Source organism: Mauremys reevesii, unplaced genomic scaffold (genome assembly GCF_016161935.1).
Source record: "Mauremys reevesii isolate NIE-2019 unplaced genomic scaffold, ASM1616193v1 Contig122, whole genome shotgun sequence".
In the NCBI taxonomy this organism is placed as follows: Eukaryota; Metazoa; Chordata; order Testudines; family Geoemydidae; genus Mauremys; species Mauremys reevesii.
Window position 1 is genome coordinate 173547 of NW_024100741.1, and position 50890 is coordinate 224436.

A 50890-nucleotide genomic window follows, 5' to 3' on the forward strand; every position below is an offset into this window, starting at 1 on the left:
CTTGAAATTCAGGAAAAAGGTACCTACCGTTAAATACAAAGCAATTAATCACAACAGCATTATCATTCCATAAACCCAAGGCATCTGTCCCATGTAGTCAGACTGCTCTATTTTCTCTCTCCCCTCTACCCCTTGTGGAACTTTAGGACTTCTTTCCCCTGCAAGAATCTGTAAATCCTGTTACCCTGCAGTTTCCCTACATGGCATCTGTCAAGGAAATACAATTTAAAAAGACAAAACAAAACATGAAGCACAGTCCTGGCTTCAGTTTTCTTCCAGTCTCTCCTCCTTCATCCCTGTTGAGGTACTTCAGTCCCATTTTTTATGTATTGTCTCTCTCTTTTTTTAATTGGAGCAGCATCCCAATCCCCTTGTTTTCTGTCACATTGTTCCTCCTCAGTGCTGTTGCTTCCCCACCCTTTGTTCTGCAAGATTTCTCACTGCAGCAAGCCCGTGATGAGGAGAGATGTTAGTTCCCAGAATGGGGGAAATGGAAACATTTTCTTCCTTCACATTGGGGAAGATACTGTCAATGCAGGCAGAAAGTCAGACTACTGGCATTATAGCTAAAGAAACTGCAGTTCTAGAAGGAACCAGGGCAGCCACTTGCTCAGAAGCAATCCTATTAAGCCTGTAGAGAGTTGCTGGACTTGTAGAGTGAGGCTGGGTCTGAGGAAAATACATTCCTGAATTATCTGACAGCAGCAAGAGAACTTTTGGAGCATCTGAGATGAGCACAGGCATATGCTTTATGTATATTTTAGCAGGAAACAGGTGATTTTATTTTCTTTGGTACATTTATTATGCCAAACTACATTTCACCATCTTGGATAATTAAATAGCTGAGTATGTTCAAGAGCTCAATTACAATTCTTACAGCCTAAGGAAAGAGGACAGGACTAGAGAGCAACAGAATTCTATGGGCAATTTGAGATGTTTTAGTCTTATCAACTCTTTGTTTACTCTTACTCAAACTGATTTAAGCAACACCTCCATGCTGACAAACACGTTTTAGAAGGTTGTCATTTTTTTCTTCGTTATTAACTCAGAAGTTCACTTAACTTTAATAAAGCACCCTTTCTTCTTTATTAGGTCCAGTTAATTTTGACAGTTAACTTTTTTAGTGGAAGCAGTGTTTACTCTCTGACAAAGGAGGGTGCTAGTGATAAAGTGAGATGACAACGAATTTATTTATGCAGCAAGGTGGAGAGATCAAAGGAGAGAGGTGAAAAACATCTCTCTGCTTGCAGGGTTGAGAGATCAGCAAACACCCTGGAATAATGTCTGCTACCATGCTCCATTGCTGGTTAAGTGGGCTGCAAAGTCTGACCATATGCACGCACCACAGTAATACAGATGAAGGATTATGCTGTAGTGCTCTGCTCCCCGTCAAACCACTTACACATTATTCTTTGGACTGCACGCCTCCCCAGTAACTGCAATTCTATTGTCAACATGCACCCAAGATGATTTTGGCTGTATGTTTAGAAACTTACTAAGGAGCCTAATCTAATTGACTCCCACTGTCCCTGATTTGAATGGGCTTTGAAACGGATCCCTTTATAAAAATGCAGGCTGGGCGCAACATCCCTGAAGTCATGGGACAAGGTAAACTTCATATGCCAGATAAACACTCACTGGAGTAAATGCATTTACTTATACACATTTTTAACAGTTCAGGGAAAAGGGGTTCTCTGCCCTTGATAATTTGCAGAAATCATTCAAGTCACACTTAAGTATATAGAACTTCATATATATACACACACATTTTACAGTATGTTCAAAAGTCACTGGACCAGTTGAGTACACAAGCATGGGGTACTAGGGAGAAAGAATTGAAGGGAACAGGGAGAGGACTTACCACTCATTACATGACAGATAAATTTACACACTATGGAAGTCTGAAGTTATCAATAAATTAGATTAACAATTCACATATGCTAGTTTTCATACTATGTCTCCTTGATCTTTTCAACAGTTTCCACTCAGTATTTAAGTAGGTCTGAGGCAAAAACAGTATCATAAGCTGTTTATTCTGGAGGGGTATCAATACAGGAAATGCTCAAACTGCCACTCTCGTGGTCATTTGTGTCAATGCCATTGGAAATCAATTTTCCATTCCTACATAGATTGTGCTTATCGCCCCATCCTCTAATTTAGAAACGGGATGAACTGTAGAAAATCCAGACTCCTGCCATCAAAAAGTGAAGGATTTAGGTTCCCCCCCAAGAAAGTAGCTTTGACAAGTATAAAAATGTTACTTTAAGTGTCAGATATTAGGCTAGACATGTAATTGCTCTCATCACTGGGACTGAGTAATCAATTCAAGGTTGAGAATGTTTTAATTTAAGCCTCTTCGGATAGAAGCACAGTGATAGGTGATGTTTCTTGCGTTTATCTTTTTTTTCAAATATGGTGAGAAATAGTGAAAAAAAATGCTATTTGAAGCTAGGAAGGTAACTTGTCTAGAACAAAGCTACAGCTCAGTCTTAACTAGACTGGAACATATGAGAGCAGGCAAACCTCGGCCTTACCTCCATTTACCAAGATCAGAATATCCCAGAAAATAGCTTAAGAGCAATGTAAGTATATCAAAAGGAATTTTATGGAATGTTTGGGTTTTACTGAAGTTATAGGGCCACAGACCTTTACAAAGCAAAAAGCATGAATTTAAAGATGTTTCTACACCACACCACCAACTTCTTTGAAAGGCAAAAGGTTCAACTTAAAGAAAACTGGATTTTTACAGAAAACTAAAAAATGAAGATGAGCAAGTCACAGCAGTAATCCACATTACACTCAAGCATTTGTAAGCTCCACCAAAAGGGACATTTCTCCCATTTATATTATATCCATGCTCTTAAAATAGGACTTGGAACAGGAAAAGCCGCCATGGTCAGGCTAAAGCTGGTTTTCAGTTGACAACTCTAACTCCACCAAACTTCAAAAGGTTTTGCAGTAGTTTCAGTAGTCCAACATCAGTTAACAGGCTGCTCTTCCAAAGTTAGTGTTGCTCTTCTCTTGTGGAACACACACACACCCCCACACACCCTCCCAGACTAAGACAGTACTCTTATCCTGTTCTACAAAGTTAAACTTTGGAGTGAAGAGCTGGTAAAAGTTGGTCCAACCAGTTTTTAATCTTCACCTAGACTGCATTTCTAGGTGTGCCATTGTGAGTCACTGCTTTCACGTTTGGGGTGGTTGCTTGATTGCAGGTTCTATGGGAGACAACACCTACTTCAAAGACTTCATGAATAGCTTTGCGAAAACAATGGAAGTTGTAGTCTATCAAACCTGGGGAGGAGGGGGGAGAGAAGAGGTAAAAAAAGTTCTTCAGTTCAGTATCTCAAATACCCAATGAAACTTAAATTAGCATAAAGTAATTGTTTAATTTATTAAGAGATTTCTGAGCAGTGAAAGACTTTGTATAAATCAAAGGAGTCAGAGGTAAGTTATTGTGCAGAATATTTAATGAAATAGTGCCAATATTTATTTACGCTGTTTCACTTTTTAGTATGTGATGGCATCTGTTAGGAAAGTACAATAAAATATGCCAAAACTGTAGATCATGACTGAGTCGAGAATCTACCTAAGAATCTTTCAAGGACCTGTTTAAAGCCACTGTCACTTGTAAAGCCATCTTCCTCACCTATGTTAGATCTGTTCAGTCACTAATTCAGCATTGCTATTTGAAAAAAAAAAGTGTTAGCAGTGATTTTTAGCGACTACTAATAAAAAGATCTTGTATGCCACAGTTTACAAGCAGCCACAGAGGTGGAATAAAATGAAGATGAACAGTGTAGGAAAAGGAATCATGTAAAATTAAATATGGCCAGAAACAATAGTAAAGTAGAACCTCAGTTACAAACAGACCAGTCAACCACACACTTCGTTTGGAGCCGGAACTATGCAGTCAGGCATCAGCAGAAGAAGAAAGAAGAATAGAAAGAAGAATGTTTAAAAAAAGAAGATTTGACAAGGTAAGGAAACTCTTTCTGTGCTTGTTTCATCTAATTTAGAGGTTAAAAAGCAACTTTTTTTCTTCTGCATAGTAAAGTTTCAAAGCTATATTAAGTCAATGTTCAGTTGTAAATGTCTGAAAGAACCACCATAATATTTTGTTCAGAATACCAAAAATTTCAGAGTTACGAACATACATTCCTGAGGTGTTCGTAACTGAGGTTCTACGGTACACTACAATTCCATCCCTAATACTGCTTTTGAACTCCTATTCAGTAAATGATGTTGTGAAAACTGTTTAAATCTAAGTTCAGATCAAAAGGCTCAAATTGGAGTATGAACAAAGAACCACTAAACTTTGTAATTATTTTCTAGCATAAATACCCTTATACTATCATGAGTGAATATAAATAGTAGCTCCTATTGATGTTTTTCCTCTGTGTGTTGCTTCAACTGATGTAGTTGTTGCAGAGGCAAATTACTCCGCCAAAGTTAGGCTATCCAGCCCTTATATTAGTGGGAGCAGAGATCAGAATTAAAACTGTAATTTATTTCCACATACTGCAGAGAGAATGAGATGTCTTCACACTCATCTCTTTTGGAAGAAAAAAAAAAGTTAACTAAGAATGGAAGGCACAAAGATAGCCAAAGTTTATCTTATCTGAAGGATGCTAATGATAGTCAAGTTGCAAATCATTTTTAATTAGACCTTCAGTTGCTTCATAAATCAACATAAAAGATCTTAAGTGACAAAATGCTTTTTCCTTAAAAAAAAAAAAAAGCAGCTTTCAGTCAAAGTGCTTACCTTTGCGCTCAAAGCTTTCTTCTCTAAGAATGCAGACAAGTGCCAGAAACTTTGTCACTTCCTTTAAATATAGGACAGTTGTATTATTGAGTTTGATAATCGCCATAGACTCTTTATCATAAGCACTTCCACTGCCATCTTCCTTTAAACTACAATAATGAAACAAACAATGGGCTATTCAATATACACTGACAATTTAGATAGCTTTTCAGAAAAAACACTTTGTGAATGCCCTACCCCACATGGCTTTATATGAGAATGAAACATGAAAAGGGTAGAAACTCAGCAGCAAATACATTTAGCAAACCCTGATACTCTTATCTCAAACCAGATGCGAGCACAAAATTTCCTTAATGTCAAATCAGCAACATTAAAATCATACCTCCAATCAACATCCAGTTAAGAGAGTAGGTTTGAAGCTAAACATTTCATTTTACCTTTGTATTAGGGAGATAAGGTGGTCATGTCTTCATAGTTAAGGCTGCCATTCAGATCTATCAGCTACCTGTAACTTTGGCTAAAACTAGTTTGGTATCAAAATTGCTAGTTTCACTTAGTCAAAGAAAATTGGTCAAAATGCAAGTTCAAACATTAAAATATTGAATTTTGTCTCACTGGCTCCTCAATCAAAGGCTGCTTGTTACTACCCTTTAAACATACCATTAGTTAAATCTTATACACAGGCTACATTTGAAGAAGTTGTGTTGTAATTAAATAATAATAGACATATATAAGTGTGTGGTGACTACAGAGAGAAGTACAGCAAGGAGAGGTTAAGTTTTAAGACCCTGTGAGGACATGCAGAAGTCTTTCACTGTCTCACCCTGATAATTAAACCAGATGGGCCTCAGAACCAACACAAGAGAAAAGGCTAAATATGTCCCTGCCTCTAGCTTTCTTGTCTCAGAGCCAAGAAGACTCAGAGAAAAGTCCTATGAAGAAACTGCTTTAGAGGAAGTTTAGGCAAGAATATATGGAGAACTGTTCACAAGTACAGCCCTGCCTCACAACTGCTTCTTACATTTAAGCCACAGAATAAATGCATCTCTCATGAAGGGCTGAAGAAAGGAGTTTGGACAAGACTACTGGAAGTGTGGTATGGGAGACAGCACAGGACCTCACTGGTCTGTTAGAATTCTCCACCCCCCCCCCTCGCCTAGCCCAACAACTTATATAACATAGGGTCCTTCTACAGTCAAAAGAGCTTCCTTTAGCTCAAGTAGTAGAGGCCTGTGCTTTGAACTGAAATACCAGGGTTTTAACCCTGTATTTACAGAGGATTAAGGTTGGTTAATTTGTAGGAATGAATGCACTGCAGAATAGCACTCAAATGTGTTTTCTTGTATGAAAAAAAGACTGTGTAGGGTTACAAGTAATTAAAAGGTTACACTCATGGAACTACTCATTAGCAGCCATCACTACAGAGCTGCAACTACAATTCCATGATAAAGTTCTAGTTTAACATCCTCTAATTTATCCCTGGAAAAAAGTATTTTCAGCCATAAAACTGCATATTTGTAACACACTGTATACAGTTAGATCTTATAAAGTCTAGAGTATAGGCCAACTTAAACTACTAGTGGCTTTGCCATCACAACCTACTAATTTGGTATAGCAAAGCACACTTTAAAAGTCTTCTGAATATCAGGCCACGTAGCACTGAGCACATCAACTTCACTAGAAACTGCTGGGTGTTGGATGCTCAGAACTCCTGAAAACCAGACCACTTATTTGGGAGTCTAAATATAGACTTACAAAATTAATGTTCGATCCTTGTTTCTGGAACTCTTGTGCCTATATTATGGAAAGAGACAGTTAAAGGAGCGAAAATGAAGATAGTCAAGTATTTAGCTACCTTAAAATGGCAATGTATTAGTTAAAGGAGCTGAAATGAAGAAGGTGTAACATGTTGATACATTAGAATTATAATGAAACCCGGATGTCAATTTAAAGGCAAGTGATTAAGAAAGCCGCAGTTAAGTAAGTTTTAGTTGTGTGTACTTTTACCTTAGTGTTTAGCAACAGCATGTATGTACTCAGAATATACTTCCTTGATTCTTTTCTCTGTTGAAAGTATTTAGAGCAGTGGTGTCCTCCACCTAGCCCACTCGCTGTATCTATATGTGGCCTTGCACAACAAATTCGGGTTCTACAATATCTCACTTTTAATTTAAAAGCAGGGAAGTCTCTTGACCCCCACAGTTGCAAAGAAACACCTGTGTCAAATTGGGGAGGTTAACTCATGCAACACTGTCTTCCTAGTTGTGTAATAACTAAGAAAGTGAACACCCCTGCCCAACAGTTAGTCTTGTGTATTAACTTAAGTCTACTGAAAACATAAAAAGCCAAGAACTAACTATTAACTGCTTCACTGTTCAGCGGATGGAATGGGTAGGGAGTAAGAGTCTGGAGTTGTGGCATGGAAGGAAGTCCAAAGGGGGAAAAAAAATAAAGAGCGAAAGAAACAGGATGGAGGATGTAGAAGAAAGAAAAGAGGGGCAGAAGCAATGGTCCTATTTGTGAGCCCATTTTCCCGTAATGGATGCTGAATGTAATAAGGTACTGAAAGAAATACTGTATTCTATTCGTTCTACATAAAACTTCACATTGATATCGGAGGAAGATCCATCAAGGATTGACAATGTTATTTACACCTCACCCCTTGGGTCATAATTAATAATGGAATTCAGTCTTCTCCATGAGTTTTACACCTTTGAGTGAGAAGGTATTTCCAAGCAGATATCGATATAGACTAAAAAGACATCATATCCATAGTTAGGGAAGCAGGGAGGGATAGCTCAGTGGTTTGAGCACTGGCCTGCTAAACCCAGGGTTGTGAGTTCAATCCTTGAGAGGGCCATTTAGGGAACTGGGGCTAAAAAAACCAACCAAACAAACAAAAAAACACTTTTCTGGTAATTTGTCCTGCTTTGAGCAGGGGGTTGCACTAGTTGATCTCCTGAGGTCCCTTCCAACTCTGATATTCTATGATTAGGGCCATCTGGTTGTGAGACGAGAGAAGCTGAAGCACACGCTGCGGCAGTATATGTTCCACCTCTGGAGGAAAGAATGAATCTTCTTATTGCTCTAGCAACCACTCTGAGGAAGTGAGACATCCATTAGATACCACTTAGATGGGGAGTTTAGACTAGGCTGCAGAGGAAATAGTGTTCAGTGTGCCTCCATCAGAAAGGTGTTAACCAAGGCAGAGCCTGGCTTACTCAAAAAGTAACTTCCCCCAGTCAGAACCTTTTGAATCAGTGTAGTTTCATTGCATTGTTAATTAGTGCTCATTAGGAAAGTGCATAAGAACAAGGGTGTATGATATTGAATTTGTAGGTCTTTGTACAGCACTCATCACCAAGCATTACAGATATTAATGGATTTACACTCAACACCATTGAGGCAAAAATGTATTATTCACATTTTTAAGGTAGAAGCTGGGGCTTAGAGAAGTTAAAGTCAGAGAGGTCTGTGGCAGACTGAAAAATCTCTGATCTGCACAACCCAGTCCTGTTGCTGAACGAGAATACCATCTTTCCTCTCTAAATGGACCAGAGAAGCAGCTCTATAGTCCACCTCACCCTGTAGCTAAGGGGGCTGACATGTTTACATGAAGCTTGCAGTTCTCATTTACCATTTTATAGAGCTTATCTTAAGCCAACTCTCTAAAAGGATTTGTCACTTACCCATATATACAAGACACATCAATCACTACATCGATCATGTCACAGCACAGCTCATATGACTGCATGTCCACAGGGGAACTGTCTGTCGCAATGTAGATTTTGCTGACTACATCAAAGAGAAAGGCTTTTTCAATGCCTGAATTCTTCAAAAAAAAAAAAAAAAAAAAGAATTGGAGATGCATGCTGAGTCATCAGAACATCTAAATGTTAAGAAGTCTTGTGTAGAATTCATAGTTTCACATTTAAGAGCATGAAAACAAACAATTTCAATTACTCAAAAGGATCAAAATGAGATTAAGATTTGAACAGTTTCCATAGTCTCCAGAGATTCTGTACAGGGCACTGCATCAGCCTGGATACCTGTTAGCTAGCTGCATTTTGCTAACTGAATCATCAATGTTGCAGTTTAGCTGATAGAAAATGTAATGATGAATGATTGGCCTTAAAAGGCCATTATATAAGCTACCAAAAAAATTTAGAAGGCAACATTTTAAAACCCCTACTACTTATCAGTTCATGGTTTTTTTATGGTTAATAAATACTAAATTTCACTACAATTTCCCCAAGGACCTAACTGACAATTACTTCTCTACCTTCTATAGAATTTTTCCTCTTCAACGAGATAGCTGCACATGTGCAAATGCCAATAAACTAGCCCTATCCAGGAAATGAATTCAGTAATGAAAGGTGAAGGACAAGTATTACTATGAACAAATTATATGCAGCAGTGTTGTGGCGTGTCAGTCCCAGGGTATCAGAGAGACAAGGTGAGAGAGGTAAGCTCTTTTTGGACCAACTTCCGTTGGTGAAAGACGCTTTTGAGCTACAGAGAGCTCTTCTTCAAGTGAAGAAGTTATTTAGGCAGTGGCAAATACTTTAAGACTGAAGTCCACTCCTATACAGTTGACTTTCTCTGTAGGTAGCAATCACACCATAAGTAGCCCAAATGATGTAGGAAATGGACATTCTGATGGGAAAGAGGGCAATTAAAATCAGCTACCATATTTGTGATTGCATGAAGAGTATCAGATATTACAGAAGTTAGCTTCAGCGCCCTCTGATGTTATCACATGTCCTTAACAGTCACTTCTTTGAGAATATTCTGACTGGATGACCTAGGGTGCATGTATGCATACTGAAAGTCCACCAAATGCCTACCACAGGCAGTAAACAGGTTCAAATGAGTGCAATATAGATTTCAGACTATTTATTTATGAACCAAAAATAAGTGTTTATTGTAGCTTTTCCCCAGGTGGTTTGTATGCCACATCTTCCCAATTTGAGCACGTATCCAGGACATCTCTCTGAAGATTATTCACTGGCCACTTCCTTATTAAGTTTATACTCCATGTTCTATTCTTCAGAAGTGTTACACAGCTCCCTTCCAACCTATATCTCCATTCTTATCCCTTTATAGGTTCCTACAGAGCCATATCAACATGATATCCAAGCACTTCCTTGTCTCCTGCTATACAGCATGAATAAGTGAGCACACACACCCTTCACTCATTTCCTTATCAGAAGGGCTTTTTTCAAGTTGCACCTATGATAACAACGATCTCTTAATATTTGCCATACACAGTCCTCCTCATCCAAACCCTTTTGTCCTCTTTCCACTCTACTATTCTGCTTCCTCTCACCAGAGGTTATTTTCAGGAAATTAGAAAGAAATGTCAGTGTAATCAACAGAAAAACAGCAACACTACCTCTAGCAAGTAATGCTCCCCATGAGCAGTTTTCCCTTCCTGACACTGTGCAATTATCTGTAATTGACTAAAACCAGGTCTATACTATAAACTTTCACCAGCATAGTTGTCAGTGAGGAGTATAATACGATGCGATTTGTGACTAACATAGCTGTGCCTGTAAAAACCCATAGTGTAGATGCAGTTATACCATCAGTGTGCTTTTGCTGGTACAGCTTATTTCACTGGCAAGGGTGCAAGAGGAGCCTGGAATATGCTAAATCTGCAAAAAGCACAATTTTGCCATTATAAACTATTTTAAAATATATGCTGTAGTGTATTTTTAAACTAAGTTTAGTAACTAAAAAGTAATAATATTGCACTTACTGATATAAAGATATTTAGTAGGTTTTCCAAGGTTGGCAGTTGTGGAATGAGTTTTTGTACCACCTTACTGAAGGCTTCAAATATTGAATGATCATAGATACTGGTCAAATAAAAGCTGTGGGTTTAAAAAAAAAAATCCAATCATAAAGAAGTGTAAATCGGTGCTGCAATAAATTGTCAAAGTTAAAAATCCTAACATTTGAACTCTATTGTTTTATCCAACACCACTCTGCTGCTACAGAAATGAGGAGGCATTTACAGAGTTATTGGAGTAAGCATGCGATGATCTCCCATGAAAGCAGAGGAGAGAGAGACACAGACAGAGGTTTGGGCATGGTTTTCACAGTAGCTTTTGCTAGCAGTACCACAATCTCTAGCAGAGAGCTATTAAAAATGTGTTAAAAGGCCCAGGCCATTCCCTTTCAGAGATTTAAATTTTATAAAAACTTCCTGTTTTCTGCCACCTCCACTTAGGTCATGTCTACACTGAGATGTGTTAGAACCAGTAACAATTTTTTTTTTTTTTTTTAGTATTTCCCCAGAGCAGAGATGGGGAAGGAAAGAAAGAAAAATAGACATTGACCCCAATGTACTCTCAGACAGAACAATTTAAACAATTAAATAACAAATGACAGCCCATCAACCATGACTAGTTAGCACTAACCTTGAGTAAAGAAGAAAGAAAGAGTGAGTTTCACAGACACGAAAAAAATGCTTTAATACTTGGAGCCAAAACTTGCAATGTGCAATACAACCGAAATTAAAATTAGCATGGAATTGGCAAACAAAGCCAGGATCATGTTATCAAATTATATTTTCTTTTTTGACAACTCATTTAATTTTAATTAATGCTTAGTTCTATACTAGTGAATGTTCTACGGTGTATTTTGGTAAGACTGAAGTAGTCTTTGTAATCTTAGTATCAAAGTGTGGACGAGACCTCATTAAAGTCCCTCGTATTAATTCTGATGAGAAATGAAAGAAAAAAAAAAGAAAGTCAGTTTCATGTATGCAGTTGTGAGATTGATAGAAATTTTGACATGTAACACTCACCTAAGATGAAGTTTTTCAAGCCCAGCATCTGCAAGATCATCATTGGCTCTCTGATGAATATCCCTTTGAGTTTCTATTTTATGGTCATCTGACAGACCATCAACTTTATGAATAAAAACCTCAAAGTTCATTTCTGGATTGACTTTGTAGGCTTTAGAAACTGTAATGTGGAGTCTTGTTAAAGCTTCCATGTAGTCATCCTGTATATCAGTGTAGACAGGGGTTAATGTCACAGCTGTCAGCCAATTAACTGATCTTCCTTTGCTATCCCCCTTCTATTCCACTCTTTGCACACGTACAAACAACATTTTATTTCTACCTTTGAATAGAAGCGTGGAAGAAACCAGCAGGTTTGGAAAAACAGAAATCCGGGTAGTAAGTTCTAAATCCTTCCCTGTTACCTTTAAAGAGGATTAGATCTCATTCACAACATAAATGCACTCACTTAAAAAAAAAAACACCAGGGATATAAACCCTACTCCTGGGGGAATTCCGCGCCACTGTGCATTAGCACAATTTATGTCCCACGCAGATTTCTTTGCTTCCCCATAGAAAAATGACTTTTGATGGAGAAACAAAGGGAAGCCACAAGAGCGGTTATGTGACACAGTAGTATGTTTCGGGGGTCCAGGGCAGCCACCAGAGAAAGAAATCACTGTGGGGCAGGGGGCAGGACTGGGAAAGACCCAGCTGGTGGTGCCTAGCCTGTGCCGGGCTCAGCTGCTAGTCCCAGCTGGATTGGGGAGGATGGGACTTCCTCTTCCCCTGCATAGCATCTGGGGCCATGTCAGACCTACCCCTAGATTTCTCCCCCAGCTGCAGGAAGCTCTGCAAACCCCCCCCCCCAACTTCCTGCAACCATTGCTCCTCAGATGCAGGGGGAGGGAATCACTGTACAGGGAGCTGCTCCCCCATCCACCCAAACCCTGTGCATCCTCTTCATACCCAAATCCTCCCACCAAGCCTCATGCCCCCACACCCAGAACCCCCACAATGAGCCCCACTCTCCCTGCACCTGGACCAACCCAATGAGCCACCTGCACCTGGATCTCCACCCCATTGAGCCCTATTTCCCCAGCATCTGGACCCCCTCATACTCAGACACACACCCTGCTGAGCCTGAGCCACCTTCACCCAGACCCCCCTGCAATCTCTCATTACTGTTGCACCCAGAACCCTCATGCAGCCAGATCCCGCCCCTGCACTTGGGGATCCCCCACTAAGCCACCCACACCCAGATTGCCCCACACAGAACCCCTCTCAACCCACATCTGTAACCCCCCCCCCCCCCACTAAGCCCCTCCACACTTGGATTCTGCCTTGCTGAGCCTGCCTGCCTACACTTGGCAAGGAAGGGCAGGGTCCTGGGGTGCTTCTGGTGCAGGCTCAGTCCTTGTGCTTTGTCAGGGTTGGGTGCAGCCTCTCTGCTGAGTCCATGTCCCAGGGGGCAGCTGCACTGTGATCTCCCATCTCTGGGAAGCTAGTGGCCTGTGCTCCCCAATCTCATGCCGGAGCCTCCACATTTATTTGACAAATAAAATTTGCAGAACTTTGCAGAATTTTAAAATATTGTGCACAGAATTTTTAGGCACAGAACGCCCTTAGGAGTAACACGCTCAAGGGTGTCAGCCAAACACTAAAATCTAAGAGAGGATATTGGACTATACTGACTCTCTGGTTTGGTCTAGTACAGGGGTCAGCAATCTTTCAGAAGTGCTGTGCCGAGCCTTCATTCCAATATTCCATTATTCACTCCAATTTAAGGTTTCGCGTGCCAGTAAAACATTTTAATGTTTTTAGGTCTCTTTCTATAAGTCTATAATATATAACTAAACTATTGTTGTATGTAAAGTAAATAAGGTTTTTAAAGTGTTTAAGATGCTTCATTTAAAATTAAATTAAAATGCAGAGCCCCCCGGATTGGTGTCCAGGACCCGGGCAGGGTGAGTGCCACTGAAAATCAGCTCGCATGCCGCCTTCGGCACGCGTGCCATAGGTTGCCTACCCCTGATCTAGTACAACAAATTCCTATATCCATTAAAAGCAGCAAAGAGTCCTGTGGCACCTTATAGACTAACAGACGTTTTGGAGCATGAGCTTTCGTGGGTGAATACCCACTTCGTCGGATGCATGACATGGTATTCACCCACGAAAGCTCATGCTCCAAAACGTCTGTTAGTCTATAAGGTGCCACAGGACTCTTTGCTGCTTTTACAGATCCAGACTAACACGGCTACCCCTCTGATACTATATCCATTAAAGTGACTAAGCTATGAAAGTAAGGGGCCAGTATCAAAAGTAAGTTCAGGTTATAAAAAGAGAGATTGGTTCTAGCCAGTGTTAGATTTTAATTTGTAAGAAAGGTATTTAAACAGTCACCAGTCCCCTCCACCTCAAATAGCAAGAAAACGCTCCACCGTTATTAGCTATTTATATCTACCTGTGCATCAATTACATATATCAGTGCCCCTGTGCCTCTGAAAATCATCTCATAATCAAATGTTGGGTCAAAAAAGTCCATTTGTCCAGGAAAGTCCCATATCTGGAAATTCACAAAGGAACTGTTGGATATGTCATCTTTGTAAATCTTGTTGGTACTCTCCAAAAACAGGGTCTCATTGGGAGACATTTTATGAAACACCACCTGTTAAAGGGAAAGTGAAGACTGATTGTCAAATCTTCAAAAGCCAAAAATCATCAAGTTAAGAATGCTACCTCTCTCTCTCTCTCTCTCTCAGAATGAACAGAAAAAGTAATAATGACCAGAGGATAAAGCCACACAGTCAGTATGCAACTTGCTAGTGACATACAAGTCTCAGAATGTAAGAAAAGCTTTAAAAACACATAGCAAACATTGTTTATTTTATCTGATGAAGGAAATTAACCTTAAGTTGCACTAACCAGTTTTTCAATTGTGGCTTTTACAAGTCTGAATTATCCCATCCCCCACTCTTTCCCCACTGTATTAGTGGAATACAGTGCCCGAGGTCACCGTGTACTGCCACTGTAAGTGTAACTGCGGCGCTATAACCAGTCTTGTGGTTGTGGCCATGTAATATTACAAGTCTCTGGTTCGGAAGTGTTCCCACTTTTCATTTCAGTGAGATAATTAAAACTTGGGCACCTTAACTAAGGTGTTACTTCCACTCCAGGATGAACTTTACAAAGTCAGAAACAACCTGTTCTAAAGCTGCGATAAAAGTTACAATTTTCTTAACAGATTTCCCAGTTTTAGAGACCCCCTCCCCAAAAGAGAAATCACAAGAACTGTAGTTAGTCTAACTGAAATAAGGTTAGGACAATGAACACCACAACAAATCATTTGCCTTGCTTACTGACAGATTTGAGAACTGCTGGCCCCATTCCCATCAAGAATAAGTCTAGAACAAACATCGGAAAGAGAAGGGGGCAATTTTCAAGTTGCAGTTAGTGAACAACATAGTGGCAGCACTAGTAGTAATTATTTATACTATAGTAATCCCCAAAGACCCCCCAACTGGGATTGGAGCCCCAAATATGATTAGCGCTGTATGAATTGAAAAGAAACATTCCCTGCCCCAAGATAGCCTGCTGTTAAAGACAGCAGCTCTAGTAGCACAAATTATACAACACTACTGCATGTTCAACCCCACAAGTCATTTATAACCGAACAATTAAGTGGCTTAATAGTTAAGTATAGGAAAAAGAACATGATTTATATAGCACCTTTTACAAGAATCAAGATTTTTTGAACGAGCTTCACCCACCTCCAAAAATGAGTCATCTCTGAGGCAGAATACAGCAACCACTGTAACAGAACCAATACCACAACACAATAGCTTCAGGACAAGTTAAGAACAGCATGTTTAACTGCTACGCAGCAAAATATAGGTGGGTACAAGTAATTACTCAAGTTAAGATTTAAGATCATTAGGATTAAAGCCTGCTCTTTTAAAAACAGCCAAGACAGCCTTAAATACCAAGAGCAGACAGCGCCAAACTTCAACCTTGAAAGGTAGGCCTTTTATCAGCATGATGCCCCACGCAGTGCTATTTAGAGACCTGGTCCTGGAATGGAGCAGACATCTAAGAAAAGCTGCTGCCACAGAAGTACCATCATATAATAGAACAGGGAACTTTCAGTCAGAAGACCTGAATTTTATTCCTACTAGTGACTTGACATGTGACACTAGACAAGCCACCTAAAATCCAGCTCATTTTACCCAATACTGGTAAAACAGTAGTATCAAATATTCAAAGTGTGGCAAGAATTTTGAAAAAATTCACATCGTCACAAAGAGTGGAAAGTTACATAAATCTATCACAAGATCTCTCTCAAAACAGGTATTTTTGTGAGATTTCAGCTTGAGAGATTTTAAGACAGAATATGAAAACAGGCCCCTTTCAGTTTTAGATACAGTCCAGAACTAGAAAATTTAAAGTTACAATTCCAAGATAGGAACTCAGGGACGTGGAAAAATTTGCAGAAAGCAAGGCCTGGTCTACACTACAGAGTTATGTCAATGTAAGGCAGTTGACATCAACCTAAGTAACTTTACTCTACGCTACAACATTACTTCCGAGAGTACAAGTTGCCTATGACACCAACTTAATAATTCCATCTTCATGACAGGAGTAGTGCTTAGGCTGAGGTAGTTAAGGCAAATGAGTGTTTATGTAGACGCTGCATTACTTACATTGCCTGTTGGCTGTCAGCTCATGGCTGGAGGAGCCTCCCCACCCTGAGCTGTCAGTCCTCCACATTACCCCACTTAAATCAGTGCAAACAGTGTTTGTAAGGATGCACAACACTGGTAGAAGGAAGGTAGTATGGACATTGAAACTTTTTTTTTTTTTTTTAAAGCAGGAGTAGCAGCTGCGTTAGTCTGTAACTGCAATAAGAACACGAGTACTTGTGGCACCTTAAAGACTAACAAATTTATTTGAGCATAAGCTTTCGTGGGCTACAGCCCACTTCATCGGATGCACAGAATGGAACACATAGTAAGGAGATTATATACACACACGAGAACATGAAAAGTGGGGATTGCCCTACCAACTCTAAGAGGATAATTAAGAGAAAAAACTTTTGTAGTGATAATCAAGATAGCCCATTTCGGACAGTTTGACAAGGTGTGAGGATACTTAACATGGGGAAATAGATTCAATGTGTGTAATGGCTCAGCCATTCCCAGTCTCTATTCAAGCCGAAATTAATAGTATCTAGTTTGCATATTAATTCAAGTTCAGTAGTTTCTCAGAGTCTGTTTTTGAAGCTTATCTGTTGCAAAATTGCCACCTTTAAGTTGGTTACTGAGTGACCAGAGAGGTTGAAGTGTTCTCCTACTGGTTTTTGAATGTTATAATGCCTGATGTCAGATGTGTGTCCATTTATTCTTTTGCATAGACTGTCCGGTTTGGCCCATGTACATGGCAAAGGGGCATTGCTGGCACATGATGGCATATATCACATTGGTAGATGTGCAGGTGAACAAGCTCCTGATGGCATGGCTGATGTGATTAGGTCCTATGATGTCACTTGAATAGATGTGTACATAGTTGGCATCAGGCTTTGCTGCAAGGATAGGTTCCTGGGTTAGTGTTTTTGTTCTGTGGTGTGTGGTTGCTGGTAAGTATTTGCTTCAGGTTGGGGGGCTGTCTGTACGCAACGACAGGTCTGTCTCCCAAGATTTGAGAGAGTGTGGAATCATCTTTCAGGATAGGTTGTAGATCTCTGATGATGCACTGGAGAGGTTTTAATTGGGGGATGAAGGTGACGGCTAGTGGTGTTCTATTATTTTCTTTGTTGGGCCTGTCCTATGACTTTTGGGTACTCTTCTGGCTCTGTCAATCTGCTTTTTCACTTCAGCAGGTGGGTATTGTAGTTTTAAGAATGCTTGATAGAGATCTTGTTAGGTGCTTGTCTCCGTCTGAGGGATTGGAGCAAATGCAGTTGTACCTTAGAGCTTGGCTGTAGACAATGGATCGTGTGGTGTGTCCTGGATGAATCTGGAGGCCAGTAGATAAGTAGAGCAGTCAGTAGGTTTCTGGTATAGGGTGGTATTTATGTGACCATTGCTTATTAGCACAGTGGTGTCCAGGACTGCTTGTGTGGAGTGGTCTAGGCTGAGGTTGATGTTGGGATGGAAATTGTTGAAGTCACAGTGGAATTCCTCAAGGGCTTCATCATCTGGACCCATGGAAAAGATGTCGTCATCAATGTAGCACAAGTAGAGTGGGGCATTAGAACAACGCTTTCTTAGCTCTTGTCCCCTAAGTCAGTCATAAAAATGTTGGCATACTGTGGGGCCATGTGGATACCCATAGCAGTGCTGCTGACTTGAAGGTATACATTGTCCCCAAATGTGAAATAGTTGTGGGTGAGGACAAAGTCCAGCCACTGGGTTTGCAGGTGACATTATTGGGGATACTGTTCCTGATAGCTTGTAGTCCATCTATGTGTGGAATGTTGGTGTAGAGGGCTTCTACATCCATAGTGGCCAGGATAGTGTTTTCAGGAAGATCACTAATGGATTGTAGTTTCCTCAGGAAGTCAGTGGTGTCTCAAAGATAGCTGGGAGTGCTGGTAGCGTAGGGCCTGAGGAGAGAGTCCACATAGCCAGACAATCCTGCTGTTAGGGTGCCAATGCCTGACATGATGGGGAGTCCAGGATTTCCAGGTTTATGGATCTTGGGTAGCAAATAGAATACCCCTGGTTGGGGTTCTAGGCATGTGTCTGTACAGATCTGTTACTGTGCTTTTTCAGGGAGTTTCTTGAGCAGATGGTGTAGTTTCTTTTGGTACTCCTCAGTGGGATCAGAGGATCTGTAGAATGTGGTGTTAGAGAACTGCCTAGCAGCCTCTTGTTTATATTCCAACTTATTCATGACGACGACAGCACCTCTTGTGTCAGCCTTTTTTATTATGATGTCAGAGGTGTTCCTGAGACTGTTGATGGCATTGTACTCAGCACAGCTGAGGTTATGGGGCAAATGATATTGCTTTTGCTACTGAAATCGTGGAATCTATGTAGAAGTCCAGTCTGTTGTTTCGACTATCAGGAGAAGTCCACGCAGAATCCCTTTTTTTTTGTAATGCTGGTAGGGAGGATTCTGTGGGTTAGTATGTTGTTCAGAGGTGGGTTAGAAATATTCTTTGAGTCAGAGACGTCAAAAACAGGATTCTAGGTCACCGCAGAACTGTATCATGTTCGTGGGTCTGGAGGGACAAAAGGAGAGGCCCCGAGATAGCCTGGCAGAAGAGTCTGTCCTAAGAGTATGGCTGGAAAGATTAACAACACAGTGATTACTGCAGTGGCTATATATCAACCTAAAGTCGACTTAATTCTGTAGTCGAGACAAGCCCCAAGATTACTCAGGTTAATCAAGTCTGGAGAAAACTGACAAGGTTCAGAGGAACCTAGCAACAGGAAAGCAGTTTAAATTCATTGTTAACAAATGCAAAGCAATGGATATTGGAAGGAATAATTTGAATGATTTACACACCTTACTGAACTACAAGTTAACTCAGGAAAAAAAAAAAAGGAGAGACTTGGGTATCACTGTGGGCAGTTCAATGAAGATTTGATAGATATGCATCAGTCAAAATGCAGCAGATGGGTAACAAGAATGACAGACAACTAAAACTTAGGAAAACTTTCATAGGAAGAGATGGGGACTGTTTAGAATTGAGATGAATCAGAGGACACAACAATGGTAAACAATGTCAGAGAAAACAAGCTATCAGGCACTGCTGTTCAGTTTACATACAATAAGAAAAAGGGGGATAATTAAATTGATCTAAATAAATAAATAATTTCACACAGTTCACAATTTACCTACATCACTCACAACCACAAGTTACTAAAATAAAAATAAAATAAATAAATAGGAGATATACCAATCTCCTAGAACTGGAAGGGACCTTGAAAGGTCATTGAGTCCAGCCCCCTGCCTTCACTAGCAGGACCAAGGACTGATTTTTGCCCCAGATCCTTAAGTGGCCCCCTCAAGGACTGAACTCACAACCTTGGGTTTAGCAGGCCAATGTTCAAACCACTGAGCTATCCCTCCCCCTGATAGGTCCAAGTACTTAGTAGGGTTCACAAACAGACTGAATGGTTATACAGATAAGAATATCCAGTTACAATAGCAAAAATTAAAGAGCTCATGAAAGAATATCTAAACCCTTCAGGACATCTAAGTATTGGAGGTTAGGACAAAGCTTTTCCTGTGGATAGATTATTCCATAACTGCCTACTGAAGGGTTTCTTGCATCTTCCCCAAAAGCATCACATATCAGCCACGGCTAGATACAGGGACTGGACTGTGCTGACAACACAGGTATGGCAACTCCTATCAAGAAGACTATCATTGGGCCACAGCCAACAGGAGGAGCAGCACTAGCTATGTATGAGGACGAGATATCCAATTAATCAGGGAATACCACGAGCTATAAGCAATGCTCCAAAGGATATGGCTCTCCACAATTTCATGGAGTCCAGAGCTGGCTTTTGTTTATTGATTCTTATTGTGCTTCTCAGCAGCCATCCACAACCTTTTCTTCTAGTTTCTTGGGCCCCCTTGTACCACACCACAGAGTCTGAAAAATCCACTTGCCCACATCAAGTAGGAATCTTTTCCAAGCAACAGTCATCAGCTTGTCTACAATTTGTGGAAGGCCCCTGCTGGCAATGCTACCCCACACACGTGAGTCCCTGCGAATCCTACCCCAACACTCCATAAGGCGGTGGTTTTAAAAAAATTCTAGGGACCCAGCTGAAGGAAATTGTTGATGCTCGCGACCCAGTGGAGCTGGGGGTGAGGGGTTTTGGTGTCGGAGGGGGCTCTGGGCTAAGGTAAGGAGTTGGGGTGCAGGAAGGGGTCAGGGCTCTGGGGTGGGGGTGCAGGCTCTGGGGTGGGGCCAGGGCTGAGGGGCTTGGGGTGCAGGAAGGGGTTTCAGGTTTGGGGAGCTCAGGGCCGAGGCTGGGGATTGGGGCACAGACTTGCCTCCGGTGGCTCCTGGTCAGAGAAGCAGCCAGGGTGCAGAGGCAGGCTTCCCGCCTGTCCTGGCACTGCAGCCCATGCTGCACCCCGGAGGCGGCCAGCAGCAGGTCCAGTTCCTCGACAGAGGTGCGCAAGCTGCCCCGCACAGCTCTCGCCTACAGGCGTCCCTAGTCGGCGGTGCTGACAAGAGCGACCCAGTGCCTTACGTGCTGCAACCCAGTACTGGATCGCAACCCGAACTTTGAAAAACACCGCCAGAAGACTTATTAGATCCTTCCATATACAGCACTCAGCTGGATGGGATGGTACTGGGGGATTCCCAGTACAAGAGTCCTCTGCTAGGGTGGCAGGTAGAGACCTTCACTGGACTGCAAGCACTTCAGCTCCATGTTTCCTGTTTATTGAGCAGGCTAGGAGCCACAAGCGGAAGACTGTATGGGGGACAAATGACGACCTCCCACTCCAGCAGAAAGCAGCACTGTGTGAGGCCCAGCATGAATACTATTGCCAGACAAGCATTCAGAAGTCAGGAGTCAAGCCCCACCCCCCAAATCATGAGAATAGTTTAATCATGAGATTTAAAATAATACATTTGGAAGGTTTTTTTTAATCTGCCTTCTGGACTTCTTACCTTTAGGGTTCACTTTTTCCATTATTTCTCCACAACCACGAGCCAGAAACTTTTGTTAAAAACTCCAAATGACCTCCAAGTCCAGGGCTTTAAACCTTTACATATCTGGTGACGGCAGCATTATTTTGGAGCTCCAAGATGAGTCTGTGTCTGACTGAGGTTATCACCATCATCGGTGATCCCTCAATTCAGGGATGATTTGTACCAGATTTACATATGGGTCCTGAGATGACTCAAGAGTCCGATCCTGGAACCACAGATCCACCCACAGTAGGTACAGACATTTCCTGGTGGGTCAGCTGCCTGCTGGGACAAAGTTCTTTCTTCTTCCTTCCTGCTCTCCTTCAGCTCTGAGGACAGCACTTCTCCCCAAAGCAGGCCACTGCCTGATGGAGAATGTGGTGCCATTGAGATCAGGTGGTGGCTTGCTCTTCCCAGCTTCTGATGTCCATATCAGTTTTCTTGAGATGCATTGTCAGTGTGTCTTTGTAGCATTTCCTCTGACCACCATGGGATCTCGGACCATGGGCAAGCTGAAAGTACAGGACTTGTTTTGGGAAGTAAGGACCTGGCATCCGCACACAATGTCAAGCCTAGCAGAGTTGGTGCATGAGGTCATACGGTCACCCAAGCACTCAAGATGGAGGAGAAAGGGAATAAACCTAGGAGAGTAGGCAAAAAGAAGGGTGGCCCAGCAGACCATTGAATTTCATGCTGTTGGGAAGGCTTGTCCCTTTGGCTAACAGACACTGAAAACAGTTATCAAGGCTTGACCAGAAAAATCAGGTTATTGCTCAGATTGCTACTGCCATTGCAATGCTCTACATTACAATACTCTGACACCTCTTTACACAGGGGGTCACAGAAAAGGGCTTAGCAAGGAAAGCTATGTGTAGACTCTGAAGACCTGCAAGCAAGAATTGAGGATCACTGTAACACCACTGCATTTTTCTAAAATTAGATTTCTATTTTGAAGCTCATCACAATGACCTTGATGGGCAGAATGCCCTAGCAGCCCTATGAAGCCTAACAGCAAGTCTAACACATTGTTGTCATTTGTTGATGTATTCACCATCCAAAAGTGTCCATCTTTCTCTTTGCCTCAAAGAAGCAAATCATCCAGAAGATCTAATTATGCTTTTGCCCCATAGATAATGAAATCTGAGTAGCTCTCAAAAATGTTAAAAAGAACTAAAGGCTTGTCTGAACTGGCAATTTTAGTCACAACAATGCAGATTCATCACCCTGGTGTGGCTTACCCTATTTTCAAATCAACATGTAGAAAAAAATCTCAGAAACATCTGCCTGTTTCATTTCCTGAGACACACCTTGGTTTTGGGGAGAAGACACCGATGCATCAGGAATAAAAAAGGCTGTAGCTCAAACTCAAAGTGAAGCTTACATCTCTGCAGACAGAAAATGCATTTTTGGGAAATAAGAACCTTCTTGTTTAACTTCTCTATATGCTGCTCCTTGAAAAGAAGAAGTTGCCTACTAACACGTGCAAAGCAGAGAGAGGAGTTCTCGTTAGAAACAAGCCACATAGAGGATTCAAGACAGTGCAGGTGGCACGTACCCCCAGCCAGAGAGACAAGCAACCAGCGCCACCCTCCCGCCCGCTGGGCTGCCGGGCTGCTAAACACTTAGTTAAAAGGGAACGGACCCCTGCGAAAATAGGGAAACCGGAGGACCAAGCAAGCTCAGGGCCCATTTCAACGCACCAGAGCAAGTGCCTATAGAACCCGTGTCAAGGCCTGAACTGCTGCTCAGAGAAGGGCTCTTCTCGAGATTCGGGGGCCTCATTTATGGTGCGGGAGATAAAGGGAGGAGGCGAGAATCGAAGTGAAGGTATAAATACAGCAGGGACATCTTAGCCCCCACACCGCCGGGCGCCCTCTACCCACGAAGAGCCCCTGTACGTTCCCCCCGGCCTCACCTTCTGGATAGACGATTTCCCGCTGCGCCGCAGTCCCATGAGGAGAATACGAGGCTTGGAATCCGCCCCGCCCGGGCCGCCCCCAGCCACACCCGGGACGCCGCTGCTTCCACCAGGGCCGGAGCCCGCCTCCAGTTCCGCCTCCTCCTCTTCTCCGTAGCCGAAGTCCTTGGGGAACGAATCCGACGCGCCAAAACTGCCCCCGATTAAAGCCGGCTCCTCCGTGCCTCCCGCCGGGCTCGGCCCCCCAAACTGCAGCGCCATCCCCACAGGCCGCCCGCTCCAGCGCTACCGACCCTCGGACTCACTCCGCCTATGGCGGGACGGCAGGAACCCCCGCGTCCTGCCGCGTTCATGCAACCTAACTTGCCTCCGCGCCGATTGGCTAACCTCACAATCGTGCGTTTTGATTGGCTGGGGCCAGCAGGGTAGGCTGACTGGGGTCAGGTGATGAGTCACCTGATTATACCGCTTCACGTGACAGACGGAGGTCGGGAGGGGCCATGTAGCTGCGAGTCCGTCCCTCAGGGGGACACGCCCCACGGAGATGGACCGCTCCCTGCATGGGAGGAGGCGCTGCCTGGATCGGGGCCAGATGAGTGCACCAAAGCCCGGTGCCTGGTCGAGCGGACCCGTGGGAACCTCAGCGCGGAGACCGAGCCTCGCTTCCTGCTGCTAGGTACGGGTGGGAGGGTTGTGATCGCTGCCAATTTGGGGGCTAGGCTGGTACAAGGCACAACACTCCTCCCGCCAATCCAGTCTACGGCGACCTGCTACCCGAACACCGCTGCTCCCTCCCCGACCTACCTTATGAACCGTGAACGAAATCACCCTCTGAATGTAGAAGTAGCTTAACTTTATGTCTGCGAGTTAGGGTTGCCAACCCTCTAAGATTGTCCTGGAGTCTCCATGATTTAAAGATTAATGTTTAATTAAAGATTGTCCCAGGAATTTATCAAAAGTTGGCAACCTTACAGTGAATACCAGCAACGTCTCAGCTATGATTTACCGAATGAACTCCCAACCTAAATCATTTGTCAGCCAGATAAAAGTGATAGCATGTGTGGTAAACAGATGACAATCCCAGCCTATACTATGGTGTAGCTAGCCCTGGAGACTGCCAGCATTTATCACCTTAACTTCATCCATTCCTCACATCTTGTCTCTTCACATATAGTTCATTAAACATGTATTTATAGATATTCATTAGTGGGTTTTTTGCTGTGCACTGTAATCAATTCTCACATTTGTAAATAGCAAGGAATAGAACTCATCTTTCAGCTAATATAAAAAGCAATATTTAATCTTACACAATTTAACTAATTTTTAATACTGCTACTGAAATATCCACTGTACTTCAGGCACTTTGTGCTAAATGAGGCCTAATGTTAGCCTGTTCTGAAAGGTGTAACATTCACATCACATGAGTTAACTCCTTCAAAAAGCTTATAAAAAGTTAGGTTTAGAACTCTACAGAAGAATGTTTGCAGATTACCTTAAGAATCATAAGGCCTGTTTTCATAGAATTGTAGAACTGGAAGGGACCTTGAGAAGTCATGGAGTCCAGTCCCCTGCACTCATGGCAAGACTAAATACTATCTAGACCAGTGGTCTTAGATCTCCCAGTCAATCGCTATCTCCAGGGGCTGACTGCCGACCCCTGCACACTGCTTCCACCTGCAAGCACCACCCCTGCAGCTCCCATCAGCCAGGAGAGCTACAAACAAAGTGCTTGCAGAGGGCAGCACACAGAACCACATTCCCCATCCCCAGGGCACGTTGGCTCCTTCTGAGAGCAGCGTGGACCCAAGGAGCCTACCTTAGCCTTGCTGTGCCCGCCACCACTCAGAAACCACCGCAGGTAAGTGCTGCCCAGAGGAAGGCTGCACCTCAACCCCCAGCCCTGAGCCCTACTCCTGGAGCCAGCACCCCATGCCCCCTCCTGCACTACAGCCCTGACCCCCAGCACCCCATATCCCCTGCACCCCAGCCTGACCCCCTCCAGAGCCAGCACCATGCACCTCCTCTGGTATCCCAACACTCTGCCCCAGTCTGGAGCCCCCTCCTGCACCCAAACTCCCTCCCAGAGCCTGCACCCCAACACTCTGCCCCATGCTTAGCACAGAGCACCCTCCCCCACTGCAAACCCCTCAGCCCCAGCCCAGAGCCCATACCCCCTCCTGAACCTCTACCCCAGCCCGGTGAAAGTGGTGAGAATGGGGATGGAATGAATGGGGCAAGGCTTTGGGAAGGGGCAGGGCCTCAGGGAATGGGTGGGGTAGATCCTAGGTTGTCCTTAGACTCAAAAAGTGATCTTGGGCATAAAGTTGGAGACCACTGATCTAGGCCATCCTTGTCAGGTGTTTGTCTAACCTGCTCTTAAAAATCTCCAAGGATGGAGATTCCACAACTTCCCTAGGCAATTCATGTAGTTGTAAGATGATTACCAACATATTCCATGAAATATTTCAAGATATTTATATCCAAAAAAAGTCAAGACAGTAAACTTCTGATTAAGCCCTTTATTCAGTTAAGTAACCAAAAGGTGAAAGCATTCCTATTCACCACGCTTCTCTTCTGGAGGTGGTTCATACTGAGACAGCTGTAGAATTAAAAAAGGAGTGATTTTGTTAGCTATAGAATGTTAAAAAAAACCCTGAAGGCATATTTTACCCCAACAGGAGAGAGGAGTAATTGTTTTATAGCAACCTTTATTCTACAGATAGGTTCACTTATTTTCAAAGACTACAAACATACGCGGTAAACCTTTTTTTTGTGAGAGGGAAGAGAAAACACAATGTATTGTGCAAAAATACAGCTATGGGGGGGGAGCTTTTAAAGGTGCAGGGCAGGATTTTCAAAAATTCTTAAGTGACTTATAAAGTCAGGAGATTTCAGCACACAAGATCCATTAAATGCTTGAGAGTTTTTCCCACTGACAAATATTTAATTTCTTACTTTAAAGAAGAGAGGGTTTTACATTGTGATTGCCCAATACTGGCTACTCATGAGTTAGTATTGGGAAGAATGAGTGTCCTACATTCTTGTATGCTGTACTGAAATATGCTGGAGTAAAATGGTCTGACTGCCACCACTAGAATGGGTATTAGCTATTCATGGGACTATTCCAAGGAGTAAAGTTTAAAACAGAGGACAAACCTACCATCAGAACCTTAAATCGACAATTCACACTGATTTAGTGATAATTTGGCCACTTAAAATACACCCTGAATTCTCCAATTATAGATACGTATGTATAAAAATTAAGTAGCTGAAGACCAAGTAGATTTCAGAGCCTTTGAAAAGAATCTCTGACATAGGGAAGGTTATGAAAGTAAATATTAGAATATCTAGAATCTGCCACTCAGTTTTAATTTTGCATTTAAAATGTTTCTCATTTATGGGTTAGAAATTCCTAGCCTGATCGAAATATTCATCTGGCATTTACAATAATGTTCGATTAAATTTATCGCAGTGTGCTGCCAGCAACAGCTGCTGAAAAGTGCTCCATGTCTTTTGCACACCAAACTAGCTACAAAATAAAACATCTGGACTGGATCTTAGTCAAGTTTTGCTTTTCAGTTAATTACATGTACTGTTCTTCTGCCCATAACAAGAGAATCATATTAGCAAGTTTTCCCCTGTGCAGAGAGGTCTTTACACAGGCACCTAGCTGAAAAGGGCAACTTGCTAGTTACTTAACCTTGCTACAGTACTTAATGGAAAGGGAAAATAAATGTTTCCTCTTTAATGCTCTGCATGTTAAAAGAGTAATGAAGGAAGTAGATTAGAACACAATTTTGCTCACAATCCTCTCATGTAAAAGTTGTTCTGCTGCCTTTCAGAAACCCAACAAAACTCAAAGACCCAGGGAAATGGGTGACTTCAGGACAAAAGAGACAGATGGAACAAAAGAGGTAAAGTGCAAAAACAGTAGATAGGAGGGGAGAAGAGAAAGTACTAATCAATAGGGAGAAACATTTCAGAGATACAGAGGGAGGATACAAGGAAATGAGAGCAGAAAAATTGGTGGTCCTAATGACACTGAATCATTCTTGATTTCCCCAACAAACTTGGTTACTGCCTGAGGGCAGACTTGCGCCTTTTCACAGAGTTGTGGCATATGACCCAAAACTGTAACTCTGGGCCACACACTAAGGTATAATTCAGCCCTCATTACTGAATGAGTTTATCAGCTCTCTTAGACCACTTTCATAGGGAAGTCTCCCTTCTTCTAAAGTCAGATTACTCTCATTTTAAGCCATCCATGACAAAAAAAATGCCTGCAAGATGCAATAACTGCATCCTTGCTCCCCTAACCCATCTAATTTTTTCCCCTCAAGGAAGTATTCCCATTTTAACCCAAGCCAGGACCATTTAGATAAGCATGACAGCTTGACTCAGCAGAATGTTCAAGTCAAATACTTATAGCCTTTTTACTGTAAAACAAATGTGGACAGGAGTGATCAAGTGGATATAGTGTACCTGAACTTTCAGAAAGCCTCTGACCTGGTCCCTTACCAAAGGCTCTTAAGCAAACTAAGCAATCGTGGGATAAGAGGAAAGGTCCTCTCATGGATCAGCAACTGGTTAAAAGGCAGATAAAGGATAGGAATAAATGGCCAGTTTTCAGAATGGAGAGAGGTAAATAGTGGCATCCCCCTTCCACTCCCCCTCCTCCAGTGACATTACTGGGACCAGTGCTGTTCAACATATTCATCAGTGATTTGGGAAAACGAGTAAACAGTGAAGCAGCAACATTTGCATGATACAAAATTACTCACGATAGTTAAGTCCAAAGCCGACTGTGAAGAGTTACAAAGGCCTCTCACAAAACTGGGTGAGTGGGCAACAAAATGGCACATGACAATCAGAGCAGATAAATACAAAGTAATGCATATTGGAAAACAATCTCAACTATACATACAAAACCATGGGGTCCAAATTAGCTGCTGCCACTCAAGAAAGTCATTGTGGATAGGTCTCTGAAAATATCACTCAATGTGCAGCAGCAGCAGGGGGGAAAAAAAAAGCTAACAGAATACTAGGAACCATTAGGAAAGGGAAAAATAAGACAGAAAATGTAACACCACTATACAAATCCATGGTACACCCAGACCTTGAATACTGTTGCAGTTCTGGTTGCCCCATCTCAAAGATATAGAAGAAATAGAAAAAGCAACAAAAATGATTAAGGGTATGGGACAGCTTTCATATGAAGAGATATTAAGAAGACTGGGATTGTTCAGCTTGGAAAAGACAACTAAGGGGAGATATGATAGAGGTCTATAAAGTCATGAATGGTGTGTAGAAAGTGAATTGGGAAGTGTTATTTACCCCTTCACATAACACAAGAACCAGGGATCACCTGATGAAATTAATAAGCAGCAGGTTTAAAATACACCACAGATAGTACTACTTCATACAACACATAGTCAAGCTCTGGAACTTGTTGCCACGGGATGTTGTGAAGGCCAAAATATAACTAGGTTCAAAAAAGAATTCAATAAGAGGATGGAGAATAGGTCCATCAATGGCTATTAGCCAATGGTCAGGGATGCAACTCCATGCTTTGGATGTCCCTAAGCCCCTGACTGCCAGATGTTGGGACTGGACAACAGGGTATGGGTCATTTGATAATTGCTGTTCATTTCCTTTGAGGCATCTGGCACTGGCCACTGTCAGAAGACAAGATACTGGGCTAGATGGACCACTGGTCTGACCCAGTGTGGCCATTCTTATGCATATATGTCTTGACAGCAAATTTAATGGCGGGATCATTAATGTGACCAATGAGTTTATTGTTAAGTAGGTGTTTGTTTTCTGGACCAACTGGACAAATAGTGCCTTTGTTCTATTGTGGAACTACCACTGATAATATATGGTGTATACTAAGATAGCAGTTTGCAGGATTCAGGCCTCTTTGTAGGCAGTCCATAATCCATGTAGAAAAGCTTGCATGATCAAAAGTTGTAGAAGGTAAAACATAGTATGTAGTAACTAGTCATTTGGTAAGTAAAGTTACTGTAGCAAACAGCATCACTGCATAGGAAAAAGTATGTCACACACTTTCAGAACCAGCACTGTTTCTACCCCTCGTTTATGTGGCTATTTGCATGTGCGGTTATGGATCAGTATAAATATGGTAACTGTACAATGAGTTATTTGAAAACCTGTCTCAAATATAATTTGGTTTAAGAATAGATGCCCTACTGAGATAGCTGAGAGGTGCAGGCAGTCTGTATACCCAAAACCATGACTCTGCCTTAGTTTACACTCAGGTTCCATTCGGAAGGTTTTCACAGTCAGAAAACTAGAGGTATTTTAAACGAGAGGTAAACATTGTATTTTGCATACACAAAAGGCCTCCAGTGGGTCGGATCCTGTGAGGTGTAGAACCCATTAACCTAATAGGTCTCTTACACCTTGAATTTATATTCTATAAGAAGCCTTTGCAGTTAGCATCTTTAAAATGTTAAAGCAGCAAAGAGTCCTGTGGCACCTTAAAGACTAACAGGCGTATTGGAGCACGAGCTTTCGTGGGTGAATCCCCACGTCGTTGGATGCATTAAAATGTTGTAATCTGTTGGAGAATTATCATCTAGGTTGATTTTTACACCATTTTTTTAAGAAGTTAATTCTATCGTTTTCACTCAATTTTACTTAAGTTTGGTACTTGTACTGGTTTCCCATGGCTTTTAAAGAAAGTTAAGAAAAAGAAACTGAGTTGTTAGTCATTTTAGAACATGAAGTGTTCTTTTCAATTGAGTGACCCCTCACCAAGAGCCTATCAGGCTTCCCCTTGACCTGAAACTTGCAGAAAGTGACACTGCATTATCACTGATGAATACTGACTATTGATACGGTAACTAATACCAGTGTATTTGTCTTTCATTTACATTTTAAGAATATACAGCAATGGAGACTCTTAAATATTTACCTTTGCTTTTAGTTTTTTGTTTTCTTCCAACACAGCTTCGTATTTTTCTTTCATCTCTGCCACTTCCAGGCGAAGGGCCTCTACTTCTGGATTTTCTGGAGCTCGGCTCCTATATGATCTTCAGAAAGCTAATAAAAGTTAAGTGTTTCCTCACTTAAAAATAATAGCCTGAATCTGAATAAATTACAGCACTGGTAGAGCAAGACATAATGGCAGACTGACAAGATACACCAGATGTCAGTTTAAAAAAAATTGTTTGGCTTTTTTCTTAAACAGAAAGTGGCAACATGGCTGTCTGCAGGCCCTTTAAAAACACAAGGAAGGAGAACAGCAAGGTTTACTTAGCTTGTAAAGAAGACTGAGAAGGGCACTGTTATAAAATAGTATAAAATAAAAGGTGAAAGATGCTCCTTTTACCCTCTCCCACAACATAACAAGAGAATACTAAACAGTAAGGCAGAACATTTTAGACAGTAAATACTTTTGTGTAGTAAGCCCTCATAATTCACTGAGGCAGGAGGTCAAAGAGGAAGCCTGGCAAGATTAAGAAGAACTAGAGAGTTGTCAGCACTAAACATTCTATTCTAGCAGTTATGCAAAATACACTGTTCCAAACTAAGCAATACACCTGCAAATAAAAAAAGAGAGGCATTCCTAGGCAAATAGCCTTATGGAAAACGTTTAATACTGAAAGGAAGGCAAAAGTCTATTAAACATAAGCCTCTGCACAAAACAAAAACAAAAAACAAAAATTGAACAACAAAAAACAACCTGGGTTAGATAAGCCAAAAGCCTTAGGCTGTTGGTAGAAAGGACTTTATCATGCACTAGTTAAATTTCCAGTTCTCTATTGTACTTGGTTGACTAAGTGCCATTTCCCTAAAATTGCTGCTGTTATTATTTAATATGGAAATAAAATTTTGTTTACTCTATATAATATGGAGACAAACGAGTATCTGCCTTGGACTATGCTTCCATTTTTTGCCTCACACCTGTCTGAAATCAATCCACAGAAGGAAGAAAAAAAGGATACTCCAGTGCATTGTTTGGTTTTTCTGGCTCTTCATATAGGGCTACCAACACTGTAAATAAAAAGCATCCAACAGTTGAAAGCAGAAGACACCCCAAATTGTTCAATTTCTTAAATGTGTACCAGTAGTCAAAGGTAATACATATGAGACACACAAAAAAAAAAGATTACTTCCAGATTAGTATTATACAGGTGATGTTTCACTAATTTAAACATTCACACACAAAGATAATTTTGACTATAATAAAAACTAGGACAATGAACAGGTATTAGTGATTATAGAGTATTACTGAGAGACTCATGTACATCAACATAAGCTTTGACAGTTATGTAGCTGGAATTATTTTGAATAAGCTTTTTCCAACAATTCTTTAATCAACTGTAAAGCTAAATATTTGCACTAAATTCTGTATTTACATAAATACAAACATTGCAAGTGACTTTCAAGCAGTTATATTTTTCCATAAACTGATCAAATTAATAGCTATTTAATAATAGTTCCAGGATATATACATTCTCTACCAGTAAAGTGGTTGCCTACTATTGTATTTGTTACTTATCTGAAGTAATCTACACTACAGTTTACAATCAACATAAATTATGTTGCTCAGGGGAGTGAATTAGCCACCCCCCTGAGCAACATAATTTATGCCCAGTTCTGTCCACACCAGCGCTTAAATGTGTCAGCCGGAGAGCTTCTCTTACTGATATAGGTACCACCACTTGGCGAGGGATGGAGTAATTAAGCCAATGGGAGACCTCTCTCCCATCATCTTAGAGCAGCTACACTAGAGACCTTACAGTGGCGCAGCTGCACCACTGTAAGCTCTCTAGCTTAGCCAAAGACAGAATCTCCTTTACTAAGTTTGGAAAAGTCAATATTCTCCTCCATCACCAGGCCTCCTTTACTGGGGGGGCCAGGGGGAAACAAATCGCACCCACCTGCTGCTTTGCTTCTAGTGTGGAAGCAAGAATCCTAAATGATGTCTCAAGAATGCAGTTGCACTCTTACAGTCCCACCACTTGGCTCCTCCATCACCCATCTATATGTTGTGCTCATCTGCAGGGGAACTCAGTGTTACATTGAGTATGGTACTCAACTAATATTTTGAGTTAACGCAGATGTGCGCCAAAGACAACCACCTGGCACGAACTTCTGAAGTATTCATTGTTCAACACTTTGTTGACTGAATCCTCAGAAGAGCCTGAGCCACCAGTTCTCCTGTTTGATTAATACTTAGATTTCTGGACTTGGAATGAAGCCAAAAGAATACAATTTATCACTGTCAGCATGTCCGCAGTTGAGGATTTTTTGTTTTTAAACTGATCAGTGACTGGGAATAGAACACCATTGTTGTAGGTACCAAGTTAATGTATCGTCAACTTAGCCAACACATATTAACTTCCTAGCCTGGACATTCTCAACACTCGTTCATGTAATTTTGGACTCCAAAACTTCCCTTCCAGGACAAGCGTGTAAGCTACTAGAGTTCACTGTCAGTTAACGGAAGAGTAGCTATATCATCCTTTTAGACTAGTTAGTGAGCAACAACAGCTTTAGAGCCACCAAATGGAGCACACTGATATATCTGAAAGTGGCAAAAACACTAACTTCAGCTAAACTTACTCACATTAAAAAGACTGCATGTGGAGCGAAGTGTCCTCCACACTCTAAATATGTATTCACCATGGAGTGGTGAAAGTGAGTAATAGTAAGCTGATCTGCACTCACACCATGTTCCTTAAATGAAAGGACAGAATGTATGTGCAATTTAGCTCCATTCTAAAACATTCACTATCATCTGAAACTGTGTACAGTGGTAGAATATCCCTACCAACTGTGGGACAAACCGAAGTGTATTGAGTCTCCAGATGCTCCATTTTACGGAACAGTTTTGACCTAAATGCTATGGCAGCAGTTAATAAAGCAATTAAACAGAGATTACTTGCTTTCATTTTCATTCAAGGAGAAAATATAAGCTAACTAGAAACATATAAAACAAATGTTTAATATATTAGAAACAAAAAATAAAGAATGGAAAGCTATGAGAACACTTTCTATAATACCCTTTGAATTAGTGTATATATCCCATCCAAAAACGAACAAGAATGTTAAGATTGCACAGTTTAACTTGACTGTCTGCTTGTGAAAATGTATTATGACGCAGCCTTTAATTACATAAAGGCTATTCCTGAAACTCAAGATACCATAGGTTTTCTACAAGCTTAAGTATGCACATGCAGGATTTTGTGATATGTTTTCATTAGCATAATCCCTATTTTCTCTCTGACAGACTTTTGTTATGCACCACTGTATTTGCATAGTCTTTTCACTAGGCACTTATGACAAAAATAAGAGGAGAGGGAAGAAGCATCAGGATTAATTTTGCCATTACAGACAAAAAAAAAAACCCAACAAAAGAAAAACCATGCATGATTTATAGGCTAAGGAACAGCTGAGGAAGTGGATATTTATGCAATTACAAAACTAAAAAGTATATAAAAATATTTAATTCTCTCTCGAGTTATTTGTATATTGTTTGACTTTTAGATTGTGAGCTATACAGGTGATGAGGGCAGGATAAAAACCAACACAGAATTTCTACTGAAGTTGTCAGATTTTCTGTTTGTTCATTCAGTATTTAACCCAGAGGCACCCCAATCCAGATATGGTGATTTGGGTACTTCCACAACACAGATTATAGCCAGCACTGGTAATTAGTCATATTAAAATTTTCCATTGAGAGACTCTGGTCAAAAACTATTAAGTTAAAAGTAACTACATTTGGACATTTTATGAGTTGTACTTTTTATTAGTGTCATTTGTGGTTTATAGATCCAAAATCCTTCAGAGATTGTCATAAATCAGTGTAAAAACATTCTCAATTGTGGGGTGTGCGTTGGTTGACCCTGGGGCGGGGGGGAGCAGGAGGGGTGCAAGCTCTGGGAGGGCGTTTGGTGCAGGAGAGGGCTCAGGCAGGAGGTTGGGGTGCAGGAGGGGGTGCTTGGTGCAGGTTCTGGATGGGAAACACTTACCACAGGCAGCTCCCAGGCAGCAGCACAGCAGTGCTCAGGCAGGCAGCCTGCCTGCCATGGCCCATGCTGCTCCCAGAAGTGCCTGGCTGCTGGCACATCTGTACAGCCCCAGGCAGGGGGGGAAGAGAGGTGGCTCTGGGGGCAGGCATGGAGACATGCATCCCAGGGGCCGCAGAGACGTGCCAGCAGCCAGCCACTTCTGGGAGTGGCATGGAGCCATGGCAGGCAGGCAGCCTGCCTGAGTCCCACTGTGCCGGATCGAACTCGACTCCTCGACTGATTCGCCTGGAGCAGTGCTAAGGCAAGCTCGGAGGGACTTGAGGCCATTCGGTCAGGATCGGAGGCAACTTTTAGTGGCCAAGAGAACGCGATCGACTGGCAGAGGCTCCAAGATCGACTAGTTGATTGCGATCAAGGAGCTGGTGACCACTGATTTAGATAATGGCATAGAGAGTACACTTAGAAAGTCTGCAGACAATACCATGCTGGAGAGGTTTTAAGTGCTTTGGAGGATAGGATTAAAATTCAAAATGATCTGGACAAACTGCAGAAATGGTCTGAAGTAAATAGGATGAAATTCAATAAGGACAAATGCAAAGTACTCCACTTAGGAAGAAACATAATCAGTTGCACACATACAAAATGGGAAATGACTGCCTAGGAAGGAGTACTGCGGAAAAGGATCTCGGGGTCATAGTGGACCACAGGCTAAATATGAGTCAACAGTGTAACACTGCTGCATAAAAACCATACATCATTCTGGAATGTATTAGCAGGAGTGTTGTAAGCAAGACATGAGAAGTAATTCTTCCGCTCAACTCTGCACTGATTAGGCCTCAGCTGGAGTATTGTGTCCAGTTCTGGGCGCCACATTTCAGGAAGGATATGGACAAATTGGAAAGAATCCAGAGAAGAGTGACAAAAATGATTAAAGGTCTAGAAAACGTGACCTCTGAGGGAAGATTGAAAAAAAAAAATGGGTTTGTTTAGTCTGGAAAAAAGAAGACAGAGGGGATATGATATCAGTTTTCAAGTACATAAAAGGCTGTTACAAGGAGGAGAGAGAAAAATTGTTTTTCTTAATCTCTGAGGATAGGACAAGAAGCAATGGGCTTAAATTGCAGTAAGGATGGTTTAGGTTGGACATTAGGAAAAACTTCCCAACTGTCACGGTGGTTAAGCACTGGAATAAATTGCCTAGGGAGGTTGTGGAATCTTCATCATTGTCTAACCTGCTCTTAAATATCTCCAAGCACCTCTCAGGGATTGTCTAAATAATACTTAGTCCTGCCACAAGTGCAGGGGACTGGACTAGATGACCTCTCAAGGTCCCTTCCAGTCCTATGATTCTATGAAGCAGATATGATTGAACTCTAAATAAGTCAGAGGGATAGACACCAGGGAGGGAGAGGAGTTGTTCTTGTGCCAATGGTGGCACAAGAACAAGTGGATATAAACTGGCCATTAACAAATTTAAACTTGAAATTAGATTAAGGTTTCTAACCAGAGGAATGAAGTTCTGGTACAGCCTTACAAGAGGAGTAGTAGTAGCAAAAAAAACCTTAACTTGTTTCAAGACTGAGCTTGATAAGTTTATTGAGGATAGTATGATGAGGTAACCTAAAATGGCACATGGCCCATCTGTCTCTGCTATTAACAAATATCTCCAACAGGCAGAGATGGGGTACTAAATGGGAGAATTCTTTCCTAGTAGTCTGACTAGTGGGTCTTCCCCACATGCTCAGAGTCTAACTGACCACCTTATTTGGGGTCAGGAGGAATTTTCCCATATGAAACTGGCAGAGAGCCTGAGAGAGGAGAGGTTTCACCTTCCAATGGGGCATGGGGCACAGGTCACGAGTTTGAACTAGAGTAAATAGTGGCATCTGTAACTTTTTTTAAATCAAGATTTGAGGACTGCTGAAACTCAGACAGAGGTTATAGGCCTATTGCAGGAGTGAGTGGCTGAGGTTCTGTGGTCTGCGATGTGCAGGTTGTCATACTAGATTATCATGATTGTCGCCTTGAAAGCTATGCAAATGCTACCTGCCTTTAATGCACAGAGGCAAGGACAGAATAGCAATGGGATGGGTGGGGAGGCTTGATAGCAGCAGAGTGGAAGAGGGGCAGGAACCAGAGAGCACAAAGACAGGGTACAAGCAAAGGAGAAGTGTTTACAACTAGAAACATATTCCCCACCAAAACATAGAATTGAACCCAGAATTATCAAATAACTTCAGAAACACTAGCAATATGTGTCTCATCCCTCTTTAGTGGTTAGTCCACACAGATTGCTGCTGCTATCAGTTGCTCCATTAGCTTGGGAGAGGTTTCTGCAGTGGACCTAGAGCAGGGGCAGGCAAACTCTTTGGCCTGAGGGCCACATCGGGTTTCAGAAATTGTATGGAGGGCCGGTTAGGGGAAGCTGTGCCTCCCCATACAGGCAGGCATCACTTAGCCCCCGATCCGACCCCCCCCTTTGCTTCTTGCCCCGACAGCCCCCACCGGACTCCTGCCCCATCGAACCCCCTGCTCCTGTCCCTAACCGCCCCTGCCGCCCCATCCAACCCCTCTCCTTCTGACTGCCCCACAGGACCTCTGCCCCATCCAACCACCCTATTCCCTGCCTTCTGACCACCCCAACCCCTATCCACACCCCAGCTCCTGACCACCCCCAAACTCCCTTCCTCTATCAACCCGCCTCCCCACTCCTTGCCCCCTTATGGCGCTGCCTGGGCACGGTGGTTGGCACGGCTGCACCATGACAGAGAGCTGCACCGCTGGCACAGAGCACCAGGTCGGGTCAGGCCAAGCTCTGCAGCTGCGCTGCCCCAGGAGCTCGCCACCCAGAGTATTGTGCCAGTGGCGCAGTGAGCTGAGGCTGCAGGGGAGGGGCCAGGGGCCAGCCTCCCATGCCAGGAACTCAGGGGCCAACCTAGAGGTCACAAACCTGCCAACAATCCATATGAGGATCAATATGATTCCACAAGATGGAATTTGGTTAGTTTTTGTTTCTAAATGTGTAATTAAATAAAAAATATGTTAAAGGAATATTCTGATTGCAGAGAAGTGTCAGGATTAAGGCTGCTTGTGCCCCTTTTTTGCATACAGGAAGATCTGGATGACCTTGTAAACTGGAGTAATAGTAAGAAGTGCAGGGTCATGCATTTAGGGATTAACAACAAGAATTTTGGTTATAAATTGGGGACACACCAGTTGGAAGTAACAGGGGAGGAGAAAGATCTTGGAGTGTTGATTGTGAGCCACCAATGTGATATGGCCGTTAAAAAAGCTAATGCGGTTTTGGAATGCATCAAGCGAGGTATTTCCAGTAAAGATAAGGAGGCGTTAGTACAGTTATACAAGGCACTGGTGAGACCTCATCTGGAATACTGTGTGCAGTTCAGGTCTCCCATGTTTAAGAAGGATGAATTCAAACTGAAACAGGTACAGAGAAGGGCTACTAGGATGATCCGAGGAATAGAAAACCTGTCTTATGAAAGGAGACTCAGAGTTTGGCTTGTTTAGCCTAACCAAAAGAAGGCTGAAGGGAGATATGATTGCCCTCTATAAATATATCAGAGGAATAAATACCAGAGAGGGAGAGGAATTATTTAAGCTCAGTACCAATGTGGACACAAGAAGAAATGGATATAAACTGGACACTAGGAAGTTTAGACTTGAAATTAGACAAAGGTTTCTAACCATCAGAGGAGTGAAGTTCTGGAACAGCCTTCCAAGGGGAGTAATGGGGGCAAAAGACATATCTGGCTTCAAGACTAAGCTTGATAACTTTGTGGAGGGGATGGTATGATGGGATAGCCTAATTCTGGCAATTAATTGATCTTTGATTATTAGCAGGTAAATATGCCCAATGGTCTGTGATGGGATGTTAGATGGGGGTGGGATCTGAGTTGCTACAGAGAATTCTTTCCTGGGTGCCAGCTGGTGTGTCTTGCCCACATGCTCAAGGTTTAACTAATCGCCATATTTGTGGTCAGGAACAATTTTCTCCAGGGAACATTAGCAGAGGCCCTGTAGGTTTTTTGCCTTCCTCTGCAGTGTGGGGCACGGGTCACTTGTTGGAGGATTCTCTGCATCTCGCGGTCTTTAAGCCATGATTTGAGGACTTCAATAACTCAGACATAGGTTAGGGGTTTGTTACAGGAGTGGGTGGGTGAGATTCTGTGGCCTGCATTGTGCAGGAGGTCAGACTAGATGATCATAATGGTCCCTTCTGACCTTAAATCTATGTGCATGACAATCTTTAGTTACATGATTACATACTTTTTTTCACCCTACAAGACTTCTGACTCATTCAGTATACCAGGAATCAAAAAGAACTGTGTAGCGAATGTCTACAAGAACCCTGCCTCCTTTGTTGTAGAGGCTGAATGTTGTGGAGCAAATAAAGCGGAGAATTATAGGGAGAAAAAGGATAGTCTCATGGTTACAGACCTTGAATGCCACCCTGAAGAACTGAATGTTATCCTTACTTCTGCAATGCTGAACAAGTCACTTAAACCAAAACTCACAGGTACCCACTGTGTGGAGTAAGTACCAGGGATCGAGGCCAATGGGTCAGAGTTGCAGAAGTGGGGTGTGCTCAATGCTACAACTGAAATCAAATAGAACTTTGCTTTGAATATATAAAGTGCTACAGAAATAGTAAGTACTCCGAAAAGATAAGGCCTGACCCACAGGATTCTCAACGAGGGCTACTGGTCACCTACCACCTGACAATACTGGGCGGCGAGGGTGCCCGGAGAGCAGCTGCTAGAGAATGGCCCTGCAACCGCTTGCAACCAAGGGCAAGAGAACACGGACCTTTGCTCCCTGCGCGGCGCAGGGGGAGCATTTCCCTTCCCCCACGCTGGGGGCAGCGACACGGAGCATTTACCTTTGGTGAGCGTGTCCAGCACCCCGGATTTCTCCAGGTAGCGGCGGAACTGCTCTCGCTTAGAGTCCGTGGCCTGAGGGAAGGATGGGAACAAGGGTTAGCGCGGGGCGGGGCGGCCCGGGGTCGGCGAGCCGGCTTCGCCCGGGCCTGTCTGAGAAGGGCGCAGAGGCAGCCAGCGGGACCCCGAGACTCCGCGGTGGAGGAGGGGGACCAAGAGAGGGCGGTGGGTTCCGGGGAGAAGTTGCAGCCCCGCACCTTGTAATGCGCCATCCCCGCCCGCTCCGCACCGAGTCGCTCTGACGACTGGGCCGCGCTTGCGCCCTGGGTCTTTTACGGGAGGGAGGGGAAGACACGCAGCGTTCCATCAGTCACCATGGAGACAGGAATGCTAATACACAGCCCTGCCCCTCCCAACTTCTTTTGGCGTCCTTCCTTGGGCCTTTCCGTGACCTGTCTCTGTTCCACTCTTCTGCCCCACTTCGCACCTTCTCGCCTTCCTACCGCAGGCCCTGCCTGCCCAGCCCCACCCGCCCCGCCCCTTCCCCGCCTGGCCACTCAGCTCCCTTCTCGCCTTCCCTCAGGCCCTGCCCAGCCCCTTCTCCCTCCTCAGCCCCCTTCTCCCCTCAGGCCCTGCCCAGCCCCGCCCCCTTCCCCGCCTGGCCACTCAGCCCCCTTCTCCCTTCAGGCCCTGCCCAGCCCGCCCCCTTCCCCCGCCTGGCCACTCAGCTCCTTCTCCCCTCAGGCCGTGCCCAGCCGCCCCTTCCCCGCCTGGCCACTCAGCTCCTTCTCCCGCCTTCCCTCAGGCCCTGCCCAGCCCCCTTCTCCCTCCCACTCAGCCCCTTCTCCCCTCAGGCCCTGCCAGCCGCCCCCTTCCCCGCCTGGCCACTCAGCTCCTTCTCCCCTCAGGCCGTGCCCAGCCCCGCCCCTTCCCCGCCTGGCCACTCAGCTCCCTTCTCCGCCTTCCCTCAGGCCCTGCCCAGCCCCCTTCTCCCTCCCACTCAGCCCCCTTCTCCTCAGGCCCTGCCCAGCCCCGCCCCTTCCCCGCCTGCCCACTCAGCCCCCTTCTCCCCTCAGGCCCTGCCCAGCCCCGCCTCCTTCCCCCGCCTGGCCACTCAGCTCCCTTCTCCCCTCAGGCCGTGCCCAGCGCCGCCCCCTTCCCCCGCCTGGCCACTCAGCTCCCTTCTCCCCCCTTCCCTCAGGCCCTGCCAGCCCCCTTCTCCCTCCTCAGCCCCCTTCTCCCCTCAGGCCCGGCCCCGCCCCACCCCCTTCCCCGCCTGGCCACTCAGCCCTCTTCTCCCCTCAGGCCCTACCCAGCCCCGCCCCCTTCCCCGCCTGGCCACTCAGCTCCTTCTCCCGCCTTCCCTCAGGCCCTGCCCAGCCCCTTCTCCCTCTCCACTCAGCTCCCTTCTCCCCTCAGGCCTCTCCCAGCGCCGCGCCCTTCCCCCGCCTGGCGACTGTGCTCCCTTCTCCCTTCTTCCCTCAGGCCGTGCCCAACTCAGCCCCCTTCCCCGCCGCCTGCTTGTGGTCAGTCCCCGGTCAGCTGCTTCCGGTCGAAGCCGTTCCCACCCAGTTACCCGCGTGTTAGCCGCTCCACGCTGAGAGCACCCTGTGGGCGCTGTGCTCACGGTGTCCCGTGGTTGCGCTCGGAGCGGGAAGGCCAGGTGCTGGGATACAGCATCATACAAGCTAATGCACAGCCTCGCTGGCTCTGCTGCTACATGGTATGTAAGTCAGTGCAGTGGCCAGAGTCTGATAAATGTTCGGTGCTACGCACTATCCCTGCCAGTGTCAGGGGGCCGCATGTTAGATATGCCCGGCGGCCGCCACTTTGTATTGTTGGTGTCACTAGGCATAAATCTAGGTAACTCGGGAGGATGGCTCTGGGCCTATGTGAACCAAAGTACCTCTATGTGAAGCGCTTTAGTTAGCCTTACTAAACTTTTGTAATCTCTTGTGCTATGTGCTGACTACTGGCAGCTGCAAGGCCGGTTGGTACTAGATACAGCCAATATTAGATAAAATAGGCGGAAAGCAGATGCTGTAATCAAGGCTATATGCATGAGAAAATACTCCCCACAGTGGAAAAGTACAGATAAAAAAAAAGGGGGGGGGTAATAAATGCTGGGACCCCGCCTGCGCGCAGGTGTGCAGGATTTGAGATTGCTATTTCTCCCTTGCACCTTATTTGGGCTCAAATAAACTTGGTTTGCTTCTCCACCATGGTGTGTTAATTAGTGTGATGCACACCGGGCAACGAACCCCACTGTTGCCCCCTCGGGCCCTTTGGGCCGGCAACAGTAACACTGCCAGGGCAGGGGAGCAGAAGTTCCTGTCTTGCCTTCTTTAATGCTTCTTCATGATGGGGAGGAAAGCTACAGTACAGTGATCTGAAAAGAAAAGAAGGTGAGGTCCTGGGTGTTTGCTATGGAGTATCTAACAGATATGCTGCTCAGAATATAAACTGCCCAGAGTGGAAAGGGCTTGTCTACACAGGGAAAATATTGCAAAATAAGCTAGAGCAGTGGTTTTCAACCAAGGGTATGCATACCCATTGTGGGTACACAGAAGTCTTCCAGGCGGCGTGTCTACTTGTCTCCGCAGGGGCGGCTCTAGGGATTTTGCTGCCCCAAGCACGGCAGGCAGGCTGCCTCCGGCAGTTTGCCTGCAGAGGGTCCGCTGGTCCTCCGAAGCCACAGGACTAGCGGACCCTCCGCAGGCAAGCCGCTGGAGGCAGCCTGCTTGCCTGCTGCCCTCGCAGCACCGGCAGAAAGCAGATGCTGTAATCAAGGCTATATGCAGGAGAAAATACTCCCACAGTGGAAAAGTGCTTGCAGGCACGCGCTTGGCGTGCTGGGGCCTGGAGCCACCCGTGTCTCGTCAGTGTTTCTCAGCCTGGGGTGGGGTGCATCGATAGATTTAGGGGCTGCAAGCAAGGCTGTTGCCTGGCACTCTACACCACAGAGAGCCCAGTAATGCTAAGTTGTATGCTTTAGCCCCAGGCAGTGGATCTCAGGCTTCAGACTCCTGAAAGGGATACAGTGGTCAGGAAAGGTTGAGATTAGAATCAATGAGCTACAGTGTGAATTTACAATGCAGTAGCTAGTCCATACTAACTCCTTGTGTGGACATTTATTCTTAGGAGCTCTACCAAAATCACATACATGAAAAATATGTCACAGAAGAATTACTTGTGTTTTGCTTACAATACTCCTGCTAATACAGACCAGAATGATGTTTGCTTTTTGCAACAGTGTTACACTGTAAACTCATATTAAGCTTGAGATCCACTATTCCCAGATCCCTTACTGCAGTACTCCTTCCTAGGCAGTCATTTCCCATTTTGTATGTGTGCAACTGAGTGTTCCTTTCTAAATGGAGTACTTCGCATTTGTCCTTATTGAATTTCATCGTATTTACTTCAGGTCATTTCTCCAGTTTGTCCAGATCATTTTGAATGTTAATCCTATCTTTCAAAGCACTTGCAACCCCTCCCAGGTTGGTATCATTCACAAACTTTATAAGTGTACTCTCTATGCCCTTATCAAAATCAATGATGAAGATATTAGACAGAACCGGACCCAGAACCAGTCCCTGCGGGACCCCACTCATTATGTTGGGGGGAGGGATAGCTCAGTGGTTTGAGCATTGGCCTGCTAAACCCAGGGTTGTGAGTTCAGTCCTAGAGGGGGCCATTTGTGGACCTGGGGGTAAAAATCTGGGATTGGTCCTGCTTTGAGCAGGGGTTGGACTAGATGACCTCCTGAGGTCCCTTCCAACCCTAATATTCTATGATTCTGTGCCCTTCCAGCATAACTGTGAACCACTGATCACTACTCTCTAGGAATGATTTTCCAACCAGTTATGCACCCACCTTATAGTAGCTCCCTCTAGGTTGTATTTCCCTAGTTTGTTTATGAGAAGGTCTTGTGAGACAGTATCAAAAGCCTGGCTAAAGTCAAGCTATACCACATCTATCGCTTTCCCCCATCCACAAGGCTTGTTACCCTCTTAAAGAAAGCTATCAGGTTGGTTTGACACAATTTGTTCTTGACAAATCCATGCTGACTGTTATTTATCACCTTATCGTCTAGGTGTTTGCAAATTTATTGCTTAATTATTTGCTCCATTATCTTTCCAGGTACAGAAGTTAAGGTGACTGGTCTGTAATTCCCTGGGTTGTCCTTATTTCTCTTTTTATAGATGGGCACTATATTTGCCCTTTTTCTGGGCCAGAACTCTCTGAGTATAAGGGGCTTCAGCAGTGATTGGCGTGGGGCAGAGTAAAGCAACTAGGATGGTCATGATGGAGGCTGGAATTCCGTCCTTGCCTTGCACCTGTGGGAAGACAGGCCTTCAGACACCCTCCCGCCTGCATTGCACTTTCCAGCCTGGGAGCAAGCAGGGCGGCTCTGGCTTTTGCCACCCCAAGCAACAACAAAAAGGGGGCAGCGGCAAGCGGGGTGGAAATACGGCGCGGCCGGGCGGCAAGCGGGAAGCGGGTGGCAAAGCGGGGATGACAAAACAAAAAAGCAGTGCGGCTGGGTGGCAAAGTGGAGGGTGGGGCGGTGTGGCCAGCAAAGCAGGGGAAAAAACAAAACAAAAAAACCCTACAGGGCGGCCAGAGCCAGGGTGCAGGGGACTCCCTGTGCTGCAGACATGCAGCACAGTGCGTGCCCAATCTAATGGGGGGAGGGGGAGAGAGAGAAGGGGGCAGCCAAAGCTGCAGCGGGGTGCCACCCTGCAGCCCCAACCACCATGCCACCTGCCAGGACTCTGCGCCACTCCCATCAGCTGGGAGGAAAGGGCGCGGGCTGCCCAGCCAAGTTTGCTGCAGGCGCTCCTCCTCTGCCCCTACAGGAGGCCGGATCAGGGAACAAAAAAACAAAACACTTGCCATGCCGCCTAAGATTGGGCAGAATGCCACCCTGTAGAATCTGCGCCCCAAGCACGAGCTTACTCGGCTGGTGCCTGGAGCCAGCCCTGGGAGCAAGGAACCATTTCACACCTTGGGAGCTGAAGCCCAGAATGGGAAGTAACTTGCCTGAAGTCATCCAGTGAGTTGATGCCAGAGTGGAGAATAGAAGCCAGATTCCCAACTCCCAGCTCTGTGCTCTGATCCCCAAAACAGCCCTTTACAGATCCATGGGGGGGCAGGAGGACTCTAGCCACGTGAAGGAGACCCAAGGCCATTTATTTTCATTAAATATATCGACTAAATAATAAATTAATAAATTTTCAAGATGAACATGTATTAATTCTAATGAACAATGCCACATTATGCAATATTCATTTTATAAATTTATAATAAGTGATGCTTGGGAAGAGAGGGGACACAAGGTGGAAGTTTCGCCTAAGGCGCAAAATATCCTTGCACTGGCCCTGCTTTCAGACATATGTTTCTATAATCTTAAAGGCCTGATCGAAAGCCCATTGAGGTCAATTGAAAAGTTCTAATTGATTTCAGTATTCTTTGGATCAGATCTCAAACGTGGTTTCACAAGACTTAAATGGAATGCTTTCCTCCACTATAAAAAAAAATCATTCTCATATGAACAAACAAATACATGAACTTTGACACTTGGGATGGAAATAGTGTTCACTTCAATATGATCATGACCAGGTTTGAATAATAATTTGAATTAATATTAAGTTATACATGACTGAAATATCTCACCACTGTGGGAGTAGGTTTCAACTGGAAGCTCCATGCAGAGGGAACCAAAGAATTATGCATACTCAAATACCTTGAAAAAAAACAGTGCTTTGCCCTCAGTTTCTCCATCTGTAAAATGGGGATAATATTTATCTTCTTTGTAAAGTGCTTTGCGGTACACTGATGAAAGGCATTATAAAATCTAAAAATAATTATTAATCATTAGCAGGACTAGGACAACATCCTGGATGTGAAGATAACATCCATATTTTATTGTTGGGTCTTTCAACAATTTCTGTTGCATTCTGCCATATTCTGCAAATTCTTAAGTTTTAATGTTAGCTAAATTTCATGTTTGTATTTCTATTGAAAAGATACTGTCATTACTATGTGACACATTCTTGCAGTAAACTATCTCCAAACAGAAGCAGCAGGATACAAACTCTTTGACAGACTTCTGCACAATTCAGTGAACTGAGATATTAACTTCAAAGCCCAATCGGAACCATTTAAAAAGTAACATTATTGCTACTTATGTATTATTTATACAGTGCAAAAGGAGTGCATTAAGCAGAGGCATTTTTTCTTTTAAAAATCAGAAAATTAAATGCAAAACACATACATTATTGCAAATATAAGTATTCCCAATTAAAATTTTAAAAGTCAGAAAATGCAAAGTTAAGATTACTACATGATTGTTAATGGAACATATTGCACATCCTGTATATGGTACGGTAGTTATTTAGCAATATCAATAAAATAACATACAACTATGTATTTACCTCAGATGCTAAAGTGATAGACACCAAAGAAAAGCCTAAGGTAGATAGATTTAACAAGATACACAAGAATAGTTAATACTTCACTATGTGCAACATGCCTAATGTTAAAGAAAAATGACTTTTCAATTTCTAGCTTTTGTTGTTGTTTTTTGTTCTTGTTTTAACCTTGATGTTGCACTATCAGTTATGGAAATATTGCTCAGAACTGTGAATTTAACTCAGGGAGGCACAGAGGAAAGAGTGTATGGCTTGTTCTAGGGTGAGTGAGCAGAGCAGTTGCCCTGGGCACCAATTGTCAGAGGGCTGTATCACCACTTGGCTTTTCCAGTTTTTTTTTTTTTTTGGGGTTGCTTTGCTTTTGTTTTCGATGCTCCACTGCTTAGGTGGAGAGGGTGCTGAAAACATTTCCCGCCCTGGCCAGCAAAACAACTGGGGCTGCTCCTGGGAGCATGCAGGCACGATGGAATAGTGCTCACTTCTCCTCATCCTCACATAAACCCTTTTATATTTCACAGGTGCTTCGTGGAATGTGGGTTCCACAGATCTAGAGAAGGGGCAGTGGAAGTCCATTCTTTTCAGTATTTTCCCCTAAAACAAAACAAACAAAAATACATGTTCCTCATCTCTGATGTAGAATCCCCACTAAGGTGCTTTTCAGAGGCAACTGCAGCAAGCGAATCCCTGTCAGCACAGTCCCTCTGCCATGGAGCTATGTGGGAGTGAGGGGTGAAAAGAGGCAATGAAGAGGCACAAGGCCTCCACACAAAGATGGCTCCTATCTCCCTCACTTCCCCTCCCCCTCCCCAAAAAATTGCAGTGATCCATAGATTTTTTAGGCTGAACTTGGATGGACTTGATACAGGACTTACTGGGTTAAATTAAAAGCTACTTTGACCTCTGTTTCCTTTGAACAGGAAAAATAATGGGGATATCTGCACTATTAGATTTTAAGTCATCTTAATAATTATCTGCTCTATTAGATTTAATAAAAAGATGACAAAATCTAATAGAGCAAATAATTTTTTATTATCAATTTCTCATTTCAGGAGTTCTTAACTACTGCACAAGGGTGCACAGTTCTTTGCATTACCTCCATGAAAGAGCTGATGAAAGTTGATTAACTTAACTACACTTACAAATAGGTATAATTCATGTGACAGTGTCCAGTAATGCCCCTGTTTCCCTCAGTGCTCATTCATGTAACATATAGGTAAGGTAACAAACTCTTAGATCTGAAGATCAGTAGAGCACGCCTGCTGCTGGCATTACTTGCCAATGACATTCGCCGAGAGGGAGAGAAAGCCTGAGGACTTTCACAATTTCTGCTCTGTTTGGATTCTGAGCTCAGCTTAGAGAATCAAGTGTCTGGTCTGCCAATTTTTCTTAGGTCAGTCTTGGAAAGGTCTTGGGCTCTGCTTCCATAGGTTGTCTTGTCCTCGGTTGCTGCTCATGGAAGGAGAATCTGTTGGAGACCCTTCACTCTCAACTACTGTAGAACAGTTCCATGAGGAACTGACTCCACAGCTTTCGAGCACAGTTAATTGAAATAGGAGAAGTCATATCAGTTTGCAATGAACTTCCAGGTGGCAGTTCAGCCAGGCTTCCCAAGCACAGACCTGAATCAGCAACTAGATTAGAATGCATGCCACTGAGGCAATGTTTCTTTTCATCTTGTTGCTGACTACCGATAATTTCTGTCCCAAATACCTTGCTTAAGCCTTCATTATTATTTGAGCTGGTATTTCGGGGATGACGGTCCAAAGTATTAGACGTTTGCATCTCATTTGGCAATTTACTTTCTTTTTCATCATGGATGTGATTGTTGCTATTTTCAGTATGGTTGTTTTTAACAGTTGGAATGCAGAAGATGAATTTAGAACATCATGGCCTGCCATGTAAGTTTGTTTTCTATTAACATTGTATAACTACTAGGGCAGAAGGAGAGTTTTGTGGCGTTACAGATGTTCCCATACAAGGGTGGGGTATTACAGAGTTTTCTTGGATTTACTTACACAGAAATCATCAAAGTCATCCCTGTTTTTATCAGGCCCACAAAGTCCCTTTTAATTTTTTTGACCCCTAGATGGACAATTTCTAAGATGTTTAAAAACAATGATACAATTGCTATTGATTGCATAAACAATAGGAACACTGTCTTTTCTGTTGGTCTTGATATAAAACAGTCAACTATGTTTGGACATGGCTCTCTGACATTTATAAAGAGGATTGAGCTGAAAACCATAAAGAGATATTGGCCAATCATAAGCGCATACTTCAACTGCAGATCTAGTAAAAATATGTATCACGTAAGTGCAGAGCAAGAGCCTCTCAGGGGTGCTTTGTTGAGCTTTCTTTGCTCCAGTTGCGGAGTTCTCGCTCAGTCTTTTCCGATCTTCAGTCATTTCTAGTTCAATTCCTTCAAGTTCCATTCTTACTTGTGCCTTCTTCTTTTGTCTCTCTTTTCTAAGGCTCTTAGTCTGTATAAAGCATGGCCCATATAGACCAAGGAAGGTGAAGATACAAATATAACTTGCAAGACCCAGTATCTTATGAGAGAGATAGGAAAGGCCTGGTCATAACAAACATTTCTGCAGCCAGGTTGCTCTGTATTGCATATGAATTCTGACTGCTCATCATTCCAGACATCTTCAGCTGCCACACCTAGGACAAGCATTGAAATATGAAAAGGATAGTTAACCAGACCTTTCCAATAATAGTGGAATGAATGTGGACCTCCTCCAAGATGCCTCCAAGAAAATTCCAGTCTCCCATGGTTACTCTGCCATCTTAGCACTAAAGCCATGAAAGATAAACATAAGATAGTCACAGTTGCAGCCCTTCTATACTATATTACACAAAAGCTGATACTGATTCTCTCACATTCAAAACATAATAACCAAGCTCATAAGAGCATCACCCTTTCATTAACAGCTGAGATTTTAATATCTCAGGTACAACGATGTACAGTGATGTTTTCTAGCTTTTTTCAAATTAAAAATAAAAATTACCTTAGTAGGGACCAAATCTTACGTGGTACTAAGCATCCTCAATTTACATTGAAGTCAATGGAAGTTTAGGTGCTTGGACCTTTGAGAATTAGGTCCTTACTGAGGTTATTAAAATCTAGTAAATATGCCTTTAATAATTAGTTAATATCTAAAGTAAGTATAGAAAAAAATCTCAAATCTACATAAATTGTATACTGGGGAATGTTACTTCTGAACTTTCTTGGATATTGCTTATGCCTATCAAGGCACATAACAGAGAAATCAGAAGAGCTACGAAGAGGGTTGAAAGCCACAAAATCAGGAGGCTTTTAGCTAGTATAAATAAAGGTCAAACATAGTATACTGGATTTAAAGGAAACCTGCAGTGATTAGTTATACTTCCTTTGATTAGTTATAGTTCCCTTGATAGTTAATAAAACATTATTATTTAGTGAATATGTTTAATGGATTTTTCAGAGCAGTTTTTAGAAATACCTGTCACTATCCCATTAGGCTGATAGCTAAGAATGACCTCTCAGATGGATTTTTTTTTTTTTAAATTATGCTTCTCAGCAGTAGCTTCACCCTGAAGAAGGCTGGAATAGTATGCATGGCTTTCTTCTCTTCACATACCAGAGCTATTATTTTCTAAAAGTCATTTGACCTGAAGAAGAGCTCTGGGTGGCTCAAAAGCTTCTCTCTCACCAGAAGAAGTTGGTCCAATAAAAGATATTACCTCTCTCATCTGAACCATTGTCATTTATGGTGAAAGGCACATCATTCATGTAAAGCCTAAACAAATAGGATTTACAAAGGATTTACACAGCGACCTACAAAGATTTGGTGGGGCCCAGTGGTTTCACCCATGCCCTTCCTTCATCTCACTAGGAACCATCTCCCACATGCTCTGTGGAGACAGCCACTGTGGCACACTGCTCCATTGCATTCAAAGGACTGTGGAACCCTTTTATGGCTTCCTTGTAGTCTGTCATCCTACATCATAGTTATGCAAGCAGTATCACTGTGCCTTGGATTGTGCACTCTTGTAGAGGCTACTAGACTTTCCTTCTGTATGAGTAAATAGGTGAAGACATTTTCAGGTCCTGGTTTTCAGAATTGTTGAGCTGCAGTTGAAGTCAATGGAGTTGCAGTTTTTCAAGTACATCAGAAAATCTGGCCCCACTGACTGTCTCACACAGTGAAGGTTTATCATGCTCACTATCTATAATACTTCTTTGAGGCCACAAAACAAGTCAGTAGCTTGAGTTCTAAAATATGTTAAAATTAAAAATATATATATATCAGACTTTTTGAACACATTGTTGTAGAGCTCACAATTCTGACTGAGTGTGTGCTAGATTATTATACTAATAATTTATACCATAATTTCAGAGATAGATGTCCTTTGCTCAGTTACATTAGTATCTGATATAAATATTACATATAATCAGTGAATAAGTGGCACATAATGAAACTATGGTCATGGTTTATTAAAATAAATATTTTAAAAGTAAAATATACTGAAAAATTGCCAGCACTATACTTAAATGTTTATAGTATTAAATAAAGTTTAAAGCTAGTAATATTTCCATTAAATCCTAGAACTTACACTTAGTACAGAGAGTGTTTTTGCTGCTTTCTGTTTACAGTGAAATATCCTGAAAATACCTGATAGGATTATTTATAATTTTTAATATATGTATTGAATATTATGCAGTATGTTGACAAAAAGATAAGCTGTTTTACTATGTTTTTGTAGACAATAAAAGATAAGTAATTATGCTGATAGCATTAATGTAAAATATGCTGCAAGTATAATTTAATAAGGCTCCACTGTTATACTAAAAACACTTGTAGTAACACTGATGCAGGAGATATTTTATACAGTAAGAGAGCCTACTAGAGAGGTAAACACTATAATTTTGTTGGTTATTAACTGGATGAAAGAAATGCCAATAATTAAAACATACCTTTCTTGACTAAAATGTGCTTAACTAAGAACACTATGGTATCCAATAAAGAAAGTCACATCCTCTGTCATCTTTCAGCTGTCTCAGAGATTTTACAAAACACCAAAGAGAGCTTCCACTGCTGGGAGGATTTAATGGAGTTCAAGCCTTGTGCATTGAACATAGTCAGGAAAAAATCAATTTGTTGTTCAGTCTGCTGTGGCTTCTAGCAAAATTTAACTATGACCAAAAATTAACCTGATGCAATGAAACAATCATTCCCAATAGCCAGAAATGCAAAACTCTAGGAGTCTAGGCTGCCTTCCCTCTTCCTCCCAGCGCCCATATATATGTATATATATATATGGAAGGTAATTCAGAAGGACAAATCAGTCACTTAGAATCATAGATCTCAGTCCTCAGGAAGAGAAAAAATAAACTATTTCTTTTATAGTTTTTTAAAATCATATTGCCATTTA

At 42.9% G+C, this 50890-nt stretch overlaps 1 protein-coding gene and 2 pseudogenes across 3 annotated transcripts; all 3 read right to left on the reverse strand.

The window, feature by feature from the left end:
* Positions 1–1604: 1604 nt before the first annotated feature.
* Positions 1605–23513, reverse strand: LOC120392906 (ras-related GTP-binding protein C). 3 transcript variants are annotated; one of them, XM_039517550.1, is made up of 8 exons: positions 23135–23513; positions 14023–14226; positions 11583–11782; positions 10530–10644; positions 8458–8600; positions 6524–6562; positions 4769–4917; positions 1605–3297 (listed from the first exon to the last, which is right to left on the reverse strand). In XM_039517550.1, exons 1-8 carry the CDS (start codon positions 23396–23398, stop codon positions 3149–3151), a joined length of 1263 nt encoding a protein of 420 aa, XP_039373484.1. In that variant the 5' UTR covers positions 23399–23513; the 3' UTR covers positions 1605–3148. The 3 variants fall into 3 exon arrangements, with proteins under 3 accessions (XP_039373484.1, XP_039373486.1, XP_039373485.1); XM_039517552.1 differs by lacking the exon at positions 14023–14226; XM_039517551.1 differs by lacking the exon at positions 6524–6562.
* A 2128-nt stretch (positions 23514–25641) lies between these two features.
* Positions 25642–39423, reverse strand: LOC120392910 (annotated as a pseudogene).
* A 7247-nt stretch (positions 39424–46670) lies between these two features.
* LOC120392905 lies at positions 46671–48247 on the reverse strand (annotated as a pseudogene).
* Between the last annotated feature and the right edge of the window lie 2643 nt (positions 48248–50890).

Excerpts from the sequence above, each read along its gene's own strand:
- LOC120392906 (XM_039517550.1), bottom strand. The coding sequence starts at position 23,398 with ATGGCGCTGCAGTTTGGGGGGCCGAGCCCGGCGGGAGGCACGGAGGAG. Across the intron at positions 11,783-14,022 it reads TATATGTAATTGATGCACAG|GATGACTACATGGAAGCTTT; the intron begins GTAGATATAAAT and ends ACTGATATACAG. Across the intron at positions 8,601-10,529 it reads TACTAAATATCTTTATATCA|AATTCAGGCATTGAAAAAGC; the intron begins GTAAGTGCAATA and ends TTTTTTTTGAAG.